We start from the raw sequence: 71,553 nt of genomic DNA, 5'->3' as shown, positions 1-71,553 counted from the left end.
TATCTTGGCAGTAGAACCACGTATGGTTCCAGTCCTTTGGGTAGCTTGGCGGCTCGGCGTAAGGAAAAAGGCAGTCTCTCCATCGCTGAATGGAGATTCCACCAAGTTCTAAGCTCGGCCCGTTGGCGCACTCGTTCTGGCGGTTCAGATAAAAGAGCTCTCTAAAGAGTAGCAGGCTGGGCTCTTCTCCAAGGTAGACCTCGCAGAATACTTGGAAGTTGCATATATTCGACACCGAATTGGGTCCTATATCTTGTGGCCGCAGGTCAAAGAAATTCAGCACATCTCTAAAGAACTTTGAGCCGGGCGGTGCGAAGCCCCGGCTCATATGATCGCAAAAATTACCACCTCCCCGTCCCTTGGCTGTGGTCTCTCCTCTGATGGGTCGGGGGCACGGTAGGACATGACGTCCTTCTTGGGCAGGTAACCCGACTTCACAAAATCCGCTAAGGTCTCGTCGGTGACGTTGGACCTCATCCAATTGCATGTGATGGGTGCTTTGGGAGGCATGGTGAAAGTCGGAAGCCTATGATAAAAGGAAATGTCCGGTTTAATTATAAGCCGGAGGAAATTTACAGTTCAATGTTTAAAGTGGCGGCTTATGAAGGGGCCTAATGATATATAGCTAAGTGCGTCGGGTTATCTAAGCCGCTGAAGGTATTGAAAGTGGTTCAATTGTCTACAGCTTTGTCGTAAATGAGCCGGCAAATTTTACGGCGCGTGGCTTCTTTGAGCCGGAAAGGTAAGCCGCCATAGCTCAGCAGATGCGGTTTTTTACTAAGTGTGGTGAAAACAAGTTCCACAGATTGTGGTGAAAATTTTGGATCAAAATGGTTGAATAAAAGGAAAGGTTTCTAGACCGAAAACAGACACCGAGGAAGTTTGTAAGCTTGAACGGAGCCTTACGCAGTAAGAAGGGATCTATGAACATTGGAATGGGCGTGAAACAATTACCGCAGCAGTCTTATGCAGTTAGAGATCAAGAAAGGAGGTAAAAATAAAAACTACCAAGAACTCGCGAGGAACGGCGAAGAACACGGGAAGAACAGCAGGAGCCTAATGTGGATCTACTCTACGGAGTGGCGAAAGCTTACTGGTGCTGGTGAGTCGCGGGGGTCGCCGCCGTTTTCTATGGACACAACAGGTTGATGCAGCGGCCGGAGTCGGTGAGGATGAGAAGACCCGCGGTGGCGACGGCAACGGAGCTCGAGCGGAGGAACAGTGGCGCGAGGAGGAAGACGGGTGGCTGGAGGCTCATCGGGCCGGACTACTTATAAGGGCAAGCTTATAAGTGGGTGCGAGAAACGAGGAGGCCACGGCGCGGTTATCTGACCATAAAAACGCCTCGATTTTTGGGATGGCAGTAAAGATAAGATCCGTTGCGGATATGGTGGAGTAAAAAATGGACTTAATGGAAGATGACGTCACGGCGGATTACCCGGAATCCAGAGGATGACGTCACGCCGGGTTATGGCCTTCACACAATTGTAAGCCGGAGATTTTCTGTCGAAAGAATTGAAGATTGACATGAGCCGGCTCAAATCAATCTGGGGCCTAATGTTGAGGATATAAACCTTAGAGTCACCCGCCCGGAGGGGCCGGGTTATTCATAATGGTCATCTCCTGAAGCCCGGCGCCAAGCTTGAAGACGGTGGACCGAAGATGGGCTTAAGACCCGTAGTGGCTTATGGCCCGTAGTTACAACCGTCATTATGGTAGAGCTTGTAGTGTAAGGCAAGAATAGTTGAGAGTCCGAGCCGGACACTCTTATGAACCGGCCGGGACTCTGAGAGCTGCTGGGCGTCAACCTCTCTATATAAAGGGACAACCCGGCAGCAGTTTAGGGGGGAAAAAGATCTCGTCGAAAGCCAGGCATAGCAGTTAAGCTCCCCGGTCATCGAAACCCTAATCAATACCACCTCAACTGGACGTAGGCTTTTACCTTCACTGTAAGGGGCCGAACCAGTATAAACCCTCGTGTTCCTTGTCCCGTTTAACCCCTTCAAGCTTCCTAGCGGCGATGGCTCCACGACTAAGTCCTAGCTTGAGGACATCTGCCGTGACAATTCCACGACACATCCCACCTTTCTTCTTCAACAATTATCAGTTAGTATCAGTTGAGCCTAAGTTTTTGCTTCTTCACATCATGTGTGCTATTCTTGGATTGTTATTTTATTTTGTTTTGATTTTTGCTAGCTGTTTTCATAAAACACTTAGATCTGAAAGTTTTTTTAAATAAAATAGAGTCCTCAAATAGCTACCCATTTACATAACTACTCGCTTGATCTTCACTTGTATCCTTTTTGGAGTAGTTTGTCATTTACTCTTGTGCTTCACTTATATCCTATGAGTAAATTGTTGAATGAAAGAATATCATGAAGTTGAAATTATTTGTTCATATCATGCCTAGTGGTAGCTTCACATTGGGTTTAGAAAGTGAAATCTTTTGAAGCTTGACAATCATAATATTGGTCATACAAGAAATTCATGAATGATTACTATAAGGAAGAGAACTTTCACATGCAAATACACTATCTTGGAAATCTTTTGTGATTGTGAGCCCCCATGAAAATATTATATGCCAAAATTGTTGACGTTGGACAAGGAAGACAACATAATGGTTTATGTTTGTTCATATTCACATAGAAGTTATATTGGCATAGATCCTTCGACATGTGATGCTTGCCCCCATCTTTGCTAGCCAAAAATTCTGCACCAAGTAGAGATACTACTTGTGCATCCAAAAACCCTTAAACCCAAAACTTATTTTCAAGAGTCCACCATACCTACCTAAGGATTGAGTAAGATCCTTCAAGTAAGTTGTCATCGGTGCAATAAGGCAATAAAAATTGCTTCTAAAAGTGTTAGATCAATTAGTGTAAGAGAAAATTGAGCGTTGTACGAACTTCTGATGGCAAAGAATAAAAGCGATAGACTGCATAATAAAGGTTGCTATCATAAGGGGCAATATAATGTGACGTTCTTTTGCACTAAGGGATTGAGCATACAAACGAAAAGCGCATGGCAACCTTTGCTTCCCTCTGCGAAGGGCCTACCTTGTACTTTTATGTATTTACTTTCATGCAAGAGTCAAAGTTTTTCTCTCCATTCCTTTTTATTTTTCTCTTTTGGCAGGCATCATGTGGCGAGGAAAGATCTAGGCACATATATCCAGTTGGATATGGGTAGCATGAGTTATTATTGTTGACATCACCCTTGAGGTGAATACGTTGGGAGGCAAAATTATAAGCCCCTATCTTTCTGTGTGTCCGGTTGAAACGTTTTGCTCATGTGTATGCGGTGAGTGTTAGCAATCATAGAAGACTATATGATGGTTGAGTATGTGGAGCTCTTACTTAGACTCTGTTGAATAAGTTGAATTGCAATTGCTTGGTGGTTGAGAACATAGGTTGTTGAGTTTCAAGAGAATTCGTTGTTTGAACCTTAACATGTGAATTAGTTGCTACTTTAACATGAGAGGTTTTATAAGAAAGAATTGCTATTATGATGCTAGGGAAAGTAATTGAAATTGTCATTGATCAAACTTGTGCACTTTGCTAGCATTCACACTTCATAAATTATTTCTTCTATCATTTACCTACTCGAGGACGAGTAGGAATTAAGCTTCGGGATGTTGATACGTCTCCAACGTATCTATAATTTATGAAGTATTCATGTTGTTATATTATCATTCTTGGATGTTTTACAATCATTTTATAGCAACTTTATATTATTTTTTGGGACTAACCTATTGACCCAGTGCCCAGTGCCAGTTGTTGTTTTTTGCTTGTGTTTTACATCGCGGGAAATCAATATCAAACGGAGTCCAAACACCGCGAAACTTTTTGTGGATTTTTTATGGATCAGAAGACATCCAATGGGCCAGGGCAGCACCTGGGGGGTGCCCCGAGGGGGGCACAACCCACCAGGGCACGCCTGGGCCCCCAGGCGTGCCCCGGTGGGTTGTGCTCACCTCGGTGGCCTCCCGCACCCCCTCTTCGCCCTATAAATTGCCAAATATTCCAAAACCCTCGGGGGTAACCCTAGATCAGAAGTTCCGCCGCCGCAAGGCTCTGTAGCCACGAAAAACCAATCTAGACCCCGTTCTGGCACTCTGTCGGAGGGGGAAATCATCAGCGGTGGCCATTTTCATCATCCCGGTGGCCACCATGATGAGGAGGGAGTAGTCCACCCTTGGGGCTGAGGGTTTGTACCAGTAGCTATGTGTTTAATCTCTCTCTCTCATGTTCTTGAGATGTCACAATCTTGATGTATGGTGGGCTTTGTTAGTATAGTTGGATCATATGGTGTTTTCCCCTCTCTATCTTGTTGTGATGAATTGAGTTTTCCCTTTGAGGTTTCATTTTATCGGATTGAATACTTTTATGGATTTGAGAGCACTTGATGTATGTCTTGCTATGAGTACCCATGGTGACAATGGGGTATCCTATTGATTCACTTGATATGTGTTTTGGCACTCAACTCGCGGATTCCTGAGGTGACATTTGGGTAATCTATGCATAGGGGTTGATGCACGTTCTCGTCTTTTGTTTCACCGGTAGAAATCTTGGGGCACTCTTTGAGGTTCTTTGTGTTGGATTGAATATTGTGAATCTGAATTTGCTTTCGTGTTATTTTAGTACGAACTCTTGATAGATCGATCGGAAAGAATAACTTAACGTTATTTTAGTACGAACTCTTGATAGATCGATCGGAAAGAATAACTTGGTGTTATTTTAGTACGAACTCTTGGATAGATCGATCGGAAAGAATAGCTACAGACAATTTCTTCTTATGTTCTCCGCTAGATAGGAACTTTGGAGTGATTCTTCGTCGCACGTTGAGAGATGGTTATATGATCCAATTATATTAGCATCATTGAGAGATTGCACTAGCGAAAGTACGGACACTAGGCCTCATTTTCAAGCATTGCAATACCGTTTGTGCTCCATTTTATTAATTGCTACCTTGCTGTTTTTTATTGTTCCTATTACAAAAATCAATATCTACTATCATTACTACGCTTTATCACCATTTCTTCGCCGAACTAGTGCACCTATACAAATTACCATTGTATTTGGTGTGTTGGGGACACAAGAGACTTTTTATTATTTGGTTGCAGGGTCGTTTGAGAGAGACCATCTTCATCCTACGCCTCCCACGGATTGATAAACCTTAGGTCATCCACTTGAGGGAAATTTGCTACTATCCTATAAAACTCTGCGCTTGGGGGCTTAACACGAGTCTACAAGAACAAGTTGTGTAGTAGACATCAGGGATCCAGCCGGAAGCAGAGCAATGGCAAGCGTCGCGCAACAAGAAGTAGATGATTAGATCCTCGTTTCTCCTAGTTTAGTATGCATGTAATTGCTTACTTTGGTATGTGGAAATGTTATGTGTGTAGTCACTTGTGTAATTGTATGCTTAATTTGGTTATGCAATGCTGTCTTTTTAAGTATATATGTTTATGCTCTATAGAGAGAGCGTAGATGTTGTGCGGACAGAGCAAATCACATCACACACGGACTAAACAATGGAACCCGTCGGTGATGATTTCATCAATCACTCACAATTGTATACCAGCAATCGTTTGCTCACAACACACATGGCTTGTTAACAAGAATCGTTTGTGTTTTTATCGGTCTTCCCACACATTTCTGATTACTGTCCTGTTTCCCGCTATCACACACATTTTGTTAAGTTGAACCATTTCTGTTGTATTGGCTAATCGCAAACAGTTCATTCGAGTGAACTGTATGACGTATATCGCACACACCCTGATCTGGCTGACTATTTCTGTTGTGTTTTCTAATCATAAACAGTTCATCCGAGTGAACTGTATGCCGTATATCGCACACACCTTCATCTATCTGACCGTTTCTGCTATTATGCTCATTGCAAATAGTTAATTCGAGTGAACCGTATGCCCCGCATCGCACACGCAACTAAAATCTGAACCATGTTTGATGTATCCGCCATCGCAAATATTTTGCATCTTTTTGACGGGTTTTTACATCTTTGTTTGCGATTAATGCATCGTACACAGTTTTGTTGAAGGGTCTTTGATTGTAGTGTCTTGTTAGCAACATCTTGAAGTAGTGTGAGAACCCTGTGATTGATAAAATTTTATATGATGAAGATCTTATGATGAGATATGTATTTCATGATCATCATACTTTTGATGAAAATGCTAAAAAGGAAGTCCCTCCTTTATATGTTATCCAACAAGTTTTCAATGGTATAAATCAGCAATATTCTTGGATCATAAACGGGAATCAACAAGTATTTGAAGGAATTTGCCTTGAGAATGCTATTTTTTTTATAGATGATGTGTTCCCAATTGCTTTTGAAAGGCCTCCTAATAAACACATACCTCAAGATGTGAAAACTAAAGATGACAATACTTGAAACTATGCATTTCGCCTAGTTAGGGGCGTAAAACAATAATGCTTGTTGGGAGGCAACCCAATAGTTATCTTATTTTTCTTTTTCTCTTTTATGTTCTTTTGTGTCCACATAATTATGATATTGTTATGATTTGTGTTTTTATGTTTTAGTTAGTGCTTGTGCCAAGTAAAGCCTTTAGGTTGATTTGGTTGATAGTTGACTTGATTCCGTGAAAAAACAAAAACTTTTACGCCCAGTACTGGAATTCTTTAAATTCACTGGAACGTGATAAAATTATGAATTTTTTACACATGATTTATATACAAAATTTCCCACATTTTACTAATTTGTCGAATTTTTTGGAGTAAAAGAAGTATTGCTTTGTTTAGACCATTACAGATCGTTCTGTTTTTGTTGCATAGTTTGCTTGTTTTACGCCCGAGCTCCATGGACGATTCTTCGATGATCTTGTTTGAGATTTGAGCTGATGATGAAGACACCCATCCGATGTCGATGATCCGACGCGGAGCGTAGTTCTCGGTCCAGCCAAGGTGATCAGTCGAGCCGGCGACAAAGATGCCAACGTCGACGATGAAGTTCGGTTCCGACGTGTAGATCGCGTCAGAGCCGATCTGAATTCCCATCGCACCGCGGTGACTGCCAGTGGGGACCTGCATGGGCCACCAATGTCGGTGCTAAATCCGACATATCTCGAGGTAGGGGTCCTGAGCTAGGCGTCTTGAGACCGAATTCTTGGCAATTTTTCACAACACGTATGTTAAGCCCTCGGATGTCGAAGACCTGACAAAAGGGCATATAATATATGATAATTATTAAGAAAATTAGTAGATAGTACAATCGAAGGACAATAAGACACAAGAACTTCATTTTTGTTTACATCAAATCATACTGGTCATCTTCCTTCGCTTTCTCGTCAAACAGGCAGTAAGTGATAGAGATACCTTATCGTGGAACAAAGCGAATGAAGAGGTCGAAGTCGTCGCGCCAATAACTACCAACTACTTTCATTGATACACCAACTGCCAAGATCCAAAGATAACCAACAGATCTTGCGACACTGACATGTCCATTTTGCATCATGTTTTCCTACTGTTATTTTAGAGTGTTTTTAGTCATTATAACACTTTGTGGAGCAATTCTAATGTCTTTTCTCTCTTAATACGCACGGTTTACATGAAGAGGGAGATTGCCGGCAGCTGGAATTCTGGACCTGAAAAAGCTACGTCAGAGATAATTATTCTGCACATATCCAAATGAGCTGAAATTTCACAGAATTTTATTTTGGAATAAATAAAAATTATTGGAGAAAAGAAGTACCAGAGGGGGGCACGCAGGAGCCCACCTACCCCCCTGGCGCGCCCCGGTGGGTAGTGGCCCCCCTAGCCAGCCTCCGGTGCCCATCTTATGGTATATAAGCTCATTTGCCCTAGAAAAAATAAGGATAGGACTTTCGGGATGGAGCGTCGCCATCTCGAGGCGGAACTTGGGCAGAAGCACTTTTGCTCTATGGCAGAGGGATTCCGCCAGGGATACTTCCCTCCGGGAGAGGGAAATCGAAGCCATCGTCATCACCAACAACCCTCTCATCATGGGAGGATCAATCTTCATCAACATCTTCACCAGCACCATCTCATCTCAAACCCTAGTTCTTCTCTTGTGTTCAATCTTTGTATCAAATCCTCAGATTGGTACCTGTGGGTGACTAGTAGTGTTGATTACATCTTGTAATTGATGCTAGTTGGTTTATTTGATGGAAGATTATATGTTCAAATCCATTAGGCTATTTAATATCCCTCTGATCTTGAGCATGAATGTGATTTATGAGTAGTTGCTTTTGTTCTTGAGGACATGGAAGAAGTCTTGTCATAAGTAATCATGTGAATTTGATATTCTTTCAATATTTTAATGATACATATGTTGTGATTCCCTTGGTGGTGTTATGTGAACGTCGACTACATGACACTTCACCATCTTTGGGCCTAAGAGAATGCATTTTGGAGTAATTATTAGATGATGGGTTGCTAGAGTGATAGAAGCTTAAACCCTAGTTTATGCGCTATTCCGTAAGGGGCTGATTTAGATACATATGTTTAATGCTATGGTTAGATGTTATTTTAATTCTTCTTTCGTAGTTGCGGATGCTTGCGAGAGGGGTTAATCATAAGTGGGAGGCTTGTTCAAGTAAGAACAGCACCCAAGCACCGGTTCACCCACATATCAAATTATCAAAGTAGCGATCACGAATCAAACAAACATGATGAAAATGACTAGATGAAATTCCCGTGTGTCCTCGAGAACGTTTTACTTATTATAAGAGACTGTTGTGGCCTGTCCTTTGCAACAAAAAGGATTGGGATACCTTGCCGCACTTATTGTTACTCTTGCTACATGTCACTTGTTACAAATAATCTTGCTACCAAACTATCTGTTACTGACAATTTTAGTGCTTGCAGAAAATACCTTGCTGAAAACCGCTTGTCATTTTTTTCTACTCCTCGTTGGGTTCGATACTCTTACTTATCGAAAGGACTATGATTGATCCACTATACTTGTGGGTCATCAAACACCTACCCTCAAACACCCTTCACTGACGATGAATCGAGGTAGAGTGAGGCCAAAGAGACCTTATTCCGTCATAGCCGCCGATGCCACTGGGGAAACAAACACTAAAGAAAAACATGAATAAAAAGGCAACAAAGAGGACCAATGAAAATTTTAGTATGGTACTATATGTGCACCTTCTAGCTTAGTGGACAATGGTAAGTGCCAATTGTGTGGCAGTTAAGCTTAACTATCAAACACTTCCCTCGTCCCCTCTAATTACATGCATGCATTAATTAGGATGACTCCCCCTCCTCCCACGTGCACTCCTCTCTCTAATTACATGCATGCATGCAATAGAGGACAAAAAACATATTGTCATGGAATTGTCACGGCAGATGTCCTCGAGCTAGGACTTAGTCGTGGAGCCATCGCAACTAGGAAGCTTGAAGGGGTTATGTGGGACAAGGAACACGAGGGTTTATACTGGTTCAGCCCCTTACAGTGAAGGTAAAAGCCTACGTCCAGTTTGAGGTGTTATTGATTAGGGTTACGATCGCCAGGGAGCTAAACAGCTATGCCCGACTCTCGATTAGATTGTTGTCGCCCTTAAACCGCTGCCGGGTCCTCCCCTTATATAGGGAGGCTGACGCCCCGCAGCCCTTAGAGTCCCGCCCGGCTCATAAGAGCGTCCGGCTCGGACTCTAAGCAATACTTGCCTTACACTACAAGTCTACCATAACAATGATTGTAACTACGGGCTTTAAGCTATATCCGGGTCTCAGCCCATCTCTGGCCCATCATCTTGAAACTTAGCTCCGGGCTTCTGGCAATGACCCTTAGAGTAACCCGGCCCTCCTGGCGGGTGACTCCAAGGTCTATATCCTCAACATTAGGCCCCAGATTGACTTGAGCCGGCTCGTGTCAATCTTCAATTCTGCAGACAGAAAAAATCTCCGGCTTACCATTCATGTGAAGGCCATAACCCGGAGTGACGTCATCCTCTGGACTCCGGATAATCCGCCGTGACGTCATCCTCCATTAAGTCCGTTTTTTACTCCGTGAGATTCGCAACGGATCTTTGCTTTTACTGTCATTCCGAAAGTCGAGGCGCCGTGAGGGGGAGATAACCACGCCGCGGTCTCCTTGAATCTCGCGCCCACTTATGACTCTGCCTTATAAATAGGCCGGCCCAACGCTTTCCTCTCACGCTCTCCTTCTTCCTCCTCACGCCGAAGCTCTTCTGCCCGAGCTCTGCCACTGCCGCCGCCGTCGCGCCCTCGTCCTTCATCAACCCGGCCGCTGCATCACCCTGACTCGGACCAGATAACGGCAGCGACTTCCGTTCTTCCCCAACTCCGGTAAGTCCCCTCTGCCTTACTAGAATAGATCTGTGATATAATTCATCTGTGTTCTTCATGTTCGTCACCATAGCCACAAGTTTCGGTAGCTCCTGTAGTCACTGCCCCCGTTGATCTTAACTCTTCGTAGAACCGCTGCGGTAGATGTTTGAGATCCATTCCACCTGCGAAAAATCCTCTTTTTACTGCTTAAGAACCATGTTCCACCTTAAGAACTTCTCCTGCTTCTGCTTTTTAGGTCTAGAAAATTTTCATTTCGCCCGACCATTTTGATCCGAAAAAGTTACTGCAATATGTGAAATCTGTTTTACCACACTTAGTAAAAACTGCAGCCCTTGAATCTTGGCGGCTTATATTTCCGACTTAAAGAAAACACGCGCCGTAGAACTTTCCGGTTTAAAGAGAACCATGCTCTGTAGAATCCTCCGACTTAATTGCAGTAAGCCGTAGATGACCAATTTATCCTGAATGCCCCGACGGCTTAGATAACCCACCGTATCCGAATATATATCATTAGTCCCCTTCATAAGCCGTCATTGTAGTGTGAATGATAATCTCCGGCTTATAATTAACCCGGACACTTTTCTCTTTATCATAGAACACCAACCTTCACCATGCCTCCCAAGGCTCCCATCACTTGCAACTGGATGAAATCCAACGTCACTGACGAGACCCTGACCAACTTTGTTAAGTCCGGGTATCTGCCCAAGAAGGAAGTGATGTCCTACCGTGCCACTGATCCGTCAGAAGAAAGACCACAGCCGAGGGACGGGGAGGTAGTGATCTTTGCGGACCACATGAGCCGGGGCTTCGCACCGCCCGGCTCAAAATTCTTCCGGGATGTGCTCAACTTCTTTGACCTTCGGCCTCAGGATATAGGACCCAACTCCGTATCCAACATCTGCAACTTCCAAGTCTTTTGCGAAGTATACCTTGGAGAGGAGCCCAGTTTACTGCTTTTCAGAGAACTGTTCTACTTAAACCGCCAAAATGAGTGCGCGAACGGGCCAAGTCTGGAATTAGGCGGCATCTCCATCCAACGGCGCAAGGACTCCCTTACGCAGAGCCGCCAAGCCACCCCAAGGACTGGAATATGACTTGGTTCTACTGCCAAGACACGTCCCCGGCTGACGAGAGCCCGCTGCCCGGCTTTCGCCCAACCCGCCTAGAGCCGACTCATCCGCTATCCGACAAGCTGACTGCCACGGAACGCCATCTGCTTCCAACGATCAATAAGATCAAGGCTCTGCTAGGCAACGGTCTGAACGGAATAGACCTGGTCCGGGTCTGGATCTCATGGCGGGTGATCCCATTGAGCCGTCGCCCCGGCTTAATGTGTGAGTACACCGGGCGAAAGGATGACCCGTAGAGGCACAGTCGCAATGATCTTCCAGAAGACGTTGCCGAAGAAGAAACCAAGGCTCTGTTAAACGAGAGCCTGGCAGACTGTGGAAGAACCGGGCTAGCCCCGTTCTGCAAGACCAATCCAGCCCCAGCGGTAAGCCGCTGACTTTAACCTTTCCACTTCTTTTACATGTCACCTTGCTCTGAACCATTTTAAGAGTTCATTACTGTATTTCTCAGGCTGATGATAAATTCTGGCGGGTCAAGTATGACCATGAGGCGGCCAAGAAGGCCAGGAAGGCGAAGAAAGCCGCCCCTCGCAAAAAGGGAAGCAGACCCACTGCTTCGGAGCTGCTGCAATTAAGCGACAGCTCCGAGTCAGAGGTAACCCTTAAACCTTTAAACTCTTGCCATATTTGTTGTTTGCTGCTGTCTGCCTTATCAACATTTTGCTTATTGACAGGATGACACCGGCGCCAGTAACCCGGTGATTGAAGAGGTAACATCATTTTCCTCCGACTCGGAGCCTTTACCACAGCTGAAAGTCCGAAGAGTAACCCGGAAAGTAAGCTTTTCTCATCCATTAGCTCATCAAGACCCTCAATTTCTTTTGAAGCAGCAGGTTCACGAAAGCCAGCGTCACACCCGGGCCCGCAAAGACACCGACCTCTCCGCCGGGTTACCCGACGCAACAAGGAAGCGTCGCACTGAGGTTTTTTCTCATCTGTACCCTTTTCATCCGTTGGCGGGTGTCATCCGTCAGCCACTCAACTCTTCTGACTCCAATTATCAGGAGACCTCCCCCTCTTCGGGTGACTCCATGCAGTCAAGTCTGCCAGCCTTCAAAACTGCACCCGGGTAATAACAATCTCCTTACATTATCTGTCTGTTTTTACTCTTTGTATGCCTAACATATCTGCCTTCTCAGTGCCCAGGCAAAGCTCACCAAAAGAGCAAAGAAGACCAGGTCAGCCGGAGTGCCGGACTTGCCTGAGCCGGAGGCGACGGCTCAAGAGCCGCCGGCTGCCTCCACCCCCGAAGTCACCATTCCCATGGACACGGCGCCTGAAGCCCCTGCCCCGACCACCAAGACAACGACCGAAGCATCGGTTAACCCGGAGGCCTCCGGCTCAGCCCCACCAGCTAGCGACCCGGACGTGGTAATTACCCGGACGGAGTATGTTGAACCGGGGAGGCCGACCGTGCTAGCCAAATGCTCCGCGAAGGGGGAATTGCTGCAACCCCACCGGGTGAATCTGGATCTCTCCAGCTACACCGACTTAAGCATTGGAGAGCTCGTCTCAGGCTACATCAGCCAAGTTCACAAGAGCCGGGACGCCGAGATCGCCATGGTCAACCAGATCCAACAAAAATCTGAGGTATCCTTCTGCTGTCTTCTTACTTTCTGCATAGTGACCCTTGTCATGCTAGCCCCCAAGTCGACAACTTATACTTGAATATATTGTAGACTTAGGTCCGGTTTATTAAACTAAGCCGGCAATACGTAGATAGATACATTCAATATGCATTAGCCCCCAAGTGCCAAGTGTCTTTGCTTGGAAAGCGCTTGGGACTTATAGAATGACTGTTAATTAACCCGGAAATATATGCAGGCTGTTGGCAAGAAATTTGAGTCGGACCTTGCGGATCTCAAGAGCCGGCTAAAGACACAAGAGATGGAGACCCGGAAGGCAAACGCCAAGTTTGTCTCCAGCATCGCCGCTCAAGAGAAGCTGAAGACCGAATTCGATGCTGAGCGAAAGGCCTGGGCTGAGGAGAAAGCCGCACTGGTGACCCGGGCAGAACAGGTGGAGAAGGCCCTCACTGAAAAGACCGCTGAGCTCTCCGGCCTAAAGCGCCAGGTTTCCCAAATGGTGGCCGCTATCTTCGGTAAGTCGCCTCGCCGGCTTTCATCAAGTCTGTATATGTTATAATTCATCCTTGTCACCGGCTTATCTGACCTTTATTAAACAGGTCCCAGGAGTGCCAACCTCAACCAGAGCGTGGTCACCAAGTTAAAGGCCGTGTACACCCTGGTGGAACAACTCTACACCGGGTCACAGCGCGCCTTAGCTGTGGTGGCCCTATCCAACGAGGTGCTAACCCATCTGGCCGAAGTCCTGCGCCGGCTCGCTGTTCTGCCACAGCGGATCCAGGAGCTACGCCGAGCCTCCGCAAGATCCGGAGCAATTGCCGCGCTGAGCCGGGCCAAAGCATTCCTGCCGGAGCTAGACCCGGCAGACATCGCCCTGGGTTACCCAAGCCTGAAGGAAGACGGCTCCGCCTTCGACCAGAAGGACTTCGCGGCATGTGTGAAGGCTGTACGCCCGGTGGCCACCATCATCGGGAACGACACCGACTTAACCAAGTATCAGCCGGGGTACAACGCGGAGAATCAGAGGATTCCAACCCCTCGCTATGAAGCTCTTAGTCTGATTCCTCCGGCTCGCCAGCACACCTTCGCCCCCGAGATTGACCCGGCCGGGTTAATTGACGAAGAAGCCCAGTTCGAAGCTCTCAGCGGCATTGACTGGAAGCCGTCAACCTTCGAGGTCTTGGGATCAGCCGGAGCAGAAGACGAGCCGGGGACTTCGACTCAGCAGGCGTCATAAAGCGGCTGGCGGTTCACCGAACAACGCTCCACCCTTGAGATTTTGAAGGCTTTTTGTAATAGAATAAGTGCAACAATTTATCTCTGCCGTGCCATCGTGCACGTAATGAATGCTGAAACCCCTTGAAGTTATTCTTTTGATGCTCCTCCGGGTCATGATTATCCCTTTGTCCTTCTCAACCTTAAAAAGTACCTTCAAGCATCTGCATAGAAAGGCAAATCACAAGTCTCAAGGCGGCTTACCGCCCTGAGAATCAGGTGTTTGAGATGGATAACCCGGAATACGAACCAAAAAAGACTGGTCGTTAACTATACTCTGAACATAGCCGTGATAACACACTCAACGGCCTGTAAGCATACTTCCAGTTTAAATAACCCGGGTAGCTTGGTTGGTACCTTAACTCGAATTTACCTGTCTTGATGACATCCATGATGTTCAACTAACAAGATAACCCAAAATTAAGCCGGCAAGTGAGACCCGACAGTACATACTTTGACATGATCAGAGTAGACTTGTGATAAAATATAAAAACTTGGGGCTTCCGGTTCGAATACGACCAGAAACCCGGTCCAAAGGGGTTAAGCTAAGATTCGGATGCGATCATATAGCCCCCAGTGGGTGTGGCGATGCCAATCAAAAGGGTATCGACAGCTATGTTCTCTTTGGTTCGAATACGACCCATGTTTGAACAGGAAGCCCCCAAGTGACTTTGAAAATTGTTTAACGACGCTGATTCGAATACGATCCACGTCGGTTCTCAGAGGGGTTACACTATGATTCAAATATGACCAAAGGCCACCTCCCAATGAGCTCGGCACTTTGCCAATCACATGGGTATCGACAGCTATGTTCTCTTTGGTTCGAATACGACCCATGTTTGAACAGGAAGCCCCCAAGTGACCTTGCTGCTTACAGCTAGACTCGAATACGATCATAAGCCGGATCCTTCTTTCAAATTAGTATGTAAAAAATGACATACGTATAATTGGAGGAGAAAAAAGGACAGAGGTCCTGCTTTATTACTGATCATAATATATACATGTCTGAGATAAATATGTACACCACGAGAGCCGGTGGCTCAAGTGTAGTAAGGCCGAAGCTGAGCTATATTCCATGGCCGACGGGTCTCCTCCTCAGATTTACGCGAATCTTTATGTTCCCGAATATCAATGAGGTAATATGATCCGTTATGCAAGTTCTTACTGACCACAAAGGGCCCTTCCCAAGGTGGGGATAACTTGTGTGCATCTGTTTGATCCTGGATAAGCCGGAGCACAAGGTCGCCTTCCTGGAAGACCCGGGATTTGACCCGGCGGCTATGATAACGGCGCAGGTCTTGTTGGTAAATCGCTGAACGGGCTGCTGCCACATCACGCTGTTCGTCCAACAAGTCCAGAGCATCTTGGCGCGCCTGTTCATTATCCGTCTCAACATAAGCCGCCACACGAGGCGAATCGTGACGGATGTCGCTGGGGAGGACTGCTTCTGCTCCATAAACCATGAAGAAAGGTGTGAAGCCAGTAGACCTGTTAGGAGTAGTGTTGATGCTCCATAAGACGGAGGGCAGCTCCTCCACCCAACAACCCGGCGTCCGTTGCAAAGGGACCAAAAGCCGGGGTTTGATGCCCTTCAGAATCTCCTGGTTAGCTCTCTCAGCTTGACCATTGGATTGGGGATGAGCCACTGAGGAAACATCAAGTCGGATATGCTCCCGTTGACAAAATTCTTCCATAGCACCCTTGGATAAATTGGTGCCATTGTCAGTTATGATGCTGTGCGGAAAGCCGAAGCGGAAAATCACCTTTTTCATAAATTGAACCGCCGTGGCTGCATCGCACTTGCTAACTGGCTCAGCCTCCACCCACTTTGTGAATTTGTCAACGGCCACCAAGAGGTGGGTCTTCTTATCCTTGGACCGTTTAAAAGGCCCAACCATATCAAGCCCCCAGACCGCAAAGGGCCAAGTGATTGGGATCATCCTCAACTCCTGAGCCGGCACATGAGCCCGTCGTGAGAACCTTTGGCAACCGTCACATTTACTGACCAAATCCTCTGCATCAGCGTGAGCCGTCAGCCAATAAAAACCATGGCGGAAAGCCTTGGCCACAAGAGATTTTGAACCGGCATGATGGCCACAATCCCCTTCATGGATCTCACGCAAGATCTCTTGACCTTCCTCAGGGGAAATACAACGCTGAAACGCCCCTGAAATACTGCGATGATGCAACTCGCCATCAATGACAATCATTGACTTAGCCCGCCGGGCTACTTGCCTGGCCATAGTTTCATCCTCAGGCAACTCTCCCCGGGTTATATAAGCCAGATATGGCATTATCCAGTCTGGTATGACATGAAGAGCCGCCACCAGTCGTGCCTCCGGGTCAGGGATAGCCAAGTCCTCTTCTGTAGGCAACTTAACCGAGGGGTTATACAAGACATCCAGGAAAGTGTTAGGCGGCACCGGCTTACGCTGAGAGCCTAGCCGGCTTAAAGCATCAGCCGCCTCGTTCTTCCTGCGATCAATGTGCTCCACTTGGTATCCTTGAAAGTGCCCAGCAATGGCATAAACCTCGCGGCGGTAAGCCGCCATGAGAGGATCCTTAGAATCCCAGGTGCCTGATACTTGTTGAGCCACCAAATCTGAGTCCCCAAAGCACCTTACCCGGCTCAAGCTCATCTCCTTAGCCACCCGAAGACCGTGGAGCAAAGCTTCGTATTCAGCCGCATTGTTAGTGCAAGGAAACATCAACCGTAGCACATAATGGAACTTGTCACCCTTAGGGGAAGCCAATACAACACCAGCCCCTGAGCCCTCCAACTGTCTGGACCCATCGAAGTGGATAGTCCAATAAGTGTTATCCGGCTTTTGCTCAGGCACTTGAGACTCCGTCCAATCATTGATGAAATCCACCAAAGCCTGAGATTTAACAGCAGTGCGTGGCACATATTTGAGGCCATGAGGTCCAAGTTCTATAGCCCACTTAGCAATTCTCCCTGTAGCCTCTTTGTTCTGGATAATATCACCAAGGGGGGCAGAACTGACCACAGTGATGGGATGACCCTGAAAATAATGTTTGAGCTTCCGGCTCGCCATGAACACACCGTATACGAGCTTCTGCCAATGCGGGTACCGCTGCTTGGACTCAATGAGCACCTCGCTGACATAATAAACCGGCCGCTGAACCGGATGCTCCTTACCCGCCTCCTTGCGCTCCACTACAATAGCCATGCTGACGGCTCGTGCATTTGCCGCTACATATAGTAGCAAGGGCTCCTTATCAACCGGAGCAGCAAGGACGGGGGGCTCTGCCAGTTCCTTTTTCAAATCCTCAAAGGCGGTATTAGCTGCATCATTCCAGATAAAGTTATCAGTTTTCTTCATCAACTGATATAGGGGCATAGCTTTCTCACCCAAACGGCTTATAAACCGGCTTAAAGCAGCGATGCGACCCGCCAAACGCTGAACGTCATTTATACATGCCGGTTTAGCTAGGGAGGTGATAGCCTTGATCTTCTCCGGGTTAGCCTCAATGCCTCTGTCAGAAACCAAGAAGCCCAATAATTTGCCTGCAGGAACACCAAAAACACACTTGGCCGGGTTGAGCATCATCTTGTAGACCCGGAGATTATCGAAGGTTTCCCTTAAGTCGTCTATTAGGGTTTCCTCCTTGATGGATTTTACCACAATATCGTCCACGTAAGCGTGAACATTGCGCCCGATCTGTTTATGAAGACAATTCTGTACACAACGCTGGTAAGTCGCCTGTGCACACTTGAGTCCAAAAGGCATAGACACATAGCAGAAGGCTCCAAAGGGAGTGATGAACGCCGTCTTCTCCTGGTCCTTAACTGCCATCTTAATCTGATGATACCCGGAATAGGCATCCAAGAAACTTAAGCGTGCACAACCTGCCGTAGCATCAATGATTTGATCAATACGGGGGAGAGCAAAAGGATCAGCCGGACACGCCTTGTTCAAGTCCGTGTAGTCCACACACATCCGCCAGGTGCCGTTCTTCTTGAGTACGAGCACCGGGTTAGCCAACCACTCCGGGTGAAAAACCTCAACAATGAACCCGGCTGCCAAGAGCCGGGCCACTTCTTCACCAATAGCTTTCCGCCTCTCTTCGTTAAACCGTCGAAGGAACTGTCTGACCGGCTTAAATTTTGGATCAATATTGAGAGTGTGCTTAGCGAGTTCTCTAGGTACACCTGGCATGTCAGAAGGCTTCCACGTGAAGATGTCCCTATTCTCACGGATGAACTCGATGAGCGCGCCTTCCTATTTCGGGTCCAGATTTGCACTGATGCTAAACTGCTGAGACGAGTCACCTGGAACAAAATCAACAAGCTTAGTCTCATCAGCTGATTTAAATTTCATTGCTGGTTCATTCTCTGTGGTTGGCTTTTTCAGAGAGGTCATATCTGTTGGGTCAACATTGTCTTTATAAAATTTCAACTCTTCTGTAGCGCAAACAGACTCTGCATAAGCTGCGTCACCTTCCTCACACTCTAGAGCCACCTTCCGGCTGCCGTGAACCGTAATGGTCCCGTTGTGACCCGGCACCTTCAGCCGTAAGTACACATAACACGGCCGTGCCATGAACTTGGCGTAAGCCGGCCGTTCGAATATAGCGTGTTATGGACTTCTTATCTTGACCACCTCAAAGGTCAACTTCTCCACCCTGTAGTTGTTCTCATCACCAAAAGCCACTTCCAGTTCGATCTTGCCGACTGGATAAGCCGACTTACCAGGTACCACACCATGGAAGATAGTATTTGACTGGCTGAGGTTCTTATCGACTAGCCCCATACGACGGAATGTCTCATAATAGAGGATGTTGATGCTGCTGCCTCCATCCATGAGTACCTTTGTGAACTTATAGCCTCCCACCTGAGGAGCCACCACTAAGGCCAGGTGGCCCGGGTTATCCACCCGGGGGGGTGATCCTCCCTACTCCACACTATGGGCTGCTCAGACCACCGTAAGTAGCGTGGAACCGCCGGCTCAACAGCATTAACAGCCCTCTTGTGAAGCTTCTCGTCTCGTTTGCACAAACTAGTGGTGAACACGTGATACTGTCCACCGCTAAGCTGCTTCGGGTTGGTCTGATAACCCCCCTGCTGCTGTTGATGACCCTGACCAGACTGTTGATTAAAGCCCCCTTGACCGTTCTGAGGACCGGAATTTGAACCGCCGCCCGGGCCATGAAAGCCACCGGCGCCTGAGCCGCCGGCGCCTGAGCCGCCACCCGGACCATTGTAGTTTTTAAAGGCCTTCATGATAGCACAATCCTTCCACAGATGAGTTGTTGGCTTCTCTCTAGAGCAGTGTCTCGGGAAAGGTTCATTCAACAGCTGCTCCAGAGAAGGTCCTGACCCGCCGCCTCGGGGAGGGGGCCTCCCCTTGCGTCGCTGGTTATTACCTTGAGAGTTGGTGTTGGCTACGAACTCCAGGCTGCCATCGGCCTTACGCTTGCCTCCTCCTTGGTTCCCCGGGTTAAACTGAGGACCCTTGCCGTTGCCATTCTTCTTTCCCTTCCCTGCCCTTTCATCGTCTGAAGGGGGATCCTTGGTACCATCGGAATCAGCGTATTTGACAAGAGCCGCCATTAGGGTACCCATATCGGTGCAGTCGCGCTTGAGCCGCCCAAGCTTCATCTTAAGGGGCACAAAGCGACAGTTCTGTTCCAACATTAAGACTGCAGAGCCGGCATCCATCTTATCTGATGAATGTATGATCTCCTTGACCCGGCGAACCCAATGGGTCGTGGACTCACCCTCCTGCTACTTACAGTTAGTCAAATCCACAATTGACATAGACTGCCTGCAGGTATCTTTGAAGTTTTGAATGAACCGGGCTTTCAGCTCAGCCCAAGACCCAATGGAGTTCGGTGGTAACCCTTTCAACCACGTGCGGGCAGTTCCATCTAACATCATGGTGAAATATTTGGCCATGGCTGCCTCACTGACCTCCAGCAATTCCATGGCCATCTCATAACTCTCAATCCAGGCTGCAGGCTGTAAGTCCGCTGTATAGTTAGGCACCTTCCTAGGGCCCTTGAAGTCCTTAGGTAGACGTTCATTACGGATGGCTGGTACCAAACAAGGGACACCCCCGGTCCTAGTAGAAATTCCCACATCAACGGACGTCGTTGGATACGCCGGGGGGGTCTGGTAAGCCGTCAATTGAGGCGCCTGCTCCGCCTCTCGCCGCGCTTGGTCTGTTGCGTAGAAGGCTCCATTATGAGCCGGGCCATGGCCAGGGGGCGGGTCGTGGCGTCGCACATTACTTGAACCGGTTGCTGAGACCATGTGCCGGCTGTAATTCGGGCTCTGGCCTGGACGGGGGGTCGAGTGGATCCTGTCACGGCTATAGGAGTACGCCTCTTGCTGTGCTAGTGCCGTCTGCAGGAGTTCCCTGACCCGGCGGGTTTCAATGGCCGCCGGAGAATCACCGTCAACGGGGAGAGCCGCCAGCCGTGCTGCCGCAGCTACCATGTTCTCTAGCGGGTTGTCATAATGACCCGGGGGTATTGGCACATACTGAGGCGGGGCGGGGGGCACCTGGGGCGGCCCCATCACTCGTGGCTGAATGAGGGGTCCAGACCCGGGCGTAATGACCCCTGGCGGGTTACTAGACCCTGCACCCGGCGTGTTAAAGAGATTGCGTGGATCGTACACCGGCGGGAGTCGAGACTGGGCCTTCTGATGCCTCCTTCTCATGACCTCATTGGCCGCGTTCTGATCCATTGTGAGTTGTAAGGACTGCACCTGAATCAACTGAGTCCGGGCATCGAGAGCCACCCGCTCTGCAGCCAGCCTAATTCCTTCTGCTGCAAGCTCTTCTTTAGCTTTTATCAGATCCAATTTCAACTGTGCCACCTCCGCATCATGCTGGGCTTGACCCGCCGGGTCAACGGTGGCGGTTAACAGGGCCGTCATCTTGTCCGTGAGATCCATCAGCACCTGAGACGGAGAAGGCACCGGGTTTCCTGCTCCAGCAGCAGGGTTCTAAACAGGCTGCGCACCAGCCATAAAAACTCCAACCTGACTTGGCGGCTCGAAAAGGTCCGGAATACTATCACCGTCGGAACAACCTATGAGCCTGCCATCTTGAAGTTGGTACAAAGAGTTTGACTCATCAGTGGCCGACTCGCCGTCAGAGCCGGCGGCCGCCTCATCACCGGACCCGGATGGATCAGAGGGCCCTCCATGGATGCATCCCACAAAAGCACGCCTTAAGGCAGGCCGGGCCCGGGCGGGTTGTGCACGCTGAGCCGTTTCAATGAGATCGGCGCGGAGACCCGGCTCGGGGCCCGGCTCACCAATCTTGCCGATGAAGACATGAATTCCGCCGAAGGGGACCCGGTACCCGTACTCAATTGAGTCGGCGTCGGGGCCCCAGTCCGCATTATCGATGTAGAGCTTGCCGCGACGACTCTTGGTCATCCGGCCCACAGCGTATCCCTTGAGCCCTTCGAAGCCGCCCTTCAAGAACTCAAATCCACCGTGCGCTTGCCCCACGGTGGGCGCCAACTGTCGTGGAATTGTCACGGTAGATGTCCTCGAGCTAGGACTTAGTCGTGGAGCCATCGCAACTAGGAATCTTGAAGGGGTTATGTGGGACAAGGAACACGAGGGTTTATACTGGTTCAGCCCCTTACAGTGAAGGTAAAAGCCTATGTCCAGTTTGAGGTGTTATTGATTAGGGTTACGATCGCCAGGGAGCTAAACAGCTATGCCCGACTCTCGATTAGATTGTTGTCGCCCTTAAACCGCTGCCGGGTCCTCCCCTTATATAGGGAGGCTGACGCCCCGCAGCCCTTAGAGTCCCGGCCGGCTCATAAGAGCGTCCGGCTCGGACTCTAAGCAATACTTGCCTTACACTACAAGTCTACCATAACAATGATTGTAACTACGGGCTTTAAGCTATATCCGGGTCTCAGTCCATCTCTGGCCCATCATCTTGAAACTTAGCTCCGGGCTTCTGGCAATGACCCTTAGAGTAACCCGGCCCTCCTGGCGGGTGACTCCAAGGTCTATATCCTCAACACATATGTCATCCTAGATTCTCTCTATTTTGGAAATTTACAATGTTTTGTAGTTCGAACCATTGGTCCGATACAAAATCTGTTTTCATGTAAAAAAATCGCCACAATGAGATATGAGAAACTACATACCACGTTGGTATGCTTCAATGACTTTTTTGTCAAACTTTACGACCCATTTGGGCTACATAAGTTAACATGCCTATGGTATGTATGTCATCGTGGTATTTTCACCAAACTTACCAGGGGATAAAAATGGTTTTCCCACCCTTCTCCACATGCACATGCATGTATGCATTAGAAGACAAAAATACAATGTCATCCTATGTCACGCCCACGATGCGGCTATATCTCCCACGTGTCGTGGCACGACTTAGAGGCATAACCGCATAGTGGTTTTGTCGCAAGAAGGGTCATCTTCACACAATCCCATGTAATGAAGAAGAATGGGATAAAGAGTTGGCTTACAATCGCCACTTCACACAATACATAAATATAATTCATACATCATCCAAAATACACACATATGGACCGACTACGGCCAAGATCCAAATGAAAATAAGATAACCCCAAATGCTAGATCCCCGATCGTCCCAACTGGGCTCCACTACTGATCATCAGAAAAAGAAACATAGTAACGACCACGTTCCTCGTCGAACTCCCACTTGAGCTCGGTTGCGTCATCTGCACTGGCATCGTCGGCACCTGCAACTATTTTGGTAGAATCTGTGAGTCACGAGGACTCAGCAATCTCACACCCGCGAGATCAAGACTATTTAAGCTTATAGGAAAGGATGGTGTAATGAGGTGGAGCTGCAGCGGCAATAAGCATATATGGTGGCTAACATACGCAACTGAGAGCGAGAAGAGAAGCAACGGAACGGTCGTCATCTAGCAATGACCAAGAAGTGATCCTGAACTCCTACTTACGTCATTCATAACTCAGTCCATGTTCACTTCCCGGACTCCGCCTAGAAGAGACCATCACGGCTACACACACGGTTGATGCGTTTTAATTAAGGTCAAGTGTCAAGTTCTCTACAACCGGACATTAACAAATTCCCATCTGCCTCATAACTGCGGGCACGGCTTTCGAAAGATAATACCCTGCAGGGGTGTCCCAACTTAGCCCATCATAAGCTCTCACGGTCAACGAAGGATAAACCTTCTCCCGGAAAGACCCGATCAGTCTCGGAATCCCAGTTTACAAGACATTTCGACAATGGTAAAACAAGACCAGCAAAGCCCCCGAATGTGCCGACAAATCCCGATAGGAGCTGCACATATCTCGTTCTCAGGGCACAACGGAGGAGCCATACGTTGGGTTGGCATAGACCCTGGTTGCCCAGGGGGCGCCGGACATCGCTCGGTTTGGGCCAGCACTCGAAGGAGCACTGGTCCGGGGGTTAAATAAAGATGACCCTCGGGCTCGCGAAAACCCGGGGGAAAAAGGCTTAGGTGGCAAATGGTAAAACCAAGGTTGGGCCTTGCTGGAGGAGTTTTATTCAAGGCGAACTGTCAAGGGGGTCCCATAAATCACCCAACCGCGTAAGGAACGCAAACTCAAGGAACATAATCCCGGTATATCAGAAACTAGGGCGGCAAGAGTGGAACAAAACACCAGGCATAAGGCCGAGCCTTCCACCCTTTACCAAATATATATAGATGCATTAATTAAATAAGAGATATTGTGATATCCCAACATATCCATATTCCGACATGGAACAAACTTCAACTTCACCTGCAACTAGCAACGCTATAAGAGGGGCTGAGCAAAAGCGGTAACTTAGCCAAACAACGGTTTGCTAGGAAAGGATGGTTAGAGGCTGACATGGCAAAATGGGAGACATGATATAGCAAGTGATAGGTAGCGCAGCATGGCAATAGAGCGAACAACTAGCAAAGCAAAGATAGAAGTGATATCGAGGGGTGGTCATCTTGCTTGCAAGGTTCTCAGAGCTGTCGAAAGCTTGATCCTCGTAGGCGTACTCAACAGGTTCCTCATTCACGAACTCGTCTCCCGGCTCTCCCAAGACAAGAACACAAACAAACGGAACCACAATCAACCACGAGAAATGCACAAGCAACATGATGCAAAACATGTATGATATGCAAGATATGATATGCGATGCATATGCGTGCTCCGGAAGGAAAATGATGAACAAGGCAGTAACTTGACAAACCAAGCATGCCACTGGAAAGATGAGATGATTTCGGTCGAAATCGATATAAAGATCACCGGAATCGGATGCGCGGTTTGCAAATGGCAAGCAATACAAGAATGACACGAATCTGCGATTAACAGCATGATAGCACTTAAAATGCAACAAGTAACAATGCTACAGCACTCCACCATAGCAACAAAGCACATGAAAGTAATGTACAGGAGATGCTTGACAAAAGATGAACACTGAGCTACGGCTAGATCACAACATATCAAGCTCAAACAAGCATGGCAAAAGTGCAAAAGATAACAGGATCACAGACTTGGTGAAAAACTGGACATGGCAGAAAACAGCATCAGGTAGCAATGTTCAGAGCACAAAATCAACATGCTACAGGAACTTAACATAGCAAAACAAGGCATGGCAGTGTTCTACTAAATGCATATGACAAAAGTCCCTTACTGACGATAAGCCAAAAAAGACCAGAAGATATAATGGCAAGCATGTAAACATAGCAAGTTTCGTTATCAGGTTTCAGACTTGGCAGATAACAGAGCATGGCAGAAATAATAATATGAAAGCATGTTGGTGAGCTTGATGCACTCACCACAGAGCAATTCATGACAAAACAAGCATACCTACAGCAAGATGGCATGTTTATGAAGCTAACCATGGCAAGAGCAAATACATAGCATGTATGGATCAACTATAATAAGCTTGGCAAAAATGAATATCATGTTAAGAATCTGCCAAAAATATTTTATAGCAAAAGTAGAGCAAGATTGAGTCATGCTATGGCACTCCATAATTTCAAACAAGGGCAGGAATGGATCAATTATAACAATAGCTACAAAACATCCTTACTGAACATCTCCAAAATATGCATGGATCTCTCTGTAGCATCAAGTTTACATGGCAACAAAATAACAGCAGACGAAGACTTAGAGAAATCACTCTCTGGTATCAGAAACATTACGGAGCCTAGTTTGCATGCTTGTGCTAGTCACCACAGAAATCACAAAAATACATGGCATACTCCACTGAAAAGATGGCATGGAATACAACAAAACACATGTAGAGCTCATGCCCATAAGACGCACAGATTAAATGATACAAAAATGACAAATCTCCAAGTTCTGCTAAGAATTAGAAGATAACAGCAACTAGCACTTTTGCAACAGAGATTTGGGCATCAAGATGGCCTCTAATGAATATGGTGCAATTTAACAAAATGTAGAGCATCACGAGGCGAACAATTTGACATATTACACACGCGAAACGGAGCTACATGCAAGGAGTTATGCACTGTTAAACATGGCAATATGATGTAGAGAAAAATAACTTGGAGAAATTTCGGGGGGGGGGGGGTGAGGAAGTCAACGCACGGTTACTTCTGCTCCAGATCCGATCGAGGGAGAGGGCGGCTCGGGCTCCCGTGGCCGGCGATGGCGGCCGACGACGGAGGAAGGAGGGGAGGCCGGAGGGCGCGGCGGTGGAGGAGGCGGCGCCGGGGCACGGCAGTGCCGGGCGGCGGCGTGGAGGCAGACGGCGGCGAGGCGAGCGGCCGGCGGACGGGGCGGCGGCGGCGCGGTGCGGGCGCGGAGGCCGGGCGGCGGGCGAGCGCGGGCTCGGGCGGGCCCCGCGTGGGCCGAACGGGCCGGCGGCGGAGGGAGGTGGCTGGGTGCCACGTGGCGCGCGCCGAGTGGACGGGGCGGCGGCGCAGCTGTCCGGCGCGGCGCGAGGAGCGGGTCTAGGGTTGGACTGCGAGCGTTTCTCGCGGGAGATGCATATTTATAGGTAGAGGGAGCTAGGAGAGTCCAAATGAGGTGCGGTTTTCGCCCACACGATCGTGATCGAACGACCTAGAGCATGGAAGAGAGTTTGGTGGGTTTTGGGCTGTTTTTTAGGGGGTTTTTGCTGCAACACACAAATGGCCTTTGCGGATGCCCGGTTAACCGTTGGAGTACCAAACGACCTCCAAATAGAACAAAACTTGACCGGTGGTCTACCGGTGGTATACCAAGGCCACTAGACAAACCTCGGTCCATTCCGAGAAAGTTTGACACCCGCTCACGAAAGAAAACAAGAGGGGTGCACCGGAGGAGATAGGAGCGCCGGATTGCAAAACGGACAACGGGGAAAATGTTCGGATGCATGAGACGAACACGTATGCAAATGCAATGCACATGATGACATGATATGAAATGCATGACATGAACAAAATGCAAAACGACAAACAAGACCCGACCACGGAGGACATATCATAGCACAAAGCCGAAAATGGCAAGAGTCGGAGTTACAAATATGGAAAGTTACATCCGGGGTGTTACATCCTAAGTTCTTCCCATTTAGAAAATTCAATATATTTTGTAGGTCAAACCGTTAGTCCGATTCAAAAACCATTTTCACAACAACAAAACATCGTCAAGGCGAGACCTTCTAAACTAGATCTCATGTTGGTATGTTTCGTCGAATTTTTTTGAGTCAAAAGGTTACCACACTTGGGCTAAGTTACCATGCATGTGATGTGTATATTACCTACTATTTACATAGAAGTTACTAGAGGTATGTTTAAAAAAAACCTCAGGGGACAAAAGGTTACCACGGTGTTCTTGCACGAGTTATCATATATGTGGTGTGTACATTATCAAGGTATTTACACAAAAGCTACCGGGGGAATGTTTTTCTACATCTTTTATCCCGGGGTCAAAAAGTTGCCGCAATGTTTGTACGTGAGTTATCAGCTCCATGCGCGTACATTATCATGTTATTCAGACAGAAGTCATCTGGCGTATGTTTTTCAACAGTTTGTACCCCAGGGTCAAAATTTACCGTGGTGTCTTTTTAACACAGTACAGACGCAAGCGCTCATATATACGTGCATACACTCACTTTATGAACACACACACTATCCATATGAGCACCTCTGAGAGACTGAACCGGCATATCATCTTCAGATTTTACGAAGTTAACGTAGGCGCCTCGTAGTTGACGGGAACATCTCCTCCCACTGAACACGTATCGCCGGAAAGCGGAAATCCTGAAATAAATTCAGGATAAATGCGCCACGGTGTTTGTACATGTGTGGTCAGCTTTGCTGTGCGTATACTACCATGCCTTTTACACACAAGTTATTGGGGGTATGTGTTCAACAACTTTTCCCCCGTCAAAAGTTATGTGGTGTTTGTACATAAGTTATAAGTTATGTGGTGCGTATATTATCATGCTATTTATACAGTATGTCTTCAACAACTTTTTTCACATGTCAATGTTAACACGGTGTTGTACGAAACTTATCAGGTCAACAACACGTATATTATCATCCTATTTACATGCTATTTACACAGAAATTGCAGAGGTCATATTTTCAACAAATTTTCCCCTAGGTCAAAAGTTACCACAATGTTTTTGCGCAAGTTATCATTTTTGAAGTGCGTGTATTACCGTGCTATTTGCATAGAAGTTACCGGGAGTTTGTTTTCCAAATAACTTTGTTCCACTGGTGCCAAAAATGAGCCATGCTAGTGATCCAGTGGCCAGCACCTACCGAAAAGACCCAACCCTCATATTCATCTCCTTCCTTCCCTCATTCGCACCACCACCCACCGCCGACACTCGTCTTCCTTGGACCTCGCCACGCACCGTCATTGTTTCCACCCTCCCCCTCCCCTCATCACAAGACGAAAGAGAAGACGAGAGGGAGATCCAGTGACCAGGTCAGCCGCCGCCGACCATGGCGCCTCTCTTCCCCACACCAGATCCAACACGCTCCCTCTCAACCACATCCATCCGTCGTGAACGGCTGGGCCTCATGGATGTCGGCTCCATCCTCTCAAGCATGGGAGAGGAAGCCCTATGTTTCTGCTCAGTCGTGAGCACTCTTCCCCTAGTGACTTCTGCTGCTACCCATCAGCAAGAGAGAAGAGAAGAGGGGAGAACAAAAAATGGGAGGGAGATCGATCAGGTTGGGTGCCACGACAACAACCGGTGACCTCCCCTCCCCTCCAGCTTCCTACACGCCTTTGTCCATGACGGAGGTCAAGAGCTTCAACGTGCCTCTGCTCGACGCGATGGACAAATGCCATGAGGTCGACAAAGGCGGCTTCAATTTCATCTGTCACCACACGGATATCTCGCCCCATCTTCGAGGGAGGGGCACTTGGAGGTGGGTGGTGGACGTGGTGACGATGGGCGCGATGGCCGCCGAGGCGGTGGCCTTGCGTGCGTGGAAGTGAGGAAGAAGCCGCGCGATGGGGTAAGAAGTCGAGGATTTAAATCGGACGACGACGAAACCCTTCGTCGTTTTGCAAAAAAAAAAGTGTGCCAGTTACAATTTATGTTATCGTAATTAATAAAAATCATAAAGCATGGACGGTGTGTTTTGTGTGTGCCCATGATGAATTCGGGTAAGTAATATCTTGCTTTTGGTCCATACGAATCTCAAGGAGAGGGCGAAGGGTGGAGATAGTCTTGGCCGGAGTACTTATCCCTTTTGAGTTCTGTATACGTACTCGTACTACTCCGGGGGAGCATTTCATCAGCAAATAAAGAGAGAAAAAAACCTCGAAAAGGCCATCAGTTAGATTAGGGTTTCTGGTCGGCTAGTTCATACGGCGAGGAGCACGGGAAGGGAGGCGGAACTCGGGAGAGGAGATGGGTGCGCCGAAGCAGAAGTGGACGTCGGAGGAGGAGGAGGCGCTGCGGCGCGGCGTGCTCAAGCACGGCGCTGGCAAGTGGCGCACCATCCAGAAGGATCCCGAGTTCAGCCCCGTCCTCTCCTCTCGCTCCAACATCGACCTCAAGGTACCATCCATCCCCTGAAGCACCGCGCCGCTTCCCATCTACTACCTCGCACAAGCGTGCCTGCGGCCCGCTCGTCGCCTCGGCAGATTCGGTATGGCCAAACGCTTGTTCGGCCAAGCGAGCCTCCCGTGGCGCTGCTCGTGATGTCGCCGCCTGACTTGTGTGCGATGCTCTGTTAGCCCTTTGGTCATCGTAGGATGCCTAGTGATTCCCGGACCGGGGATATGGGGGTAGATTTAGGGTCAGGCAGACGAGAATCTGATCCCGATACCTCAAGCTTTAGGGGACTTGGTGTAGCTTAGTTTCCGTCATGTGATTTTGCCCAATGGTATGTGGTGCTGCGTTGGGAGGGAGGGTGAATGTTTTATAATCTGGGGTGTACAGTAAAAGGTAGTCTTTTTTCTCATATCTGTGAACTATTGGTGGTCGAAGTAGTTGAATTTTATGTTGTCACTGGTCATGGGATGGTGCTGTGTCTACAGAAAGAATTGACTTTATGAAGCATATATCTCGCTGATGTAATTTTGTCATTTATGCTGCTCAGAGTGCAGAAGGGAAGTAAGGTGATGCCATTGGGTGTGCTCGTGTCATGGGGTTTTGGGGGTGTAGGAGGTTGGAATTAGTGAAAAAAAAAGAGGCATTTTCTTCTTTGTGAAAGGTGCTGGTAAAATAGTTGGATTTGGTTCGTGATGCTAGCTTGCTGCTCGTGGGACAATTGCTTATTTGCTTTGCAAAAGAACTAAAGAAGTGATTTTTTATGGATCCCTTGCTTGATGGGAAATGCAATTAGCTAAGCACATAGGAGTTCTAGCGTAAGAGCTGTGCAGTTATGTGATGCCTGCAGAGACGAATCAGATTGAGTAAGTTTTGATGGACAGGATTCAGCCTCGAGTAAGGCGCCACACGGGGAAGGGAATAACTGAATAGGGCCCTCAAGAAGTTGCTTTTAGCATCACATTTAACCAGCAAATTACTTCACTAATAGGACAACTTCTTGCAGTTGAATTATTTCCATGGTTTTAGTTGGGAGTTTGTTCTTTCTCTGTTAGGCACCCTTCAGACTATGTTGTAGAGTTGTACTCATTTAGTTACAAAACAAATCTTACTCTAGGTCTTTAGCAAGTTGAACACAGATAAGAAATCAGAAACTGTTACCACTTACAATTTTCTTCTTAACAATTCCTCCAATGTAATCGGTAATCCAGTCCCAACCAGTTTAATTAAAACCAGACCCCCCTCCTCCCCCCTACCAGGTCTTCGATAAACGCAACCCAGCCTGGTAACCTGCCATATTTATGGGTTTTCCAAACGCTGGTCCAAGCACCAGGAATAGCCTGATGAAATGTTAGTACAAGGGCAAGTTTGAAGACGGGCATAAATATTTTTGTTGAAAATCTAAAACATTATCTATTTTGTAACAGTGGTGAAATATGTTTTTCTTTATGTTTGAATGATGAATACACTCTTAGCAGTGGAAATATTATTCTAAATTGTGCCCGTCCTTATGGTCTATATCTGTAGTTTTACTGGTGTGATCTTGTTTCCTTCACTGGAACCACAAGTTCCTGGCATGACAATATACTAGTAGGCAAGCTAAATCTTGAATTAAAGTACTGAATAAATTGTATACCATATTCATGGAAGCCATTTGAGTCCTAGATATAGACACAGTCTACTGCTCAGATTGAGAAATTGTGTTCTATAATTTGATTTATAGAAATTTATGCAGTGGGCAAAGTACATGACCTTACTCCTAGATATGACTCCTTTCTCCAGATACATTGTATGAACAAGCCAATAGATAGACTTAGAAAATGTGAGGAATTATATATTGCTGTTGCGGTGGTCCAATTGTTTCTTCAAGTAGTACTCATGAGGTGCATGCTGCAAATTGTTACACACCTGGCAACTTTGTTTTTTCTGAAGCGGCATTTATGTCTTTTTCCTTTCATAAGGGCAGAATGGGGAGAAAAGTACATCAGCTTCCTTTATGAAATTGGTTGATAACGTCATGGCATGAAATGTGGTGTGTACCTTTTGGTGGTATAACTGAGAGGAAACTTATTTATTGCAATCTTCTCCCATGCATACAATCCAAGGCAGTAATACTTTTAAAATTTAGATTGTTTGTTATGATAGTTCTGCCATTTGAGGAGCATGAGGATAATATGTAAGTTCAGTTGTACCTTCAGATTTTACCATGTTTAATGACACTATGCTCTAGCTTACCTGATTGAAATTGATCTGCGACTTTCAGGACAAATGGAGGAATTTGAGTTTTAGTGCAAGTGGACTGGGTTCAAGGGATAAACAAAGGGTTCCAAGGCCGAAAGCACCTTCGTCCTCCCCATCACCTAGCCCGCAGCTTCTGCTTCTCTCAGCCCCGAATAATGTTGCCGAGGCTTCTCCACCAGAAGATTGTGAAAAAAGCCCACAGGATGACAAGACTCCGAGTCCAAAGTTGTCTTACTTAAGCCATATGCCTTTAAACTTTCGTTACAAAACATATACTTTTAAGCGTCTGCTTATTCTGGAAGACAAGCATATAGTACTATTAATTCAATACTTCTATTCAAGAGTTAGTGCATGATCACGTGATACATCTAGGACGTTTCTACTCATCCCATGTTAGATAAATCTACTCTTATATTTCTTTCTATTAGAGGAATATGATTCTGTCTAATGATGATCACAAGATGAATTTTCAAAGAAAGCAGTAGGAATGACCAACATAAGGATATGCCAGCTAAAAGTATGATATTGGTATAAAATGAATACAAACAAGTAGACATGGTAAGAGTGTAGTTAAATAACAAAGATGTTGACAGACTCAGGTCAACAAGATAAAAGTCTTGTGAGCATTAGTAAGCATTCTTATTTTTTATCGCATTGAGAATTATAACTGCATCATTTCTCCCTGACACAAGTATTTTAGTTTGCGATCTGATTACGTCTACCTATTTGCATATTAGGTACAGTTCCATGATCCTGGAAGCTCTCGGCGAACTGAAAGAGCCAAATGGTTCAGAAGTTGCTACAATTTGCAATTTCATAGAGGTTGAGCATCTTTTTGATTTCATTCTGTTGTAGTAATTTTTTTTGTCTCATTTTTTTGAGTTCATTCAAGTTTTGCTCAGGTATACAACTAACATCGTACAAGTGAGAATTATAAGCGATTTTCCATCGCTTGATTTGCTTGCAGGAGAAAAGTAATTTGGCTTTAAAGTATTCTGAAAATATTGTTGCTAATGAGAGCTAGTGAACTATGTTAGGTGAACAGATTAATCTAGCCAGTTTTCACATAGATATTGCTATATAACCTGATATTTGACATGGTGAAAAAGATGTGAGCCCATGTTTCAGGACCTGTTTTATTTATGAATTTTGCATGATATTTTATTTATTGTTAAGAGTCCTTTACATCAAGGATGCTCCTAAGATTGCCTTGACTGCTACAGGAATATTTTGTTTTTGTGGTTTGCTTGTGTCCTGGTTTGTACTTTGCAGTACTTATGTTTCATAATTATGTTGCATTGCTAGGATAATGGTAGGTTGCTGATTTTATCTTTGTGCCATACATGCAGCAAAGGCATGAGGTGCAACCAAATTTTAGAAGGTTGCTTTGTGCCAAATTACGAAGGCTTATAGGCGTGAACAAAGTTGAGAAGGTGACAATATTTTCATTATTATGAAAACGAGACTACCAGAATTATGAAAGCTTATGGGTACTGAAGTAGTTCTTCTGTTAGCTTGTTGGGGGTCTGAAGAAATGGGAGGGAACTTGCCTTGACTAGCCACTGTCAGGGCTATCTTCCCTGCCTTGGTAGAGAGGCTCCTAGGCTTAGTTGAACTTCTAATTCTTCATTGCTTAATTGCAAACTGGGTTCATGGTGTCTCTTTTATAGGGAAGACTGACTTGCCCCCCTGAGAATATAACTCATCTTCCTAACTCATTTCTTTCTCTTCCTAACTAACTACCTGGTCGACTACTGCTGGCGCGACTGTTATGTGTCTCATGCTTGTTTGAACCCATTCCATTAGGCCACGACATCTCCAATTTTCCTTTTCATTTTTTTTTTTGCGTATCTTGCTTACTATTCTCCCTTCAAACTACGACAGGACTCTTACCAAATCCACACGAATCTTAATTCTCCGCATGGATTATGCTGGGATCCCACATTCCTTACCAAACCCAGACCAGAATATTCATATATGCTGGGTAGAGTATTGGTGGGAATACAAGGGGTATAGGAAGTCTCGTTGTGCCAACTTTGCCGCAGATGTTGTGATTTGCACCTCTTCCAATTTAAGCATTGACGATATGTGGAATTCAGATTCTTTAGTTTGGCTGTCAAAATTGGCACGCTGCATCTCAAGTTACAAGTTATCTTATGTGGAGCTCGACATGAGATTCAAGTTTGTATTGAGAATGATATATCTTTGTAGGAATACTTTGGTGGCTGGATCCAAACTATACGTTTAGTTTACCAGACATGCAATATCCTGGAATCCCCTCTAATTTTTGAGCTTGTTTGTGCGTTTTGAATTGAAGATGTGAAAAGACCTTTAGATTAGATGTAACTAACGATAATCTTTTCTGTCTTAATGTGAACAGATTGATAAGTCCTATAAGCTGACGGATTCATATGCAAAAAGGGCTCTGGCTCCAATGAAAGATCCATCTCTAAAGAAGAAGGATTCAGCCAAGTCATCCAAGGCAGCAAAGGGTCTAGGCCAGTCGAGTCCTGCACTGGACGCAGCTGAAGCTGCAGCGATGAAAGTAGCGGACGCGGAGGCCAAATCGCACCTCGCAAACGAGCACATGATGGAGGTTGAAAGGATCGGCAAGATGGCCGAGGAGACCGAGTCTCTCCTCGAGCTCGCCTCAGAGCTCTACGAGCGATGTATGCCGTACTCATCCTCCAGCAATTTTTAACCTTTCACCTTGCCATAGTATCTTTCCCATCATCATATGACCCCCGGTGACGTTTCAGGTTCAAGAGGAGAGGCGCTCACAATACTGCAAGTGGCGCACAGGGAGTTTTGATGGTGTTGTCGACCCCGTCAGCTGCGCGCCGACATCTGCTCTCTTGTACATGGATGGATGGAAGCGTTGGCCCAGCCTGTTGTCTTCTTGTCCGCGTGTTGTCTCTGTTGTATCATAACTCGAATCAATTCGTTGGTTGTACCTGAGAGGGCATGCCTTTCATTGCCTAGGAATGATTTTGAGTTGGTGCATTTTGGATACTGTCCTGTGTTGAAGTCAGGGAATAATGTGTATCTCGTCCTGCCGCCTTTTCCTGTATGTACTCTAATGCAAGTTTGGTCATATGCTCCCTCCTTGGCAAAATCAAAATCTTCTCCCTGGTCCTAGATTGGTCTCACGACGCGGTTACACAATGTCCGCCTCGGGAGTATTACTGGCAGTCATGTTTCTGTCCCGAGGACAAGCAACTTGTCTCCCATTCCCATGTGAACAGTAGATTCAAAAAATAGAAATTAAATTTTAAAATTCTGAATTTTTTGTGGTAAAATTTAAGGAACGTTTGTAATGTATGCAAAATTCATCACGAAATCACATTGGCAGAAGGCTTGGTAAGAAAAAACAAAATCAATGCTCTGGAAATGTTACTTTCAAATGCATTTTGGAGCTTTGTTTTTTCTTTTTGCCACAACTTTCACAAATGTGATTTCGTGATGAAATTTTGTATGCACAACAAACATTTTTCAAAGTATGCCACAAAAAGATTCAAAACTTTTTGTATCTCTTTTCTAGTTTTTTGATTTTACAGCTCACACCAGAAGCATTTGAGCCAGGATGCAGGATGGTATTTTTGCTTGTTTGCTTCGTCTTTTGTTATTATTGTTATTAGTGCCTCCATTTTGTAATTCTTGTCGTCGTTTTAGTTTAAATTGAAATGAAGGAAATATCATTTTGTGGAAGTGAGGGCTGCTTTTGGTGGATGCTTAACGTACAGCCTGTGATCTGAAATCATGTGACGCTGCCTTCTTTGTATTACATGGCCCGATGGTTGGCCTTTGTCGAAAGAAGGCACCTAAAAGCAGATTCGCCCATGGTTTTGTCCTCTGCGATGCACTTTGCTCCGTCGGTCCAACTTATGAACACTCATCTTTTCAAGTTTTTTTTTTCCTACAAAAAACAGAAAAAAAAACTGTCCAAGTTTTTGTGAGCGGACGACAAGTTTAAACATTTGTGTCATCGAGAGCGTTTCTCCCTCCCTCTCTCTCGACGGTTATAAAATCAGATTTTGTATCTTATGGATAGGTGGTTAGAGCATCTACAAGCGGACCTAACTAAATCCGCCACGTAGACCTCCGTGGAAATGCCCAGGCGCGCCCGCAGACAATGACCAGTCAATACTTAAATATTTGATATCACAATCGGATACCTCATTATAAATGATCAACATACAACCAAATGCAACGTAAAATCTAGTCTAAATCTTCGCCGCGGCCGTACTTGTTGTTCCCTCCGTGTCCTCGTTCGGCGGTCGTGAAACACGCGAAGTGAAGATCCGGTTGCCGGTGAGGTAGGGTAGGACATGAGACACGGACTGGCCCACATGGGGCACGAGGCGCCGCCATCTTACATGCCCTGCTCTTCCTCGTCGGAACCCATGACCTGAACGTCACCGGTCGAGGTGAGGTCTATGATAGACGTGGACGGGCGGGCCTCATCCAAGGTGGTTGTGCGACTCCGGCTCCGCGCCCTCTGTCGTGAGGGCTGGCATGGCCTCCCTCGTCCTCTGCCTCGCACTGCGGCACGCCTCACATCCACAACCCAACACCTCGACTCCATAGCGGTCGGGTCGTGAGGGAAGCCACCATTGACCTCCGACTCGGAGCCCGACGCCGTGGGAACACCGTACCATTGGAGGGGTTGCGGCACCAGGCAGCAGTCACTGCCTTTGGCGAAGCCGTGTTCACGTGCCTCGAGCCTCCAGCGCCGGCATATCCAAGCACCATTTGAGCGGTCGGGCGCACTCCTCACGGGAGCGGCGGAGAGCCATGCGGACGACCGTCTCCTCCACGCAAGGGACAAGGCCATAGTTGACGGATCGGGGATCTCGGAGTCAGATCCACTGCCCGACATGTCCAAGACGACCGGAGTTCACCGGAGAGGAGCTTGGGGATGAAGGGGATTGGAGAGGAATGAAGTGACTGGGGTTTGATCCGGAGTGCGGATATGGATGAATATATGTGGGGTCGAAGTGGGTGATGGTGGGCCTGATCCGACTTGACGGACGCATCTAAGCGTCATTATATCTGCCCTAATTATAAACTACATATGAGAGGTGCTGGTCAGCTCAGGCGTTTGAGCCAGGTTTGCCATATCCGACTATGTGACATATTTTTGTCCAGGCCGAGTCCGGGCGTTTAGGACCTTTACGAAGGCTCGGTTCGGTTATAGATTCTCTTAATTCAAAGTGTTGTATAGAGACTCTTATTTGTGGTTTTCTTCCGGTTGTAATATCGCGTGACGTGGAGAGAAACCTTAAAGAAAAGGAGAGGAGAATATAAATAAACGTATCCTTGGTACGCTTAATAGGGAATAGGTAGCCCAATAACAGATCCGATCCGCCTCCGCCTCGCGTTCCACTACCCGGCCTGTCGCCTAGTCTTCTCCCCCAAATCTCTCTCTCAAACCCTACAGCCGATCCAGCCCTCCCCACCGCGCCGATCGCCATGGCCGCCCCCAACAACGACCCCGCCGCCGCCAGCGCCAGCGCCTCCACCAGCGACGCCGCCCTCGCCGCGCCGGAGGACACCTCGATCGAGGCGCTGGCGCGGCGCGTGCAGGAGCACATGACCCTCGCCAACAACCCCACCGCCCGCCGCCACAAGTTCTGGGAGACGCAGCCCGTGGGCCAGTTCGGCGACGTCGCCGACGTCTCCCTCCCCGACGGCGCCATCGAGCCGCCCTCCCCGCTCTCCGAGGTCCGCGCCGACCCCTACCCGCTCCCCGCCGCCTTCGAGTGGTTCACCTGCGACCTCGACGACGACGCCCTCCTCGCCGACCTCTACGCCCTCCTCGCCCACAACTACGTCGAGGACGACGAGAACATGTTCCGCTTCAACTACTCCCCGGCCTTCCTCCGCTGGGCGCTCCGCCCCCCCTCCTTCTTCCGCGCCTGGCACATTGGCGTCCGGGCCAAGGAGTCCAAGAAGCTCGTCGCTTTCATATCCGGCGTCCCCGCGCGCATCCGTGCGCGCGACGACGTTGTCCGCATGGCCGAGATCAACTTCCTCTGCGTCCACAAGAAGCTCCGATCCAAGCGCCTCGCGCCAGTGCTCATCCGGGAGGTCACCCGTCGCGTCCACCTGGAGAACATCTGGCAGGCTGCCTACACTGCGGGCGTCGTCCTCCCGACCCCCATCACCACCTGCCGCTACTGGCATCGATCCCTCAACCCAAAGAAGCTCATCGACGTTGGCTTCTCCCGTCTTGGTCCCCGCATGACCATGAGCCGCACGGTCCGGCTCTACAAGCTGCCTGATGCGCCGCTTACCCCCGGGTTCCGCCAGATGGAGTTGCGGGATGTTGCAGCAGTCACACGCTTGCTCAGGGCATACCTTGCAAGGTACGTGGTGGCTCCAGATTTTGATGAGCTTGATGTTGAGCACTGGTTGCTGCCCCAGGAGGATGTGGTGGACAGCTACCTTGTGGAGAGCCCTGAGACGCACGAGGTCACGGATTTCTGCAGCTTTTACACTCTGCCCTCCTCCGTGCTGAACAATGCCAACTACTCAACACTCAAGGCCGCATACTCATATTACAATGTTGCTGTCAAGACCCCGTTGCAGCAGCTGATGAATGATGCACTGATTGTGGCCAAGCAGAAGAACTATGATGTGTTCAACGCGCTCGATGTCATGGAGAACGAGGGGTTCCTCAAGGAGCTCAAGTTTGGCCCTGGAGATGGGCAGCTGCACTATTATCTCTACAATTATCGCATTCGCAATGGAATTAAGCCATCTGAGCTTGGGCTTGTGCTTCTATAGGGTGGTCGAGGCTCAGGATGGTGTTTGGGTTATACTCTTTTCAGCAGGTACTCCTTGTGTGGCTGGTTTAGTATGCGTCTTTCCTGGTTGCTACAGGTGATGGTTTGATTTCGGTCATGCTGTATGTTGCCCAGTGTGCAATCCGTCATAGCTCTTTTGTTTATTGTGGTAGCAAATCTTCCATGCCTTTTCATGGGAATCCACATTGATTTGCAAATGAGGAGACTGGAATTAGAAATTCCTTTTCAATTTAAGACTGTATTTTTCAATTAGTTACATTCAGTGTGTATGGTTCAAAGCATTTTTATGATGGCACTCAGTTTACCAAGGAATTTTGATAGACTTGTGTTATGCTAAATCATTCGAGTACCCTTGTGTTTTGAGCTTATACTATGTGGCTTTGTCAATTCATGACATTCACCATTGTTTCATCTAGAATACCCCAAAATTTGTATTACTTGTTTTTACGGATAGTAGCCTAATGCTGCTATCATATGAGGTCGGTTCATGATGTTTGATGACTTGGATGTTCTTATTAGGCCCTTTTTTTTGTATCAGTAATGTTTGGTGCATCATTGCATCAATAAGCCTCTTTGTCAATCTTGTGGCATCCTCTCCCTCCTTTTCTTTTTCTGCCCTGTCTTCAAATCACTGCATTTGTGCACTTATTGTTAACTTCCTCGCTCTCTCTGTTTGAAACACAGTCATCTTTGGTCATTCTGACATTACATAGTGCAAGGCACCTTGTTAGATGTCAGCCGATGTTTTACATCATTTAGTTGCCCAATTAGATTGTGTGCCTAAACTCATCGCATTCCTGGCCTGGAATGATAAGCGAAAACAGCCCAACAAAAAGGTTGATTATAGGTTTCAAATCCAAGTTACCATTCTGTCAAATGGTATTCATGGTGGTTGCAAAAGTACCAACAGAGTTCCCTTGCAAACCCTGGAGTTCTTCCAATCTGTGGCCAGACACTAATTGGCTTGGACTTCATGGAACTTCCTCTGATGAGTGAAGTGCCAGTCCTGTCGTGGACCGGCTCCGAAATCTTGAGTTCCTCCATGCTTCTTCTTTTATTATTAGTCAATATAGTCTCAAAAGTCCAGTTCCTGTTTCTTGGATCAACGGAACTCATCCAAAAAGCTGGATGAATGATCAGACGGATTTGGTTTCCAAATCTTCTTTCAGCCGGCAAGCTCTTGGTTCTTCAAATATTTGCCTCCACAGGGTTGTTGGCATGCATTCCCTTTCTCATCTTTTGGCATCGGTTGTCGCTTTGTGCTGGTATAAATGTTACGTACCTCTTATCGCTCCGTTGCACCGGCATGAGGTCCACTTCCCACTTTAGCTGCCGTGCTCTATCTGTGGTAGCTCCCCACGTCTGTAGCGTCGATGCCTCGCCCACGGCCACAGGCAGAGCGATGGCTTTGTTGGCGGCAGCTCCAGCTGAAGAGATGCTCTTAGAGCAACTCCAATGAGACGACCCCATTTCATCTGCCGCGTCCGTTTGGGTCGGCGTGGACAAAAGTGGCGGCCCAACGCGTCGACCCAAACTCAAATCGTGTCCGCCCGGCGTCCGCGTCGACCCATTTCCGGCCCAAAATTGCGCCTGGAATGCGTTGGCGCGGACGCGAAGCGGACGCGCCGCGCGTCTCCTCGCCGTCCGCCGCGTCCCCACCTGCAGGCCGTCCAACTACGACGGTCAACATAATTTATGACAACCGCCCATCTTGGGCCCATGCGTCAGCGACGGCGGTCGTTCTTTTTTAAGCCGGGCATGCGGCGGGGCCGTCCTCATCCACTACCACTCGCCCCCGTCCCCATCTGGCCTCCCCCGCCCCTACGCCGGCGACAACCCTAGCCACCGCCAGCATGGGTTTCTTCTTCGGCATCGGCAGCAGCCGCAAGGGCAAAGCCCCCGCCCGCCATTCCCCCTCCCTCCCCGCCCTCCCTGTGCCGGCGCGCGCTCTCCGGCAGAGGCAGCGCATCAACGTGCCGTTGCACCAGGCCGAGTGGCACTGGCACCACCGCGTGCCTCTGCCGTACCCGGACGTGACGCTGCCGCGTGACTGGCATTTGGATCCGGAGAGGATCCCAGTGCCGGCGGTGCCGCGGACGGCAAGGGCCCATGCGGAGGAGGTGCGGCGCCGGCGGGCGTTGCTGACGTCGGAGCAGCGCGGAGGAGGCGAGGCGACGCGGCGTCCGCGGCGTCGACCATAGCCTGCCGCTGCCCGCGCTCGTCGTCCGCGACGAGGACCAGGCGGCCATCAAGGAGAGCGAGGAGGAGGAGCGGTGGAGGGAGGCGGACGAGGCGGCTTTCGAGGCTGCCATGGCGGAGGCCATGGCCCTCTCCGCGGCGGGCGACTGCGTCGTGCCGCCGGTGGCCCCGCCGTCCCCGCCCAAAGCCGAGCCGGAGGAGCCGGCCTACCTCAAGCGCTACTCCTGGACCGGAGTAGTGCGCGAGTGGGTCAGCGCTCCGCCGATCTGGCTCGGGGCGACGGAGAAGCAGGAGGCGGCCTACCTCGACCACTGGCGCCGCGTTCGGCTGGCCGAGGACCGCCGGGAGGGCGAGCGCCTGCAAATGCTCGAGCGCGAGGCCGAAGAGGAGGCGCGCCAGGCCCAGGTAGCGGCGGCGCAGGCAGCGGCGGCAAAGCCCGACATCACCGCCGTCTGGAACACGGCGTTCCCCTGGGCCGGCCCTGCGCCGACGTTGATCGACCTCACCGGTCCCGACGCAGACGCTGCCGCCGATGAGGACGCCTAGGGCAGCGCGTCGTCTAGTTTTTAGTGTTTTAATTAATGTAATGTGGACTTTCGCCGGCCTTCGTGGCCGGCTTTTATGTTTAATTAAATGCATGTATTTATTTTCAAAAGGCTTGCAATACTTTTTTTTGGCGCGCCGACGAAATGGGTCGGGCCAGCGTTGGGCGCTCGCGCCGGCCCAGACACAGTGCGGGACGTTTATGTCCGCCGGGCTGACCCAAACGGACAAAAAGCGGACAAAAGCGCCGTCTATTTGGGTCGACCCGTTGGAGTTGCTCTTATGCTCGGTTGCCTATGAAGCAAGAGAGAATTTCTTATTTGGCCTTTCCTTTTGAATTTGCTTTCTGTTTCGGTCCTAAGAAGTCTTTTTCAAACTTCATTTTGTTCCCTACGTGACACTTCCGTCAGAAGCTGGAAAGACCATTTTGCCTCTAGTATGTGACCATAATCCTCTATAACACTAAGCTACCTAGTTTTAAAGAGCCCACATTCAACATTCAATTGAGGTTTTTAATTAGAATTGGATCACCCGATTTTGACCGGGTCAACAATTTAACAAAGTTATCTTGTTTAATTCTTTTATACTATACACTATGCTCTCTAATTTTTAAGGCCTCATAATTAATTGAGGTATTCAATTTAGAATTGTGTCATCCAAATTTGACCGGTCAACAATTTCTCAAGCTCTCATTCAATTCTTTTAATTCACTATCTTTCTTAATTTTAAAGTTCTTGCAATCAATTGAGGTATTCAATTTTTGATTTGGTTGTACCACCACCTAGAAGAAGGAAGTGCCATCATGGAGTAAATTACACAAAAGTACCACAATTGAGACATTGGAAGCAGATTGATACCAAGATTGGTAATTTTTACGTGTCAGTACCAATTTTGAGGCGAGACGTTGCAAAAGAGGCTAAAAATGCTTTTTATACGTATTGACACGGAAACTGACCAGTTAGGCTCGCCCGTCAGGTGCCACGCTGGCCAGTTGGCGCGTGCCCGCGCGCTGACTCGGACAAGGCTGGGTCGCACCGTTTAGTCGTAGCCCGAGCCTCCGTCTCCGTCCCTGTCGTGCCCGTCGCCACCGCCGACCGGCCGCGCCGCCGCGAGCTCGAGGTCCGTTCCTCGACGACTGTGGCACCGCTCCGACCCCACACGCGCACCTTCCCGACCCCCGACCCGCCCCACCGCGCCCGCCTCGCGCTCCTCCTTCTGCTTCAGCCGCGGCGCCAACTCCTCCTCCGCCTCCTCCGCCTTCGCCGCCGCGGCTACCCTCCTGCCCCACCTCCTCTCCTCTTCTGCCGCCGCCTCCTCCTCATCCCCTCCCCCCTCCCCGTCAGCCCCCGCGTCCTGCCCCGCCACCGGCTCGGCGTCCCGTGCTGGCGCCCCGGTGGCCGTGGAGCTGCCGTGCGGGATGGCCGTCGGCTCGCGCGTCACGGTGGTGGCCCGACCAATGAGGAGGGACGGGGCGGCGTCGTCGCAGTTCATGGTGGAGCTGCTCGGCACCAAGGCCGTCCAGGGGGAGGAGCCGCCCAGGATCAGAGGCGACTTCAGCGGCCGCCCCGTCATTGAGCTCAACACCTGCTACCGCATGCAGTGGGCGCTGCCGTAGCGCTGCGTGGCACGAGCATGTCGCGGAGCTTCAACCGGCATCTGCGACATGCATACTTCTTAGAACAATTAGACTTGCAGGTGGAATTGACAATGCACAGGAGCAGCTCTGAACACACAAAATGATTTACTCGAAACATCTATTATGTATATATAAGAACAACCGGTATACAAGTGAGATCAGCAGAGCTGTTAGTTCCTAGGTCAAAAACAATTGACACATGTACATGATGACAGCATCTAGCTAGTGTCCGAGTCAGCAACTGAAAAATTAACCAGCCACTGACCAAAAGAATGAGGGAATTATGCAAGCTAACTATCTAGAGGGCCTCCAAATCAAGATCAAACTCGAACTCATCCTTGCTGTTTGATTCTCCAGAGAGCCGGGTGCTGCTTTTCAACTACCAAGCAGTCTCATTGTCATCTGGCGTTGCAGCATTGAGCTCTCCCGGACTGCAGCTTCCTCCAGAGGCAGATCATGTGCTGCGGCGACTAGTAGTGCGCGGTGTAGTAGCCGTCGAAGCAGCCGGCCTGGAAGAACTTGACGTCGTGGGAATACTCCACCGGCTGGCGAGTCTTGTCGAACTTCTGAACCCACATGCCCATGCTCACGTCTTCCATCTTGAACAACTGCAACAATCAGGGGAAAGCACATCCGTTTGTTAGCCTTTAGACACACTGACACAAATGCTTGGATATTTACTTACTGACTGACAAGGATGGTGGTAATGACTTACTCTCAGTTTCTGGTTGTCAAACTCAGATACGATGTACTCAGCGATGTCTGATGAAATCACATAGCTCGGTCCGTTTGCGTAAGGTGGGTATACTTCTTCTTCCCATTCCTGAAGAGCAGCGGGAAAATTACATCACACTCATGTATGCAGGGTGAAATATATCACTACCAGTACCAGAACTTTGCCAGAAAGATTATACTCTATTTTTTTCTAAAATAAATATGATACTCCCTCCATCCCGAAAAACATGGCGCGGGCGCAATTCATTAGTGATTTTACAAAAAAGCCCTCCTAGTTTTAAAATGATCTGAAACAACTCCCTCCGCCCCCGTCTTCTTCCTCCGTCGTCGCCAGGGGCCGGCGCCGCCCAGCTGCGCGATTCGCCGCATAGCAGGAAGTGCTCCGCCGCCGTCGCCACGTACCTGCTCCACCTCCGCCGCAGCCACCGTCGCCAAGTACCTGCTGCGCCGCCGCCGCCCAGACCTGCGCCGCCGCGATCCCCTCCCGCCGCGATTACCTGCGGGCGTCGTCGGAACCTCCCGGCACGTCCTCCTCGAGCTCGCATGCGTCCTCTTCGAGCTCCCGCGCATCCTCTTCGAGCTCACACGCATCCTCCTTGAGCCCCGCGCATGCGCCGTCGCATTTCCTCCCGGCCGCAATTCCTCACGGGCATTGCCGGAACCTGCCTCAACGATCAGGTGGACCAGGAGCTCGCACGCTTCCTCCTTGATCTCCCGCGCGTGCTCCTTAATCTCCTGCGCGAGCCCCTGCTGCTCCTTCTCCCCTGCCCGCGCGCCCGTGCGTCTGCTTCTACCCTGCCGCCGGTGGAGCTCCTCTGCCCATACTGTTGTTCGTTTGCTGCTGCTCGTCTGCCCATACTGCTGCTCATTTTCTGCTGCTCGTTTGCCCATACTGCTGCTGCTCCTCTGCACTGCTGCTTGTGCTGCCACCAGAGCTCCTATCATCAGGAGGAAGAAGGTACAGTATTGTACAGAGTTGCTTCTCTGCTCCTTGTGCTCTGAACAATGTTAACTGAAAAAAAAATCAGTAGATGCAGAGCAATTATGATCTGAACAAACACTGTCTCTAGAACTGTTACCACATTAGATTTTAATGTTGATAATTCTGTTGGGAAACGTAGTAATTTCAAAAAAAATCCTACGCACACGCAAGATCATGGTGATGCATAGCAAACGAGAGGGGAGAGTGTTGTCCACGTACCCTCGTAGGCCGACAGCGGAAGCGTTATCACAACGCGGTTGATGTAGTCGTACGTCTTCATGATCTGACCGATCAAGTACCGAACGTACGGCACCTCCAAGTTCTACACACGTTCAGCTCGATGACGTCCCTCGAACTCCGATCCAGCCGAGTGTTGAGGGAGAGTTTCGTCAGCACGACGGCGTGGTGACGATGATGATGTTCCACCGACGCAGGGCTTCGCCTAAGCTCCGCGACGGTATTATCGAGGTGTAATCTGGTGGAGGGGGGCACCGCACACGGCTAAAATATCGTATATCAAGTGTGTATAGAGGTGCCCCCTGCCCCCGTATATAAAGGAGCAAGGGGGAGGCCGGCTGCCTATGGGCGCGCCAAGGAGAGGGGGGGAGTCCTCCTCCTAGTAGGAGTAGGACTCCCCTTTCCTAGTCCTACTAGGAAAAGAAGGGGGGAAGGAAAGAGAGGGAGAGGGAGAGGGAAAGGGGGCTGCGCCCCCCTCTCCTAGTCCAACTAGGACTCCTCCTGGGAGGGGGCGCACCACCTCCTGGCTGCTGCCCTCTCTCTCCCCTCAAGGCCCACTAAGGCCCAATACTTCCCCGGGGGGTTCCGGTAACCCTCCGGCACTCCGGTTTAATCCGAAACTTCTCCGGAACACTTCCGGTGTCCGAATATAGTCGTCCAATATATCAATCCTTACGCCTCGACCATTTCGAGACTCCTCGTCATGTCCGTGATCACATCCGGGACTCCGAACAACCTTCGGTACATCAAAACATATAAACTCATAATAAAACTGTCATCGTAACTTTAAGCGTGCGGACCCTTTGGGTTCGAGAACTATGTAGACATGACCGAGACACCTCTCCGGTCAATAACCAATAGCGGGACCTGGATGCCCATATTGGCTCCCACATATTCTACGAAGATCTTTATCGGTCAGACCGCATAACAACATACGTTGTTCCCTTTGTCATCGGTATGTTACTTGCCCGAGATTCGATCGTCGGTATCTCGATACCTAGTTCAATCTCGTTACCGGCAAGTCTCTTTACTCGTTCCGTAATACATCATCCCGCAACTAACTCATTAGTCACAATGCTTGCTAGGCTTATAGTGATGTGCATTACCGAGTGGGCCCAGAGATACCTCTCCGACAATCGAAGTGACAAATCCTAATCTCGAAATACGCCAACCCAACAAGTACCTTTGGAGACACCTGTAGAGCACCTTTATAATCACCCAGTTACGTTGTGACGTTTGGTAGCACACAAAGTGTTCCTCCGATAAACGGGAGTTGCATAATCTCATAGTCATAGGAACATGTATAAGTCATGAAGAAAGCAATAGCAACATACTAAACGATCGGGTGCTAAGCTAACGTAATGGGTCATGTCAATCACGTCATTCTCCTAATGAGGTGATCCCGTTAATCAAATGACAACTCATGTCTATGGCTAGGAAACATAACCATCTTTGATTAACGAGCTAGTCAAGCAGAGGCATACTAGTGACACTCTGTTTGTCTATGTATTCACACATGTATTATGTTTCCGGTTAATACAATTCTAGCATGAATAATAAACATTTATCATGATATAAGGAAATATATAATACTTTATTATTGCCTCTAGGGCATATTTCCTTCAAATTCAGTCAGTCAGTGGAGTAGATGCATAATTCAGTGGATGCATGATCTGTTGATAATTCAGTCACTCCAGTTAGGATTCAGTGAAAATTTACTCCAATCAGGATTAATTTGGGTTATTTGGATTTATTTGAATTAATTAGAATTAATTTTGGTTATTTACATGGTCTATTTGCTTTCAGTGCTGTTCCTTTTACTTCTTGGGTTTCCCTAGCCATCAATCTTTCTGCTCTCTATAATATGGTGAACACCTCCCCTTTTCCTAGCATTTAAAAAGAAAATGATCACCTAGTCTAGTCTGTGATGTGACAAATGGAGGGGCATCAACCTGCACCTGTCCGATGATGCATTTTTTGGGGTTCACATATCATACAAGTTCAGAGATAAAAACAAGATCTCCTAACAATCTACTCTAGGATAAAAATATAACATATCAAATGGAGTAACTCTGTTTAGAGCTGGCTTTCTTCCTAACAAAGTTACTGCTCCTAAATATGGACACGCATTTTTTTATTTACACAAGATCTCACAGTGAAGGACAATATGTGAAAAAACAGTATTATTCCTTGGTCACAAACTTGTGGTAAAAGATTATAATATGGCAACAGATGCTTTCAGCAATCAGAGACTGCTGTCGAATACTCCATCAAATTTAGATTTGAGATTTTGATGTGATGTAACTAATCTTTGTGCCATAATCTTTGCCATTTTAGAAATGCACTAATCTTTGCCATGGAGTACTATAGATATAGATTCAGTAACTGACAGTGTTACTAGATACTGCCATGGAGTATTTCTAAAATGCATAAAGGTTATGTACAGTGAAGTGAAACTACAATTTCATCATGGATTGGTGATGGTACTGGAATTTGTTGGTAAATCCTTCTGATTTGTCAGGATCCACTACTCACCAAGGCTTTTACTTCTCTTCAGGAAGCCAGCTGATTTCCAGATAATCATTTAACAGGGGAGGAGGACACAGGATAGTGGCTGCCCAGTGCTCTGTCATCAACATATCTGGTGCCAGATCAGCTAATTTCCATGGCAATCTGTGATGGGAAAACCATTTTAGTAAGTTCAAGAGAATAAATAAGTTGCAGATTTCATGCACAAAGTGCTAGACAGTAGACATATGGAGTGAGTTTTTTTGCTCGTAAATCTGCTCTTGCTTAAGCAAGTTTTTGACTGAAACGCCTTCAGTAGACACCACAGATCATGGCCTCACCTTTGAAGTAACTCCTTGTACAAAATGCCTATCAGAATAAACAGGTTGACTTGCTTATCGACTGAACAAAATCCTCAAAACATTAAGGATGCACTAGTACACATCACATAATTACTCTGCGCGTAATATAGTGTTTTGTCAGAGATCGAATGCTTGCAAAACTGTTCAGTTAACTGTGCAAAATACTCCAACTCTAAACTAGCAGAACTAGTGCAAATATTCAGTAAATTCAGTAAACATGGAGTAGAGAAGGGAGGTTGACCCAGGCTGTAGGACTTGGGGATGATTTGCAGAAGTGCAGAAAACTTGTAGCCACCGCCGCTGCTGCCAAGTTAGCAGGCGCTACCCACTGGACAGCCCAGCCGCGGTGTCGCAGGCGCGGGTTTTCCACCAGAGAAACAACGAAGAAGACCCCGCCGCGACCGTATTGCTCGTGGAGCTGTCGCCGTCGTCTTCCACGCTCCCAAATCCACGACCTTTAGCTTGCCGTTGTCGTCGGGCTCGTCGGCGTTTAGCCTGCTGCATCTCCTGTCGTCGTCGGGCTCGCCGGCCTCTAGGTTGTTGGTGGTGGTCCGGATCCAGCGCCTCCGGGCTCTCCGACGGCGGTTCCGATGCAGCCGGAGCAGAGCACGGCAGTAGCTGGGAAATCAAAGATTTTTTTGAGGAAGGGGGGAGCTTGAGGAGGCAGGTGAGCGACAGCTGCGGCGGCGGAGCAGGAGGCAGATACGGCTGGAGAGCGGGGGAGCAGGGCAGCTGCAGCGGCGGGGAGAAGGGCAGCTGCGGTGGCAGGGAGCAACGAAGCTCCGGCGGCGGAGAGCAGCACAGCTGCTGGTTCTGTCAGAGGAGGAGGACAAGGAGTGCGGGTTTGGTCGGGAGAAACTAGAGGTCTTTTCTGCAAAAATGCCCTCACGACATGTTTTTCGGGACGGAGGGAGTACTTTAATACCACTAGTAGGCATGATAAACATAACACCCTGTGTTTAGAAGACGATCATTAGATTTGCAATCATAATCATAGTTCCAGCTGGAGTTAAACCCATGCTTGCTTTATGAAAGGCAGAGGCTAGCATGAACGCACTAAAACATGAGACTGGAAAGGGGAACTAACAGATATGACCCGTTAAACACGTACTAGTTTTTCTTACCCCATACTCAGCAATGGCAATAGTCTTTAAAACAATGAGGTCATAGCTATCCATGAAAGGGACCAGAACAATGTCACCAAAGAACTCTGCCTCCTTCTTCAGCTCCTCGCTGACCTCTTTTTCCCATTCTATAAAGAAGTCTTCTATTAGAGTTTGCAAAAGTTAGCAATATAACTTCAAAGTTGTAGCGACATCCACAGGTACTTACCAGAGCGACGAAGAACCGGCCAACACTGTTAGATGATTTCCTTGTAGCAATCCTCCATGACTTGCGGCCGGCCATCCACTCGGCGAAATTGTTGGCTGCAGAAAGGATGCCAATGAACAGCTCGACAGGTTCAGTCGACAGAGGTGAGGCCTTCCACTGTGCAGACATTCCCGAGTCCATTTCTCACACTTGACTGGTTCAGTCGGCAGAGGTGAGGCCATCAACTGAAATTGGAACCAATAGCAAGCAAATTCACTGATGAAATTTGTGTTGGTTTTAACGAACAAATAGCTTCAAAATTGAGATGCTACTATTAAATTTCATAGCGAACGACGAGGAAAAAGCGAGATTGAACTGTGGAATCAAAGGAGCTCACCTCTGTCCTCGTCGGGCCGGGACGCCGGGCCCTCGCAGCGCTGCGGCAGCGCCCACTGCATGTGGTAGCAGGTGTTGAGCTCGATGACGGGGCGGCCGCTGAAGTCGCCTCTGATCCTGGGCGGCTCCTCCCCCTGGACGGCCTTGGTGTCGAGCAGCTCCACCATGAACTGCGACGACGCCGCCCCGTCCCTCCTCGTCGGCTGGGCCACCACCGTGACGCGCGAGCCGACGGCCATCCCGCACGGCAGCTCCACGGCCACCGGGGCGCCAGCGGAGGCGCCGAGACGGTGGCGGGGAAGGACGCGGGGGCTGACGGAGAGGGGGAAGGGGATGAGGAGGAGGCGGCGGCGCAAGGGAGAGGAGGTGGGGCAGGAGGGTAGCCGCGGCGGCGAAGGCGGAGGAGGCTGCGGCGTCGATGGAAGAGGCGGAGGAGGAGTTGGCGCCGCGGCGGAAGCGGATGGAGGAGAGCGCGAGGCGGGCGTGGCGGGGCGGGGCCGCGGTCGTGGAGGAGCGGTCCTCGAGCTCGCGGCGGCGCGGGCGGTCGGCGGTGGCGACGGGCGCGACGGAGGAGACGGAGGCAGCAACGACTAAATGGTGCGACCCAGCCTTGTCCGAGTCAGCGCGCGGGCACGCTGGCCAGCGTGGGACTTGACGGGCGGGCCCAACCGGTCAGTTTCCCTGTCAAATACGTATAAACATCACTTTTAGCCTCTTTTGCAATGCCTCGCCTCAAAGTTGATACTGACACGTAAAAATTACCAATCTTGGTACCAATCTGCTTCCAATGCCTCAATTGTGGTACTTTTGTACAATTTACTCGCCATCATGTGATATTGTAGCACCAATATAGTATGGGATAATTAGATTTATGCCCCTAGTTGTGTCCCACTCGTCTGTTTTACCCCTAATTCCCAAAAGTCACTGGTTCCGTCCAAGTCACTTTGATCCTCTTATGCTTTTGCCCTTTGACCGTTTGACCGCCAGTTTGAAAACTTCATAACTAATTCATACAAAATCAAAAAAATGCAAATAATATACCAAAATGTTCAGAAAAACATCACCTATATGTCAGTGTCATTTGCATTCATGAAAAAAGTGTTGGAAAGTGCACATCCGAGTTTTAGCTCTTTTGATAACACCATGAATAGTAAACTCTAAAAAATAAAAAAATAAAAAAGATGGTGGCAAAGAACGACGAGTGTTGTAAGTGCTTGCCAAGTTTCATTAGGGAACGACATTCGTGGAAGTCGTGGCAAAAAAATAATCTATTTTGGAGTGCTGATTGTTTTTTTGCCGCGGCACCCACGAATGTTATTCCCTAATGAAACTTGGCAGGCACTTAAAACATTTGTCATTCTTTGCCACCAAATTATTTTTGAAATTTTTTGAACTTTTTTAGATTTTACGATTCATGGTGGTAGCATAAGAGCTAAAACTCGGATGTGCACTTTCCAACACTTTTTTCATGAATGCAAATGACACTACCATATAGGTGATGTTTTTCTGAACATTTTGGTATCTTATTTGCATTTTTCTAATTTAGTATGAATTAGTTATGAAGTTTTCAAACTGACGGTCAAACGGTCAAAGGGCAAAAGCATAAGAGGAGCAAAGTGATTTGGACAGAACCGGTGACTTTTGGGAATTAGGGGTAAAACAGACGAGTGGGACACAACTAGGGGCATAAATCTAATTATCCCATATAGTATATGCACCCACCGACACAGAAATTTCTCCACATAAATATAGGTTGTTTAGCGGATAACAAAGAATCACACCACGAAAGGCCCCACCAAATCAAAGCATTATAAATAAAAATAAAACACACTTTATCATCTCTCCCACCCGCCAAACTAAATATTCCATCAGTTTCAAAATATGAGGGGCATTAGTTTTTAAAAAGTCAATTTTCTTTAACTTTGACTAAACTTAGAGCAAAACTATCAACATCCACGATATTAAAAAGAAAAGTATGGAAATTCATTTCATGATGAATCTAAATATACTAATTTGATATTATTGATTTTGATATATTTCTCTACAAATTTGATTAAACTTAAAAGGTTTGCCTTTTCAAAAAGTTAATACATCTTATATTTTGAAACAAAGTGACTATCTTTTAAAGAAACCCAGCAACACTAAGGCGCAACAAAGCACGCCCAACCCTTCTAGTATATGACAAAAGTAGAGTTAATATGATATATTTTGTCATGGTTGCATGATCAATGAGATGTTAACCGGGCATTTTATCAATTCAAAAACTTGCATAAACTTCATGTTTCGCATCATCGGATTTTAATTAGAAAATTTTGCAGAACCACCCTATATTTGATGCCATCCCTTGCAACAATTCATATATACCCATAGGGGCGCGTTCGTCGGGTCCACATGGCACATGGTGACGGCCAACGGAGACGGCTGCTGGACTGGCCTGTTAGACGTAGGGCCGATCGAGCAGCAAAATTCCGATCGACACTTTTTCCCCATCGAGTCAAACTCCCCCCTCATGGGTACAACCCCTCCCCTTCCTACATCTCATACTCTTTTGGCAAACATCGAGCCCGCGCAAGGTGCCACATGTCACTAGTAGCCGAAAGCCCCGGAGCATAAAACCTTGAAGCCGGAGGATCTGGAGCCAGAAAACCCGAAGCCAGAAGCCTCGGAGGCACACGACCAGAAACCATACTAAGTTAACCATTTTGCAAAAGAGGAGCCCGCCTAGATTTATCCTTCAAGGGAGCCTGATTCCAAAATTCGAGACAAGCTCGGGACAACTGACAATACACTATACCGGGGGTGGCCCATCGGTCGTGAAGCCCGTCTCTGGGGTGACCTCATGCCCGGAAGGCCTGGCTGCAGACTAGGCCCTTCATCGGATAGGAGGCTTGGTGAAAGGATCGATATGGTTGACTAGAGGGGGGGTGAATAGGCAACTAACAATTTTTAGCCTTTCTTGACCAAATTAACTTAGCATCAAAGTAGGTTGTCTAGATGTGCAACTAAGTGAGCAACCTATATGATGCAACAACAACAAGCACACAAGCAAGCAAGGGATACAACACAATATAAGCTTGCACAAGTAAAGGTAAGAGATAACCAAGAGTGGAGCCGGTGGAGACGAGGATGTGTTACCGAAGTTCCTTCCCTTTGAGAGGAAGTACATCTCCGTTGGAGTGGTGTGGAGGCACAATGCTCCCCAAGAAGCCGCTAGGGCCGCCGTATTCTCCTCACACCCTTACACAATGCAAGATGCCGTGATTCCACTATTGGTGCCCTTGAAGGGGGCGACCGAACCTCTACAAACAAGGTTGGGGCTATCTCCACAACTTAATTGGAGGCTCCCAACGACACCACGAAGCTTCACCACAATGGAATATGGCTCCACGGTGACCTCAACCGTCTAGGGTGCTCAAACGCCCAAGAGTAATAAGATCCGCAAGGGATTAGTGGGGGGAATCAAATTTCTCTTGGTGGGAGTGTAGATCGGGGCCTTCTCAACCAATCCCTAGAAAATCAACAAGTTTGATTGGCTAGGGAGAGAGATCGGGCAAAAATGGAGGTTTGAGCAACAATGGAGCTTGGGGAGGAAAGAGGTGGTCTTCTTGGGGAAGAAGACCCCCTTTATATAGTGGGGGAAAAGATCCAACCGTTACCCCCTTACTCAGCCCGCGAGACGCGGTACTACCACACACACTTACGGTACTACCGCAAGGGGTTGCGGTACTACTGCTGCACAGTGCGGTACTACCGCTCGCGCGGTAGAGGCCAAATGAGATCCTGTTGCACTGGGCAGCGAGCGGTAGAACCGCCGGAGCGGTACTACCGCGCGCCCCTACGGTACTACTGTAGGGCAGGGCTCAACTGGCCCTGAAAAATGCACGGAAGAAATAAATTGCTTCTGTAGCTTCCGCTAAGGCTGGAGCTGTGCAAAAATCCGGCACAGTACTACTGCTCACAGGGAGCGGTACTACCGCGTAGGGGCGAAAGTAAAAAATTACATTTGCGCCTACTTCCGCATGCGCCAACGTCTGGGCTAGAGGCAGCGGTACTACCGCTCACTTGGAGCGGTACTACCGCTTGGTGCGGTACTACCGCTTGCCTGAGCGGTACTACCGCACGCCCCTGCGGTACTACCGCTCCCTTGAGCAGTACCACCGCACGCCATAGAGGCTTTAGCACTTGGCAGCCTTCAGATCGCAGAGATATGGATAAATGGATGGTGCTCCATCGAAGTGAAGGAAAGGTGGTGCAAAGGAATAGATGTGTACGTGTTGATTCCACCCTAACCTTTCCGAAGCGGACCCCCTCTTAATATTACGGCTTTCCTACGACTCAAATCCACCGAAAAGAAACATAGAGAACCACCGTCTTCGATAGGCTCCGAGGGGCACCGAATCGTCTTGTGCCTAGACATGAGATTCTGAAATGCTCAACGCACATGATTAGTCCGCAAATGCACTGTCATCAATCACCAAACCACATAGGGAGAAATATGCCCTTACAATATCCCCCTTTTTGGTGGATTGATGACAATACGGGATTTGCACATAGAGATATAAAATGAACATAAGCGAACCCAAAATCTATAAAATATAGACAGGCTCCCCCTAGATGTGTGCATTCTATAGATATGCTTTAGACTGCACAACACACACACTAGGATCAACACTCCCCCTATATTTTATAGACAAGGCAACCCTTGCAACAATATAAGTGACACTAAGCAAGGAAGCAAGGTATAGAAAGTGAGCATGAAGTAAAGGGCACAAGATAAAATAAGCTCACAAGCTACTAAACATACTAGACAATAAAGGATAAGCTTGAGGGCATATGTCTCACACCATATGATAGAATAAGTCTCCTGGTCTCACACGCAAATAAACACAAACCAAAGCAATGAAGGTTCAACAAAGCGAAAGCAAAGAGACACAACAAACTACTCGCAAATCCTACACTCTCTCCCCCTTTGGCATCGAGACACCAAAAAGGCAGAGAGGACACCTAAGACACAGGTGGTAGCTCCCACAGAAGTGATCACCCAACAATCTCCCCATCCGTCTCATTAGCAGGAATGGACTCCTCGTCTGACTCAGCCCACTGATAGCCCTGCTTCATTATCCAGGCAGCCTCAGGAGTGATGTTCTTCTCCGACCCACTCGAGACGTGCTCGCCAAGCTTCCTCAAAATCCTCTTGTCACGCCGGCGACTCTCCTTCTGAGCAACGTGAGTCTGGTACTGCCCCTTGGCCTGCATGCAGAATAGAGCCTTCACCTTGGCCTTGAGCTTCTTAGCCCAAGATGGCTCAGCAGAGGGAGGTGCATACCCCTCAGAACTATCCTCCGCCGCCTCCTCCTCCTCCTCCTCAATCTCATCATCATCAACATCCATGCGTGCAGCCTCGGCCTCAGTCCCGGGTAGTGGTGTTAGCCCACTTGTTCTTCTGGCGCAGCTTAATGGGCTCATGGCGAATCCAGTTAGGAGCATGAAACTCTTCACCCGGAAAGAGCTTCTCCCAAGTCTTCGAGATCAAGAGGTGCAAATAAGGTCCATAGATGGGAACCTTACGATGGAACACAGCAAACTGAAGCTCACACACATGACATGAGAGACATCAAGTGGTTCAGGTTGTTGAAGACGCGCTTCCTCACAAATAAGCATCATGTCCACAAGATAGGAATGCACCTTGTCCTTGTCGCCTATGCGAGGAAAAAGAGAGTTGCGGAAGATCCGGTGCATGATGTCAAGAAACGGGTTCAGCACAAAAGACTTCTTGCCATTGGGTAAAGTCTTCTCAACAAGGTAGGGTTGAAGCTTGTTCTTGGAAGTAGACTCGGGGTTGGCATGCAGACGGACACCAACGGGCACATCCAGCCCCTCATCATGAACGTGCAACATATCCATGAACTCCTTCCACTAAGCAGTTCATCCTCTTTCCATTTGTCATCCAAGTCATGCTCCGCTTTTCATCCGTGTGGAAGTGGACAGAAGCAAAGAACTGAGCCACAATCTCCGGGTCAAAGTCAACGTGGAACGTGAGGATCTCCTCAATACCAAACTGCTCCACCAAATCCAGAGGCTCACCAAAATATGCCCGATTCTTCCTAAGATGGTCCATGTCAATCCACTAGACGGGTACGTAGATGTTCTGCTTGGCCTTGATCACATCTAGGAAGATGAGATTTTGTTGCTTGGTCCAAAACAAGTCATTTCCCCTGATGAGTTCCCTAGGCTTGACGTAGGGGTTGAGCTTTCTTCGAATCAGAAACTCTGCTTGAGGCATTTCATCCATGCTGACAGCTGGCTCCTTGATCTTGGTAGTTGTGGTCTTGACGTTGCGTTGTGGGGCACTGGACTCCTCAGGATCTTCTTGGTTGCGAAGATGCTTTGAGCTCGTGTCACGACTGGGATTCGAGCACCTAGCACCGGAACCGGAGCCACCACCTATGACACACAACACAAACACACGAGAAAAGCGAGAAGGATTATTGCAAAGACCAAGGCCAAAACTGAGATAAACAAATAGAAATGATATTAGGTGTGACAAAACAGAGCAATTTTAAGTCGAGAGGTAGTACCGCACAGGGAGGATCTGGCAACAACACATCTAAGAACATCCGTGAAGATGAATCGGTACTACCGTTGATCAAAACTACGTAGTTGTATCACACCAAATAGCATATCTACTGCACAAGCACTCTCCAACAATCTCCTCTTGCAAAGATTTAGCCAAAAATCACAAGACCTACACATGCATCTCCCAAAACCTAGAAGCACAAAAACGAGGCAAAGAGAGAGGGACTAGGGGAGATACCGGGGTCCATGGCAAGAGGGCGAGGTGGGGATCGATCCCACCGGTTGAAATGAGAGGAGAGTGGCCGGAGAAGGAGATCTGGCGAGGTCCTCCGGCGCCGTTCTTGGGCAGGAGAGAGATAGAGACGAAGTGAGGGGAAGAGATGAATGGGTATGGGGGAGTTGGAACTCCCCCTGCCCGCGCTTAACCCCCACGCGGCCTCAACAGCGCGGTGGTACCGCGGATCATCGCGGTAGTATCGCACCCTGGGCGGTAGTACTGCTCTACCAGCGGCAGTAAAAAAAATTACTGCCGCGATGGAAGTGGTAGTACCGTGCCGTGGTCGCAACTGTGCAAGCACAGGAGCCACCCACCTCCAGCGGTAGTACCGTGGCATGCCACGGTAGTACCATACTGTGCAAGTTTAAAAAAAACACGGCCTTTGCAATGCACACTTCGAGCAATCGGACACGCAAAAAGAGAGCACAAATGAAGCAACTTAAACACGAACAAGGCCCAAAAGAGAGCAAAAAGACAACGAGGACCAAGCAGCGAACCAAAACCTCTCATGAAGAGAGGGCGGTGGCCGGAGCCACCTATGTTTGAGTTAATTGGTATGGTACCGCGAAGAATTATCCTTGAGCCCATGACCAAGACTCGTCTTTGAAGCACAAGTACCATCAACAATGGCGAATGTGAAAGAGTTGGTCAATTTATGCATAATGGGGGAAGGGAGAGTTCATTGAGAGAACAACACTCCCCCTATGTCCATGCCTACACCTAAACAAGACAACAAGATGAGTATGGTGGGGTGTGCAAAGGTTCAAGTCACATTGCTCAAATCGATGATATTTAGCTCATGCCTTAACTCGCGAAATCTTGCTTCATCCAAAGGCTTCGTGAAAATGTCTGCGAGTTATCATGTGTGTTGACATAGTGAAGCTCAATCTCCCCTCGCCTAATGTGATCCCAGATGAAGTGATACCGAATCTCAATATGCTTCGTCTTGAAGTGTTGCACCGGGTTGAGAGAAATCTTGATGGCACTTTCATTGTCACACCAAAGAGGCACTTTGTCACAAATGTCACCGTAATCCTTGAAAGTTTGGCTCATCCATAGAAGTTGAGCACAACAACTACCGGCAGCCACATACTCGGCTTGGTGGAGGAGAGAGACACACAACTTTGCTTCTTAGAAGACCAACTCACCAAAGAGCAACCAAGAAATGGGCACCCTCCGGAAGTTGACTTCCTATCCACTTTGTCTCCCGCCCAATCCGAATCCGAAAAACCCATGATATTGAAGTTTGCTCCTCTAGGGTACCATAAGCCAAAGTTTGGTGTATGAGCCAAATATTGAAAGATTCGCTTGACCGCCACATAGTGGCTTTCCTTAGATGAGGCTTGAAACCGTGCACAAATTCCCACACTCAACATGATATCCGGTCTAGATGCACAAAGGTAAAGCAAAAGGAGCCAATCATAGAACGATATACCTTTTGATCCACCGCTTTACCATTGGGATCAATGTCAAGTTTGGCATTTGACGGGCATTGGAGTAGAAGCCTGCTTGACATCACTTAGCTTTAATTTCTTGAGCATGTCTTGAGTGTATTTGGCTTGGTTGATGAAGGTTCCTTCTCTTCTTTATTTGATTTCGAACCCGAGAAAGAACTTCAACTCTCCCATCATGGACGTCTTGAACTTCGAGCTCATGAGTGCGGCAAACTCCTCATTGAAATCTTTGTTAGGAGAACCAAAGATAATATCATCAAAATATAGTTGGCATACAAACAACTCCCCTTTGACCTTCTTAGTAAAAAGAGTGGGGTCGATTTTCCCATTTTCAAACCCACGATCTTGCAACAACTTGGTAAGGTGCTCATACCTCGCACGTGGGGCTTGTTTAAGGCCATAGAGTGCCTTATCGAGCTGGTACACATGATTGGGGAACTCGGGATCCTCAAACCCCAGGGGTTGTTTGACATACACCAACTCATTAATAGGACCATTAAGAAAAGCACTCTTCACATCCATTTGTTGCAACTTGAAGTTATGACGAGAAGCATAAGCAATCAACAAACGAATAGATTCAAGGCGAGCAACGGGAGCAAAGGTTTCACCGTAGTCGATACCCTCGACTTGGGAGTAGCCTTGTGCCACCAAACGAGCCTTGTTGCGAACGATAATCCCGTGAGCATCTTGCTTGTTCTTGAATATCCATTTGGTTCCAATAACATTATGGTTCTCCTTTGGCCTTGGCACCAATCTCCACACCTTCTTGTGTTCGAAGTTGTTGAGTTCTTCATGCATGGCATTAAGCTAATCCAGATCCTCGAGCGCCTCATAGACCTTTTGGGGTTCAACACAAGAAACAAACGCGTGATGTTCATAATAGTTTGCTAATTGTCTACGAGTGCTTACCCCCTTTCTTAAGCTTCCAAGCACATTCTTCATGAGATGATCTTTGGTAGTGAGCTTGGACGCGATCTTAGCGGCACGACGCTCCAATTGCTCAAGAGAGATTTGAGGAGCGGTAACTTGATCATCTTGAGCGTCGTCTTGAGCTTGTCCTTGATCTCGAGCTTGCTCTTGATATTGAACTTGCTCGGTGGTAAGAACTTGACCTTGGGCATCACTTGGTGGATCACCACCATCTTGAGGTTGATCTTGCCCTTGATCTTGTTCATTTGGTTGAGGGACTTCACTTTGTTCTTCGGAAGCGTGTGGGTCTTGGGTTGGTGATGGTTCCACTTGAGTGGAACATTGTCTTTCTCCTTCGGCCACAAGGGGTTCCTCAATGGGTAGGATATGACCAACACCCACTCTTCTTATGGCTTGGGGAGGAATTTCATCACCTACATCACAAGTGGTCCTACATCACAAGTACCACTTTGCTCCATTTGGGAGCCGTTATTCTCATCAAAATCCACGTTACACGTCTCCTCAATGAGTCCTGTAGACTGATGTCGCTTGAAGCTACATCGGTATTTCCCCAAAGAGGAAGGGATGATGCAGCACAGCGGCGGTAGGTATTTCCCTCAAATATGAAAGCAAGGTTATCGAACCAGTAGGATAACCAAGCAACACAACGTAAATAGCCCCTGCACACAGATAACAAATCCTCGCAACCCGACGTGTTAAAGGGGTTGTCAATCCCTTCCGGGGTACGGCGCCTCAAGATAGGCAAACGGACGTGAGATAAATTGTAGTAGATTGATAGATCGAACGCCAAATAAAATAAATAGAAATAAAACGCAGCAAGGTATTTTTGTATTTTTGGTTTAATATATCTGAAAATAAATGCAAGGAAAAAGTAGATCGCAAAGGCAAATAATATGAGAAAGAGACCCAGGGGCCGTAGGTTTCACTAGTGGCTTCTCTCGAGAAAAATAGCAAACGGTGGGTGAACAAATTACTGTTGGGCAATTGATAGAACTTCAAATACTCATGACGATATCCAGTCAATGATCATTATATAGGCATCACGTTCAAGATTAGTAGACCGACTCCTGCATGCATATACTACTATTACTCCACACATCGACCGCTATCCAGCATGTATCTAGTGTACTAAGTTCATGGAAAAACAGAGTAATGCAATAAGAACGATGACATGATGTAGACAAGATCTATCTATGTAGAAATAGACCCCATCGTTTTATCCTTAGTAGCAATGATACATACATGTCGGTTCCCTTTCTGTCACTGGGATCAAGCACCGTAAGATCGAACCCACTACAAACCACCTCTTCCCATTGCAAGATAAATAGATCAAGTTGGCCAAACAAAACCCAAATATCCGAGAAGAAATACGAGGCTATAAGAGGTCATGCATAAAAGAGATCAAAGAAACTCAAATACTTTCATGGATATAAAAAGATAGATCTGATCATAAACTCAAAGTTCATCGATCCCAACGAACACACCGCAAAAGAGTTACATCATATGGATCTCCAAGAGACCATTGTATTCAGAATTCAGAGAGAGAGAGAGAGAGATGAAGCCATCTAGCTACTAACTACGGACCCGAAGGTCTACAAAGAACTACTCACACATCATCGGAGAGGCACCAATGGAGGTGGTGAACCCCATCCGAGATGGTGTCTAGATTGGATCTGGTGGTTCTGGACTCTGCGGCGGTTGGATAAATATTTTGTCAACCCCCCTAGGGTTTTGGGAATATTGGGGTATTTATAGAGCAAAGAGGCGATCTGGGGGCACCCGAGGTGGGCACAACCCACCAGGGCGTGTCTGGGCCTCCTAGCGCGCCCTGGTGGGTTGTGCCCCCCTCGGGGCACCCCCAGGCGCAGCCAGGGCCCATTATGTTCCTTCGGGTCCAAAAAAATCTCTGTGAAGTTTTGTTGCATTTGGACTCCGCCTTATATTGATTTCCTGTGATGTAAAAAACATGCAGAAAATAGCAACTGGCACTTGGTACTATGTCAATAGGTTAGTACCAAAAAATGATATAAAACGACTATAAAATGATTATAAAACATCCAAGATTGATAATATAACAGCATGGAACAATCAAGAATTATAGATACGTTGGAGACGTATCAGCATCCCCAAGCTTAACTCCTACTTGTCCTCGAGTAGGTAAGTGATAAAAACAAAAAATTTGATGTGGCATGCTGCCTAGCATGTCATATCATATTCTTTTCTTTATAGCATGGACATTTGTACTTTTATGTGATTCAGAACAATAGTCTAGTTTTGACATGATAATTTAAATACTCAAGCATATCAACAAGCAACCATGTCTTTCAAAATATCAACGCTAAAATAAGTTATCCCTAGCCCATCATGCTCAACCATTGATCCATTCATGAAACACACTCGCATATTAGATACACCCAATACTTAAGTACGATCATATTGCCTCCTAGTTGGTGCTTTTGTAAGAGAAGATGGAGACTCAAATTCAAAATAAAAATTGCATAAAGTAAAAGAAAGGCCCTTCGCCAGAGGGAAGTAGGGATTTGTAGAGGTGCCAGAGCTCAAAGCGAAAAATTTAGAGATAAAAGCATTTTGGGAGGTGTATCCATCCCACCAACGAAAACGACTTAGAGTTCCCAACACTTTCTATGCTAGATATATCATAGGCGGTTCCCAAACAGAAAATAAAGTTTATTCCTTTTTCCACCATACTTTCACTTTCCATGGCTAGCCGTATCCACGGTTGCCCTCCATACCAACACTTTCCAAGGAATTTATTATTTGACAACATAAAGTAAATTCATTTTTTCATTTCGGGACTGGGCATCCCTAAAACCTTTGCCTTACTCTCGTGCAACGACAAGTAAATAAACACTCATCGTGAGAATAACACATCCAACATGGAAAATATTATCCACCCCTCACCGCTCCGCGAGCGAAACAAACACACAAAAGAGAAGTTTATTTTCAAAATTAGAGATGGCACATGCAAAATTGCTTAGAACGGCAAAATAATACCGCATATAGGTAGATATAGTGGACTCATGTGGCAAAACTGGTTTAAAGGATTTTGGATGCACAAGTAGAGATCATACTTAGTGCGAAATGAAGTCTAGCAAAAGATTGAGAAGCGTCCAACCAAGAAACGAATAATCTCATAAGCAAGCATTAAGCATAATTAACGCCGAATAATGCACCACAAGTAGGATATAATTTCATTGCATGACTATTGACTTTCGTACTTGCATAGGGAATCACAAACCTTAACATCAATATTCTTACTAAAGCATAATTACTTATCAACATAACTCACATATCACATCATCATATATCAAAACTATTACTAAGAATCAAGTTTATTTTGTCCAATGATCTTCATGAAAGTTTTTATTATATCCTTCTTGGATATCTATCACTTTGGGACTTATTTTCATGTGTTGCTTTTCCTAAGCTCAAACAAATATAAGTGAAGATCATGAGCATAATTTTTCTTTCTTTCTCTCAAAATAATTTAAGTGAAGGAAGAGATAATTTCTTGAAAATTTTACTAACTCTCAAATAAATCTAAGTGAAGCAAGATAGCATTTCTTCAAAAATAATAAAGCACACCATGCTCAAAAGATATATGTGAAGCACTAGAGCAAGTCCATAGCTCATAAAAATTTAAGTGAAGCATAGAGAGCAATTCTAACAAGTCATGACATAATTTTGGCTCTCTCCAATAGGTGTGTACAGCAAGGGATCAAGACTTAAAACACAAAATAAAACAAGCAAAGACTCATATCATACTAGACGCTCCAGGGAAAACACATATCATGTGATGAATAAAAATATAGTTTCAAGTAATATACCGATGGTCGTTGGAAGAAAGAGGGGATGCCACTCGGGGGGCATCCCCAAGCTTAGTTGGTTGCTCATTTTTGGATAATAGCTTGGGATGCCGGGGCATCCCCAAGCTTAGGCTCTTCTACCCTTTATTCCTTCATCCATCATAAGATAACCCAAAACTTGAAAACTTCAATCACACAAAACTCAACACAACCTTCGTGAGATCCGTTAGTAAAAAAAAGCAAACCACTACTATAAGTACTGTACCAAACCAATTCATATTTTGTTTTTGCATTATATCTACTGTATTCCAACTTTTCTATGGCAAAAACTCATCAAAGAAAACCATAGAGCCATCAAAATAAGCACACAACGTAAAGAAAACAGAATCTGTCAAAACAGAACAGTCTGTAGCAATCTTACTATTTCGAAAACTTATGGACCTCCAAAAATTCTGAAAAACTAGGAAGACCTGGGTAATTTGTATATTAATGTTCTGCAAAACGAATCAGGGCAAAATCACTTTCTGATAAAAAATGAGAATTGTTTTCGTGAGCGCAAAGTTTCTGTTTTTTTCAGCAAGATCAAACAACTATCACCCAAGAAGATCCTATTGGTTCTACTTGGCACAAACACTAATTAAAACACAAAAAACACAATCATAACAGTAGCATAATTTTGCTAACACTCAAGAACAGAAAGCAAAAAGAAAAAATAAATTTTATTCATTTGGTTGCCTCCCAACAAGCGCTATAGTTTTACGCCCTTAGCTAGGCATAAGGCAACGATCTAAGTTTTGTCATCCTTCTTCTTCTTAATTTTATTAGAGTTGTTTTCATCATGGGGTTTTGTAAACACAACATAAAACATATTATCCATGGAAACTTTAGCATTCCTAAGTTGGTTTTCATCATAACCCCTTTGATTTCCCGCAACAATCCAAGAGTAATGTTGATTAACATTATTGAAAACTTGTTGGATTATATCTAGGACGGGGACTTCTTTTTTAAGATTCTCATCAAAGATTTTATTATCCCCAAGAAAATTTCTTAAAGCATTGTCACTATTGTATAAAAAATCATCTATCACGGGCTTTTCACGATTCATACCATAAAAATCAAAGATTTCCCTAGCTTCCCGTATTATGTAGTCAAACTCATTCATAAGAACGAGAGTGGCCAACTTTTTAGCCCTAGGATTCTTTATGTCGGGAAGCTCAAAAAACAATCTTTGCAAAGTAGGATGGGTACAAATAAATTTACTTTCAAGTTTCAGAACTAGTGCTGAAATAGCATCCGCATAAGATCTAGTAGTTTTAAGTATAGGATAATCATCAAGACTTAGATTCCCAACACAATTGAAAAATTCTTGGATACGTTCTTGTTGACACACGAACACGTCACGTGTACCCTCGACGCCTGGGGTGATGCACCACAGCTCACGTCGAAGGAGACCCGACCGACAGCGCGATACGCAAGACAGTTGACGGGCGCTTTTGCAGACCCAAAACCCCACACCCCCGGGAGGGACCCCGTCAGGGAGTGCGGCGGCTATGGGCTGTCCTAGGTCGATTCGCTCGCCCCTAGAGCCTCGGGATTCGCAGCTCTCAAATTCGAGGAACAGTGAAGAACGAGAGAGAAAAACGGTGGAGAGATAAAACGTAGATGAAAAAGTAGTATATTGATTTGTTCAATTGTGTGTTGTTTAATCGGCCTTCACCCCCAACATATATAAGAGGCGGCTGGACTTCCCGTACAAGTAAAGGATTCATCTAGGCTTTCCTTACACGAAAAATTACATAAACTCACGTCCTAGAGTCCTAGTTTTATTCCAACTCGGATTCAGTCTGAATCTGGCCCAACTTCTGTCTTCCTCCTTGCGCGGGCCGCCGAGCTTGCATATGATCTCCGATCAAGACGGCCCAAATATCAAACTTGTGCGCCTCGACGATACGAACAACCCTCATGTTGATCACTTTTTCAAATAAGGCCATCTTGAATACTTTTCGAGGTCATCTTTACCTTCCAGTCGGACTCGGTCTTGTAGTAGACTGGATTATCCGAGTCTCATAGTGAATTTGCAGGCCATATACTATCTCTGATGATGATGACTCCAAAACCAAAGTTTACCATCTTGATGATACGCACAACTTCTGTATTGAACACTTCTTCATCCGAGGTAATCTTAATAAACTTTCGGGCACATGTTCAGTTTCACTCAGATTCGAGCTCATCCACTCGGATATTAGAGACTTTCGCTCGGATCGTCCGACTGGACTTTTTCACTCGGAAGACAATCTTTCACTCGGATAACTATATTTCCACTCGGATGACTATATTTCCACTCGGAAGGCAATATCTTACTCGATCGGCAAGTTTTCGTTCCGATGGCAATCTTTTCACTCGGAATATTTTCACCTGGAGGACAATTTCACTCGGATGACCATATTTCCACTCGGATGACTATATTTTCACTTGGAAGACAATATCTTACTCGATCAGCAAGTTTTCGTTCCGATGGTAATCTTTTCACTCGGAATATTTTCACCTGGAGGAAAATTTCACTCGGATGACTATATTTTTATTCGGATAATAATAAGTTCATCCGGTCAGCAAACTTTCACTCGACCGGTAAATTTTCACTTGGATGGTAAACTTCTTCACTCGGATTTCCGACTGAAAACACACCCTGATCTTGTCTTGCCTCCCCAGGTCGCATACTAACTCGGATCAAGACAATTTATATATGAAAATCGATCGTCTTGACGAGACGAAAAACTTTCATGCTGAACACTTTTAGATCTGAGGTCAGCTTCAAGGGCTAATTGCCCACGCATTGTACCAGACACCCATCAACATGTGTCTGATGTCTAGCGTAATATTTTGATTCCTAGCTGGTCCGCACCATATTGACTGTTACTTTTGCATATGAACTCGGATTGAGATGATTTATATATGAAAATCGATTGTCTCGATGAGACGAAGACAATTCCTTTAGAGCACTCCTTCATCTGAGGTCATATTGAGGGCATAATCGGCCGAAAAACATTCAGAACACTAAATTTTGTCACTCGGAGTACAACTTCGGCCACTGAGATGAGGTCGAATGGCGATAGCCTAAACATCAAAGTTGGTCCACGCGACGATGTGAAACTTTCTCATGCTGAAAACCCTTTCACTCTGTATCTTGCCAAAATCAGGTGTCAACACATGCCCCTCCGTTTTTCGGCAAAGCTTGTACGCCAAAAAATAATATGCATGGTGTTCGTTCGAAGGACGATGTCAACACTCCATCGGCCATTTATTTTTCTCAGGGCGATAATTATGTATCGGCCATGTTTTTGCTAAGGGCGATAATTGTATATCGGCCATTGCCTACTTAGGCTTCCTGCCACACACCCGGGTGGTACTTCTTCAAATATTTGCCATTGAGAGCTCGAGGTAACAATGCCCCTTGTATTGATTCCACCAAATATGAATTTCCGGGAACAACTCTTGTAATCCTAAAAGGACCTTCCCAACTTGGAGACCATTTCCCGAATTTTCTATCTCTTGAACCAATCGGCAGAATCACTTTCCAGACGAGATCACCAACTTGAAAATTCTTCAACTTAACTTTCTTATTGTAAGCTCTTGCAACCCTCAACTTGTCTCTCTCTATGGACTTCAAAGCAACTAAACGTTTATCGGCAACCTCATCAATATTGTCCATCATCAAGTTATAAAAGTCTACTGCCGATAAATCATTTTGTTTGACTATTCTGAAAGCATTCAAATTTACTTCCACTGGTAAAACGGCCTCTTGACCATATACTAGCTCATATGGGGTCACCTTCGTAGCACCATGCCTTGAAATTCTATGTGCCCACAAAGCTTCAGACAACAACTCATGCCATCTCCTTGGATTATCTTCAATCTTCTTCTTGATGAGTTTGATTAAAATTTTATTGCTAGACTCAGCTTGTCCATTAGCTTGGGCATAATATGGAGAGGAATTGAGCAACTTTATGTTATAAAATTCGGCAAACTCTCTGACTTGGTGTGACATGAAAGATGAACCTTGATCTGTTGTTAACGTTTGAGGAATACCGAGTCTATGAATACTGTGCTCGGTTATGAATTGAATTACCTCTGTATGTGTCATGTTCTTGAGAGGTACTGCTTCAGACCATTTAGTGAAATAATCAGTTGTCACCAATACGAACCGATGCCCCTTTGAGGAAGATGGATGAATTTGCCCAATAAAGTCTAAACCCCATCCTCTGAAAGGCCACGACTTGATAATAGGATGCAACATAGCAGAAGGAGCCAATTGAATATCACCAAATTTTTGACAAGCTTCGCACCCTTTATAATATCTGAAGCAATCATTAATCCTAGTCGGCCAATAAAACCCAGCACGTCGCAATAACCATTTCATCTTGGGAGCCGACTGGTGAGTGCCACAAATGCCTTCATGTACCTCTCCCATAGGAACTCTTGCCTGGTCCTCATCCAAACACTTTAGAAGAACATCATCGACTGTTCGGCGATAAAGACCATCATCTCTCATTGTATATTTGAAAGCCATACGCCGAACAGCCCTGTCCACCCTTTCACTCGGATTGCACAAGTAATCAACAATGGGCTTCCTCCAGTCGGGATTGTCACCTGCACTAGACTTTTTGTTAATGGCCGAATCAGTGGGTTCAGGTTCGGCCTCTCCCATATTGGCAAGACAAGACATCGGTCTTTGAGAGATATGAAACATGCCATGATCAACATGATATCCGGATGCTTGTTGTGCCAATTCATTTGCTTTTCAATTGTCATGTCTAGATATATGAGCAATGCTAAAGCAATCAAAAGTAGAAATTATATCTAGACATTTATCAAGATAAACATTAAGTGATTCGTCCAAACACTGAAAGACTTTGGATATTTGCTGCACCACTAGTAACGAATCGCCATAAGCCTCAATATGTGTAACACCTATAGCAAGTAACATCTCTAGGCCGAATAATAATGCTTCATATTCGGCTTGATTGTTTGTACAAAAATATTCTAAGCGGCATGAAGCTTCAAAAACAGCACCATGAGGAGATATGTAAACAATACCAACACCTTGGCCATTGGTACAAACTGAACCATCAAAATATAATCTCCATGGTACTATTGAGACAAGGTTTATATCAACATCATGCTTGTCATCAATCCGATGTTCAACAATAAAATTAGAAACGATTTGGCCTTTCATGGATTTTAGAGATTCATAAGCCAAATCATATTCAATCAAAGCATAAGCCCACTTGCCAATTCTACCACTAAGAATTGGTCTATGCAACATGTATTTAATGACATCGGTCTAACAAGCTACTATGCAAGCACTCGGTACTAAATAATGTCTCAATTTTGTGCAAGCATAATATAAGCATAGACATAATTTTTCAATAAATGTATACCTTGTCTCGGCGTCCAATAAGCGGCGGCTCAAATAAGTGATGGCATGCTCTTTTCCTTCGGTCTCTTGAGTTAGAACAGCACCAATAACTCCTTCCTCTACTGCAATGTAAAGTCTGAAGGGTTCCCTATGCTTGGGTGCTTTCATCACCGGAGGAGTGCACAAATAATTCTTGATCATATCAAATGATTCTTGCTGTTTTGCCCCCCAAGTGAAATCAACATCATTCTTTAACCGAAGGATAGGAGTAAATGCATCAACTTTCCCTGATAGATTAGCTATGAACCTTCTCAAATAATTGACCTTGCCAAGGAACTTTTGCATATCTCTCTTGCATGTTGGATCCTCCACTTTCTGTATGGCCTCTATCTTTTTGGGATCAATCTCTATGCCATCTTCATGAATAATGAAACCCAAAAATTTGCCAGTTGACACGCCGAATGCACACTTCAAAGGATTCATCTTCAGTCCATACTTTTTCATTCTTTCAAAAGCTAAACACAAAGCGGCCAAGTGAGACTCAAAAGCATCCGATTTGACAACAATATCATCAATGTAAACTTCAAGTATGACACCGAGTAAATCATGAAAAATTAAATTCATAGCCCTTTGATATGTGGCGCCAGCATTTTTTAGTCCGAATGTCATCACTGTCCACTCGAATAAACCAAGGAAACCAGGACATCGGAAAGCCGTTTTGTACATGTCCTCTTCGGCCATAAAAATTTGATTGTATCCGGCATTACCATCTAGAAAGCTAATAACCTTATGTCCAGAAGCATCATTAATAAGCATATCGGCTATTGGCATAGGATACTCATCTTTGGGTGTAGCCCTATTCAAATCTCTGAAATCAATGCACACCCTCAACTTGCCGGATCCTTTCTTCTCCACTGGGAAAATGTTAGAAATCCACTCGGCATACCTGCAAGGTCGAATGAAATTAGCTTCAAGCAGTCGACTGATCTCTTCCTTGATCCGGTCATATGTTTTCGGATTAAATTTTCTGGCCGACTGTTTATAAGGTCTAAAACCGGCCTTTATAGGCAACCGATGCTCCACTAGCTCTCGGCTTAACCCTGGCATCTCATGATATTCCCATGCAAAGCAGCAAACATATTCTTTCAATAGCTCGATTAACTTAGCCTTACAATCGGCTTTCAAATTTTTGTTTACAAACGTCGGTCGAGTGACTGAACCATCTCCAATATCTACCTCCTCTAATGGATCGATGTAAAACCTTGTCCAAGTTTATCCATGTCATCCAACTCCTCTATAGACTCATACATATCGTTCTCGCTGGACCGATATTTTACAAGACGTTTTTGTAACCACTCGGAGCTAGAATTAATTTAAACATATCATACCTTGGAGCCGATTGCATTCAGTCGGCTTTAAAGAGACGGGCACAAAACCATTCTTGGTCGCGCTGAGAAAATCAAACTCTGATAAGTCACGTCCCGTCAAGCAAGTAGTATTGGGATGTTGCCAATCCACCGATGCATCGGCCAAAGCAACACAAGCCGAGTTATCCGCATGAATGACTTCCACTTCATCATCAACCCACTGAATAAAAAACTGGTGCATAGTGGATGGCACGCACTGGTTTGCATGAACCCAATCACGGCCTAGTATGACGTTGTAGTTACCTTGCACCTGAGCGACAAAGAATGCAGTAGCCAAAGTTTTGCTTCCGACTGTAAGCTCCACATACATTACACCTTTGGCTCCAGTTTTCTCTTTGCCTTCAAATCCGTTCAGCACCATATTGGTCTTGATCAATTCTTCATCAGGCAAACCCAATTTCTTGAAGACCGAATAGGCATAATATTTACCACAACACCACCATCAACAAGCATCCGAGTGAGCGGCGACCCATTGATATGACCTCTGAGATATAATGGTTTCAGATGCGTTACTGGTTCTTTTGGCTTCTCGAATATTGCGTTTTTAGGGCCAAAATCTAGCTGAGCCACCTCCCCTTCCTTATCTACAGCATGAAACTCAGCAGGTAAGTAATACACCATATTGATATCCATACCTTCATGAACCGGCGTAGACTCATAGTCCAACATATCAGCCTCCTCCTCGAGTGCATCCACCGATTCTGAAATTTGTCTGAGTGAAGAGGAAGCAATAGGTAACATAGACGATGCAATAATTGCGTTGTCTTCTTTTGGTAGTGTAGGTGCTGCTGTGATAGGTGTAGAAGCCACTGCATCTTGTATTTGTTTGGGCCTCCACACTTGTTTTGTAGGTACCATAGGCCGAGTGTCATTGAACAACTTATCCCTTTGCTTCTCGGCCTCTTGTTCTGCCATCTCTTGACTCCTTAACCTCTGTAGTTTCCTTTTTGTGCCTTTGTTAGCCCTGGAGGACACCACTTTGGCTGAGTGTATTTAGGATCTCTCGTTTTTACTTGGCTGGTGCTTGCTTCATGATCATTAGCCGAGTGCTTTGGCGCGATAGCAAGTATCGGCTCAGTCGGATTGCTGTGCACAATCGGCTGCTGTATGGCAAATGTTTCAGTGCCCAAGATAAGTGAGTCGGCATCCATTTTCTCCTTGCCTTTTCCCGACTCAACTGCTGCAACACTTGGTGATTTAACACGCCATTCTTTTCGACTTTCCAGATGCATGAAATTTCCACTCGGGCGCACCTTTTTACTCTGATGGAATCCACTTGGATGGATGTCACTCGGATGGAATCTACTTGGCCACATTTTTTCACTCGGATAGCTTCCACCTGGGTGCATTCTTACACTCGGATAATTTCCATTCGGTCGCATGTTTTGACCAGCCGACCGATAGTTACCGATGTTCAGTCGGCCATTATATGAGTATTCAAGTCGGTCCCAAACAGTTGCCTCTGCTCTTCTGGAAATAGTGCCTTTGGTCCACTCGGTTTCATATACTGACTGAACATATCATCTGAAGGTGACCTTGGTCGCTTCAAGTATGATGGCCGGTTAGAGCTGGAACCAGCCGACTGATTGGCATATTTGGACAGCAACATATCAAAAGTTGGTTTGATCCGCTTGCGCTGCACTTTAACTTCATTCCTTTTCCACTTGCCAACTTCTGGACTCTTGGGCTTGACAAATCTCACACTAGCATTTTCTTGCACTTGTAGTTGCCCCCCGAGTGTAGGATTCTTGATGGTGATTTTGATCACTTCCTTGCCATCGGGTTGCTTACCAAGCACAACCTATCTCCCCAAGACCTTGTTGTCCTCCTTGCCTTTCCTGGGCTCACCAACAATGACATTAGCTTTATTAGCAGTTTCGGCTACCTCCGGCCGAATGAGTAGCTTCTTCCCTTCCAAATCCATGGTATTCATTGGAAAAGGTTGTTTATCAACTTGCATCTCAGAAAAGTTCAATCGTCCGTCATTAATGGCCGATTGTATCTGTCGTCGAAAAACATTGCAATCGTTAGTAGCATGAGAAAAATAATTATGATACTTGCAATAAGCACGCCGTTTTAGCTCTTCAAACGGTGGTAAAGTATGAGATATTCTAATAATCTTAGCCTGCAGCAAAGCATCAAATATTCTATCACACTTAGCAATGTTAAAAGTAAACTTCATCTCTTCATCACGATTCTTATGAATCGGTTTCAGATCATTGCAAGTAAATGGTTTGGCCTTAGATGGCCAAACAAATTCAGTAGCAAAAACATCACCCTCGTCGTCCGAGTGATCACTATCATATTCCACCATATTCATCTTTGGACGATCGGCTTTGTATCTATGCACTTCTTTGAGGTCTTTGCTTCGGCTTTCCTGAGCCAAAGCCCTTTGTAAGACTTGGTTA

At 46.8% G+C, this 71,553-nt stretch overlaps 4 protein-coding genes across 10 annotated transcripts in view; 2 read left to right on the top strand and 2 right to left on the bottom strand.

The window, feature by feature from the left end:
* Window positions 1-28,982: 28,982 nt before the first annotated feature.
* LOC109744915 (single myb histone 4) lies at window positions 28,983-34,614 on the top strand. Of its 4 annotated transcripts, none has more exons than XM_020304048.3 (6): window positions 28,983-29,285; window positions 31,543-31,745; window positions 32,258-32,342; window positions 32,870-32,953; window positions 33,901-34,189; window positions 34,280-34,614. In XM_020304048.3, exons 1-6 carry the CDS (start codon window positions 29,136-29,138, stop codon window positions 34,330-34,332), a joined length of 864 nt encoding a protein of 287 aa, XP_020159637.1. In that variant the 5' UTR covers window positions 28,983-29,135; the 3' UTR covers window positions 34,333-34,614. The 4 variants fall into 4 exon arrangements, with proteins under 4 accessions (XP_020159637.1, XP_020159636.1, XP_020159639.1 ...); XM_020304047.3 differs by having other exon boundaries at window positions 31,543-31,748; XM_020304050.3 differs by lacking the exon at window positions 32,870-32,953.
* A 2,242-nt stretch (window positions 34,615-36,856) lies between these two features.
* LOC109744913 (glycylpeptide N-tetradecanoyltransferase 1) lies at window positions 36,857-38,667 on the top strand. Its single transcript, XM_020304046.4, has one exon. It carries the CDS (start codon window positions 36,993-36,995, stop codon window positions 38,307-38,309), a length of 1,317 nt encoding a protein of 438 aa, XP_020159635.1. The 5' UTR covers window positions 36,857-36,992; the 3' UTR covers window positions 38,310-38,667.
* A 4,144-nt stretch (window positions 38,668-42,811) lies between these two features.
* Window positions 42,812-48,417, bottom strand: LOC109744909 (uncharacterized). Of its 4 annotated transcripts, none has more exons than XM_040404072.2 (5): window positions 47,773-48,417; window positions 47,197-47,334; window positions 43,845-44,440; window positions 43,423-43,530; window positions 42,812-43,315 (listed from the first exon to the last, which is right to left on the bottom strand). In XM_040404072.2, the coding sequence occupies exons 2-5, from the start codon at window positions 47,243-47,245 to the stop codon at window positions 43,178-43,180; spliced, it is 891 nt and encodes a 296-aa protein (XP_040260006.2). In that variant the 5' UTR covers window positions 47,246-47,334; window positions 47,773-48,417; the 3' UTR covers window positions 42,812-43,177. The 4 variants fall into 4 exon arrangements, with proteins under 4 accessions (XP_040260006.2, XP_073366704.1, XP_073366705.1 ...); XM_073510603.1 differs by having other exon boundaries at window positions 43,845-44,454; window positions 47,773-48,415; XM_073510604.1 differs by lacking the exon at window positions 47,773-48,417 and having other exon boundaries at window positions 43,845-44,454; window positions 44,644-47,334.
* Window positions 48,418-70,946: 22,529 nt separating this feature from the next.
* LOC141042950 (uncharacterized) overlaps window positions 70,947-71,553 on the bottom strand; it is a 1,833-nt gene continuing 1,226 nt past the window's right edge. The window contains exon 2 of the mRNA XM_073511861.1: window positions 70,947-71,553. This exon is cut by the window's right edge and continues 33 nt beyond it. Within this exon, the coding sequence (XP_073367962.1) occupies window positions 70,947-71,553 (607 nt within the window).

This window comes from Aegilops tauschii, chromosome 3 (assembly GCF_002575655.3).
Source record: "Aegilops tauschii subsp. strangulata cultivar AL8/78 chromosome 3, Aet v6.0, whole genome shotgun sequence".
In the NCBI taxonomy this organism is placed as follows: Eukaryota; Viridiplantae; Streptophyta; class Magnoliopsida; order Poales; family Poaceae; genus Aegilops; species Aegilops tauschii.
This window is presented reverse-complemented; position numbering and strand designations above follow the sequence as displayed.

Bases quoted from the DNA above. Each gene is read 5' to 3' on its own strand.
- LOC109744915 (XM_020304047.3), top strand. From the start codon at position 29,136: ATGGGTGCGCCGAAGCAGAAGTGGACGTCGGAGGAGGAGGAGGCGCTG. The intron at 32,343-32,869 runs GTTGAGCATCTT...CCATACATGCAG, and splicing joins CAATTTGCAATTTCATAGAG to CAAAGGCATGAGGTGCAACC. The intron at 32,954-33,900 runs GTGACAATATTT...TAATGTGAACAG, and splicing joins GCGTGAACAAAGTTGAGAAG to ATTGATAAGTCCTATAAGCT.
- LOC109744913 (XM_020304046.4), top strand. From the start codon at position 36,993: ATGGCCGCCCCCAACAACGACCCCGCCGCCGCCAGCGCCAGCGCCTCC.
- LOC109744909 (XM_073510602.1), bottom strand. From the start codon at position 44,704: ATGAAGACGTACGACTACATCAACCGCGTTGTGATAACGCTTCCGCTG. The intron at 44,441-44,643 runs GTACGTGGACAA...AACATTGTTCAG, and splicing joins TCCGCTGTCGGCCTACGAGG to AGCACAAGGAGCAGAGAAGC. The intron at 43,531-43,844 runs GTACGTGGCGAC...GCTGCTCTTCAG, and splicing joins CTGCGGCGGAGGTGGAGCAG to GAATGGGAAGAAGAAGTATA.